This window comes from Oncorhynchus mykiss, chromosome 9 (genome assembly GCF_013265735.2).
Source record: "Oncorhynchus mykiss isolate Arlee chromosome 9, USDA_OmykA_1.1, whole genome shotgun sequence".
NCBI classification, from domain to species: Eukaryota; Metazoa; Chordata; class Actinopteri; order Salmoniformes; family Salmonidae; genus Oncorhynchus; species Oncorhynchus mykiss.
Window position 1 is genome coordinate 27,777,896 of NC_048573.1, and position 72,089 is coordinate 27,849,984.

At 42.8% G+C, this 72,089-nt stretch overlaps 1 protein-coding gene across 2 annotated transcripts; it reads right to left on the reverse strand.

Annotated features, from left to right (window-relative positions):
* Window positions 1-43,678: 43,678 nt before the first annotated feature.
* On the reverse strand, window positions 43,679-56,519 carry LOC100136672 (somatostatin receptor type 1 subtype B). 2 transcript variants are annotated; one of them, XM_021614367.2, is made up of 2 exons: window positions 56,121-56,519; window positions 43,679-46,538 (listed from the first exon to the last, which is right to left on the reverse strand). In XM_021614367.2, exon 2 carries the CDS (start codon window positions 45,396-45,398, stop codon window positions 44,283-44,285), a length of 1,116 nt encoding a protein of 371 aa, XP_021470042.2. In that variant the 5' UTR covers window positions 45,399-46,538; window positions 56,121-56,519; the 3' UTR covers window positions 43,679-44,282.
* Window positions 56,520-72,089: the final 15,570 nt, after the last annotated feature.

Here is a 72,089-nt window from a genome sequence, read left to right on the forward strand (position 1 = left end):
CTTTAGCTGTTCAACAACATGATGACCATTTGCCCTCTGTCTATAAATCTCCATATTGACTGAGCCTAGTATCATGATGAAATTGTGTCAGGGATCACTGAATGTCTCTCAGTGAAAGCGTTTAATACAGGTCAGATTCGACCATAGATGTAATACAGTCAGCCAGTGGCGTGTATTCATGGATGCCAAGGAGGGCCAGGCTTCCCCCCCCCCCCCCCCCCCAAAAGAAAAAATATATATATATACAGAATAATACATTTTTCATCTCTCTGTGTGTCATTAAAGTCCTTCAATTGACAAGAGGCAGAATGTACCTAACCGTAGAACGCATCCAAGTGAACTAAACAGCGCCACCCCCGTCTCTGTATTTTATTTTTATTTCACCTTTATTTAGCCAGGTAGGCTAGTTGAGAACAAGTTCTCATTTGCAACTGCGACCTGGCCAAGATAAAGGATAATGGAGTTAAGGCAATAAATAGGCCATGGTGGCGAAGTAATTACAATATAGCAATTAAACACTGGAATGGTAGATGTGCAGAAGATGAATGTGCAAGTAGAGATACTGGGAGATACTGGGGATGAGGTACAAAGATGGGCTGTTTACAGATGGACTATGTACAGGTGCAGTGATCTGTAAGCTGCTCTGACAGCTGGTGCTTAAAGCTAGTGTGAGACATGTGAGTCTCCAGCTTCAGTGATTTTTCAGTCATTCCAGTCATTAGCAGCAGAGAACTGGAAGGAAAGGCGACCAATGGAGGAATTGGCTTTGGGGATGACCAGTGAGATATATCTGCTGGAGCGCGTGCTACGAGTGGGTGCTGCTATGGTGACTAGTGAACTGAGATAAGGCGGGGCTTTACCTAGCAGAGACTTGAAGATAACCCGTAGGCAGTGGGTTTGGTGACAAGTATGAAGCGAGGGCCAACCAACGAGAGCATACAGGTCGCAGTGGTGGGTAGTGTATGGGGCTTTGGGGACAAAACGGATGGTACTGTGATAAGACTGGATCCAATTTGTTGAGTAGGGTGTTGGAGGCTATTTTATAGATGACTTCGCCGAAGTCGAGGATCGGTAGGATGGTCAGTTTTACGAGGGTATGTTTGGCAGCATGAGTGAAGGATGCTTTGTTGCGATATAGAAAGCCGATTCTAGATATCATTTTGGATTGGAGATGCTTAATTATTACGGCTGAGATCCCGTTAACGGGATCGATATGACAACAGCCAGTGAAAGTGCAGGGCGCCAAATTCAAACAACAGAAATCTCATACTTAAAACTCCTGAAACATACAAGTATTATGCACCATTTTGAAGATAAACTTGTTATTAATCCCACCACAGTGTCCGAATTAAAAAAGGCTTTACGGCGATTATGTTGGGTCAGCACCAAGTCACAGAAAAACACAGCCCTTTTCCAACCAAAGAATGGAGTCACAAAAAGCAGAAATGGAGAAAAAAAAGCTTCAAAAAAGCTTTACGGAAAAAGCACAGCATGCAATAATCTGAGTACAGCGCTCAGAGACCAAAACAAGCCATACAGATACCCGCCATGTTGTGGAGTCAACAGAAGTCAGAAATAGCATTATAAATATTCACTTACCTTTGATGATCTTCATCAGAATGCACTCCCAGGAATCCCAGTTCCACAATAAATGTTCGTTTTGTTTGATTAAATACATAAGTTATGTCCAAATATCTTTTTGTTCACACGTTTAGTTCACAAATCCAAACTCACGAGGTGCAGGCCATTCGAAAAGTCAAAAAATTCCATTACAGTTCGTAGAAACATGTCAAACAATGTATAGAGTCAATCTTTAGGATGTTTTTAACATTAATCTTCAATAATGTTTCAACCTGAGAATTCCGTTGTCTTTAGATTGGAAATGGAACGCAGCTACCTCTCACGGCGCTCGCCTGACTGAGCTCATGGCATTCTGCCAGACCTCTTACTCAATCAGCTCTTATTCTCTCCTCCTTCACAGTAGAAACCTGAAACAAGGTTATAAAGACTGTTGACATCTAGTGGAAGCCTTAGGAAGTGCAATATGACCCCATAGATACTATATATTGGATAGGAAAAGACTTGAAAACCTACAAAACTCAGATTTCCCACTTCCTGGTTGGATTTTTTCTCAGGTTTTTGCCTGCCATTTGGGTTCTGTTATACTCACAGACATCATTCAAACAGTTTTAGAATCTTCAGAGTGTTTTCTATCTACTAATATTATGCATATCTTTGCTTCTGGGCCTGAGTAGCAGGCAGTTTACTCTGGGCACCTTATTCATCCAAGCTACTCAATACTGCCCCCAGCCATAAGAAGTTAATATGTATTTGTAGTTGTCCACGTATTCTAAGTCAGAGCTGTCCAGAGTAGTGATGCTGAACAGGCGGGCAGGTGCGGGCAGTGATCGATTGAATAGCATGCATTTAGTTTTACTTGCGTTTAAGAGCAGTTGGAGGCCACGGTAGGAGGAGAGTTGTATGGCATTGAAGCTCGGGGCGGCAGGGTAGCCTAGTGGTTAGAGCGTGGACTAGTAACCGGAAGGTTGCAAGTTCAAATCCCTGAGCTGACAAGGTACAAATCTGTTGTTCTGCCCCTGAACAGGCAGTTAACCCACTGTTCCTAGGCCGTCATTGAAAATATGAATTTGTTCTTAACTGACTTGCCTAGTTAAATAAAGGTAAAAAATAAAAAATAAAAAAATGGATCAGAGAATCACCAGCAGCAAGAGCGACATAATTGATGTGTACAGAGAAAAGAGTCGGCCTGAGAATTGAACCCTGTGGCACCCCCATAGAGACTGCCAGACGTCCGGACAACAGGCCCTCCGATTTGACACACTGAACTCTATCAGAGAAGTAGTTGGTAAACCAGGCGAGGCAATCATTTGAGAAACCAAGGCTGTCGAGTCTGCCAATAAGAATGTGGTGATTGACCAGAGTCAAAAGCCTTGGCCAGGTCGATGAATACGGCTGCACAGTAATTAATGTCTCTTATCGATGGCGGTTATGATGTTGTTTAGGACCTTGAGCGTGGCTGAGGTGCACCAGATTGCATAGCGGAGAAGGTACGCTGGGATTCGAAATGGTCGGTGATCTGTTTGTTAAAACCTTTCTGATCTCCCCATCCCGGATCCGGGATCGTGAATACAGACTCAAGCTCATTACCATAACGCAACGTTAACTATTCATGAAAATCGCAAATGAAATGAAATGAAATAAATATGCCATCTCTCAAGCTTAGCCTTTTGTAAACAACACTGTCATCTCAGATTTTCAAAATATGCTTCTCAACCATAGGAAAACAATCATTTGTGTAAAAGTAGCTAGCTAGCATTTAGCGTTAGCATTAGCGTTAGCATCCAGCACGCAACATTTCAACAAAAACATAAAAGCCTTCAAATAAAATAATTTACCTTTGAAGAACTTCGGATGTCTTCAATGACGAGACTCTCAGTTAGATAGCAAATCCTCAGTTTTTCCAAAAAGATTCTTTGTGAATTAGAAATAGCTCCGTTTTGTACATCACATTTGGCTACCAAAAAAAACAGAAAATTCAGTCCTCAAAACGCGAACTTTTTTCCAAATTAACTCCATAATATCGACTGAAAACATGGCAAACGTTGTTTAGAATCAATCCTCAAGGTGTTTTTCACATATCTCTTCGATGATATATCGTTCGTGGAAGCATGGTTTCTCCTCTCAATCAAATGGAAAAATACTTGCACCTGGCTTTGCGCACCAGTTTCGACGCAGGACACCAGGCGGACACTTGGAAAATGTAGTCTCTTATGGTCAATCTTCCAATGATATGCCTACAAATACGTCACAATGCTGCCGACATCTTGGGGAAACGGCAGAAGGTCTAAGCTTATTCCTGTCGCATTCACAGCCATATAAGGAGACATTAGAAAACAGAGCTTCAGAAATTCTGCTCATTTCCTGTTTGACGTATCATCTTGGTTTCGCCTGTAGAATGAGTTCTGGGGCACTTACAGACAAAATCTTTGCAGATTCTGAAACTTCAGAGTGTTTTTCTATGTATAGTCGAGCATCTTTTTGTGACAAAATATCGCGCTTAAAACGGGAACGTTTTTTATCCAAAAATGAAATAGGTCTGTAGCAATTTGGGTCTAGAGTGTCACCCCCTTTGAAGAGGGGGATGACCACAGCAGCTTTCTAATCTTTGGGAATCTCAGAAAATACGACAGAGAGGATCAACAGTCTAGTAATTTTTTTTATTTTTTTATTTTACCTTTATTTAACCAGGCAAGTCAGTTAAGAACAAATTCTTATTTTCAATGACGGCCTGGGAACAGTGGGTTAACTGCCTGTTCAGGGGCAGAACGACAGATTTGTACCTTGTCAGCTCGGGGGTTTGAACTCACAACCTTCCGGTTACTAGTCCAACGCTCTAACCACTAGGCTACCCTGCCGGCCCAATAGGGGGGCGGCAGTAATAGGGGGGTAGCCAAGTGAACATATGGGTCCAGTGAGTGGTTGGGCTGGCTGGGGACACGGCGATTCTGACAGTTATCAGACCGGGGATAGCAAGCTAGCAGTTAGCAGACCGGGGCAAGCAAGCTAGAAGACCGGGTTAGCAAGCAAGCAGTTAGCAGACCGGGGAAAGCAAGCTAGCAGGTAGCAGACCGGGGCTAACAAGCTAGCAATTAGTAGACCGGGGCTAGCAAGTTAGCAGAAGGACCTTTTGGGGACGTCGCGATGGAGGTAAGTCTGTTTTTGCCTCTTCGTGCGGTGACATCGATAGACCAGTCGTGGATTAGTAGGGTTCCAAGTAGCTCTAGGTATCTAGCAGGCTGCGGTTCTCAGAATGGGCCTTCAGCGGACATCGCGCCTGAGGGGCCTGTTGGAATCCTTGGGCAGATTATGTCGGTATTCCAGTCGTAGAGGAGCGGCAGTGTTCCGTGCCCCATACCGGCAGTAGAAGGGGTCATGATATTGTAGCCCAGGAGTGGGCATTGGTGGTAGTCCAGGAGCCCTAGCCAGGCTAGCTTCAGGCTAATTGGTGCTTGTAGTTAGCTAGTTGCGAAAATCCAGATGAAAATGTTCGGAGTTTGCTGTATGAATCCGGGGATATGGCGAGAGAAAAAATAGGTCCGTTATGCTCTGGTTTGAGTCACGTTGTACGAAACTGGCGAGAGCTTTCCAAGCTAAAGGTTAGCTAATGACCGTTAGCAATGGTTTCCTGACTGATAGCTGATAGGTAGTTAGCTGGCTAGTTTCAGTTGAGAGATTCCTGATCCGAAGTAAATAGAAATACTTTCGGGAAAAAATAGATCCACGCCTCAATGGGTGAGGCGGGTTACAGGAGAGTATTTAGAAGTTGACGTTTATGAAAATATTTTAAAATTATATGCGAATAAAAATATATATACAAGGGACACGACAGGACAAAGACAAAGATGTCTGACTGCTACGTCATCTTGGATTTGTGTAGCCAATGTATGCTGTCTGGTCAAAAAGAGTATAACATTGTTGCTGCCAGTAGTATTGAATGCAAAGGAAGCCAGCATTTGGCCTCCCGTGATGAAAAAATTATAAAATAATAGCCAATCAGGGTAGAGCTAAACTGAGTGAACTCAGCTGTGAATGGTCCTGGAGCACCAAAATAAAGTGTCAAGGGAAGCCAGATCGTCAATGACCTAAAGCTTGTGTTGTTGTCCTCTGGTGGCCCTTTCCTAAATTAGCCATGAATGGAGATAGGGATTTGGACTTGTGGTTTTACTTAATTCTCCGTACTGGCCAATAATTATAATGTTGATTATGATCCAAACATAAATTCATACATTGTGCCCCTGGCCTGAGAGGATGGAAGTTCAACAGATGTCGTAACGTTAAGCTAATGTTAAATAGCTTTGTTGCCCATAAAAGGAAGTTAGGCTAGCAAGCAAGCATTTTAGCCAGTTAGCCTAGGACAACAAGAACTAAAAGCGTGTTTGACAGAGTAATAGACTGTTTAGGCAAAATGAAAGACGAAGATGGCGTTGGCGTTTTTCTACAAGTAGGTTGAGTCAACATATTTGTTCTACTTAAACGCACGCATAATGGTGTTGATGTGAGCCATGGCCAGCCTTTCAAAGCACTTCATGGCTACAGACATGAGTGCTACGGGTCGGTAGTCATTTAGGTAGGTTACCTTAGTGTTCTTGGGCACAGGGACTATGGTGATCTGCTTAAAACATGTTGGTATTACAGACTTGGACAGGGAGAGGTTGAAAATGTCAGTGAAGACACTTACCAGTTGGTCAGCGCATGCTCGGAGTACAAGTCTTAGTAATCCGTCTGGCCCTGCGGCCTTGTGAATGTTTGACCTGTTTAAAGGTCTTACTCACGTCTGCTCCTGAGAGTGTGATCACACAGTCATCCAGAACAGCTGGTGCTCTCAACCATGTTTTAGTGTTACTTGCCTCGAAGCGAGCAGAGAAGTAGTTTAGCTCGTCTGGTAGGCTCGTGTCACTGGGCAGCTGATGACTGTGCTTCCCTTTGTAGTCTGTAATGGTTTGCAAGCCCTGCCACATCCGATGAGTGTCGGAGCCGGTGTAGTACGATTCGATCTTAGTCCTGTATTAACACTTTGCCTGTTTGATGGTTTGTCGGGGGGCATAGCGGGATTTCTTATAAGCTTCCGGCTTAGAGTCCCGCTCCTTGAAAGCGGGAGCTCTAGCCTTTAGCTCAGTGCGGATGTTGCCTGTAATCCATGGCTTCTGGTAGGGGTATGTACGTACAGTCACTGTGGGGACGACGTCATCGATGCACTTACTGATAAAGTCCATGACTGATGTGGTGTACTCCTTAATGCCACAAGAAGAATCCCAGAACATATTCCAGTCTGTGCCAACAAAACAGTCCTGTAGCTTAGCATCTGCTTCATCTGACCACTTTTTATTGACAGAATCACTGGTGCTTCCTGCTTTAATTTTTGATTGTAAGCGGGAATCAGGAGGATAGAATTATGGTCAGATTTGCCAAATGGACGGCGAGGGAGAGCTTTGTAAGCATCTCTGTGTGTGGACTAAAGGTGGTCTAGAATGTTTTTTCCCCTCTGGTTGCACATTTAACATGCTGATAGAAATTTGGTAAAACAGATTTAAGTTTCCCAGCATTAAAGTCCCCGGCCACTAGGAGTGCCACCTCTGGATGAGCTTTTTCCTGTTTGCTTATGGAGGTATACAGCTCATTGAGTGCGGTCTTAGTGCCAGCATTGGTTTGTGGTGGAATGAAGAAAGCTACGAAACATACAGATGAAAACTCTCTAGGTAGATAGAGTATGATAAGCTGTAGACCACACTACCTCAGGCGAGCAAAACCTCAAAACTTCCTTAGATATCGTGCACCAGCTGTTGTTTACATATATGTATAGTCCACCACCCCTTGTCTTACCAGACGCAGCTGTTCTATCCTGCTGATTCAGCGTATAACCAGCCAGCTCTATGTTGATAATGTTGTCGTTCAGCCACGACTCCGTGAAGCATAAGATATTACAGTTTTTAATGTCCCGGTGGTAGTTTAATGTTCCTCGTAGGTCACCAATTTTATTTTCCAATGATCGCACATTAGCTAGAAGAACAGAAGGCAGGGGAGGGTTTATTCAATTGTTTACGAATTCTCAGAAGGCAGCTCGACCTCCGTCCTCTTTTTCTCCGTTGTCTCTTCACGCAAATGACAGGGATTTGGGCCTGTTCCCTGTTGTGATGAGTAATCGCTGTTCTGATGTCCAGAAGTTTTTTTGGGTCGTAAGAGACGGTAGCAGCAACATTATGTACAAAATATTTTCTTCTTGTTCTCACGCTCAGATTGCTTCTTGAGCCTCTAACGAGAAGCACCGATGCAAATATGTCTTTATATTGGCTCTTTGTACCTCTTACGTCTCGCTTCATACTAATATGAATGCTTTCTGGAGGTGCTTTGATGCCAACTTCTTAGTTCTCTCAGAGCATGAAGAGCACCATACAAACCAGAGAAAGAAGAGATTGAGGTGACTGCAATTGCATTGCACCCAATGGCCTTCTACATCTGGAAGAAGTATATATCCTGCCTCTTAAAGATGCTTGAGTTCAGTTTAAGATGGGACTTCCTTGCCATGATAGAAGGGTCCTTTTTCTCTGACAAGCTGCCCTTGTATGGGGTTGGCGTTTCCTTATGCAAGCGTGGAAAAATATCCACTCGCCACTTGTTACTTGTTGCTCGTTCCGAACGCTTCGGGTGTCAGTTATCCAGGCCAGGTGCTTAAAGATTGCATGTGAGATCTTCAGTCAGTTTCCATCATTCCACATTTGTTGACACTGCAGCTGGGTCCCTTTTCAGTACTATCTCTTCTTCGATAAAGCAAACAATTCTTAAACGTTACTATAAGAACCACTTTTATTTTCAATAGCTGTATTGTATTTTCATAAATGTGTTTGATTCGGTAATACTTTTTGTTCTTATTCTGGTGTATTCACAGTGTAAGAAGTATTATAAGTCGGCTGCATTGTACTTATAGCAATATACCTCGTTACCTTTGATTCAACTGAAGTGGTTCAACAGGAACAAGACTATTGTGGTATAACCAAACCATTTCCTTTGAGTGTAATCCATTGCATGACTGTAGTGAAGGATGGAGCCAAGTTGAATGGGTCACCCAAGGCTACTGTGTATAGCCTGTCTAGGGTCTGAATCCAGTGCCGTAACGACCGCTCTAGCTCCATGGATCTTTTGATCCAACTCAATAAGCTAAGGGGTCAGAGAGCATGGAGTTTAGCTGTGATTCAGGCAACAGTTTTAACAACGAGACATCCTCCTCTGCTTATCTAGATAATGCCTGTGTGTTTTTGTCCACCGCAAGCTCATCCCTAATCCCAACCATCTCTGCTTCTACGTATGACACACACTACAAGAGGCTAGGATACATTTTTTCCCTAGAAAACCTCATCGCTGTGTCAAACACAATGCGTAGCCGACAGTGAGTCATATTCCTTGTCATTTAAATGTCAGGAGACATTTAGGTGCAGCACGTATTGTGTTATCATCACAATGAATCCACACAAGAACATTGTTGTCTTTCTAAAGAAAAAAACTTGACATTTCGAAATTAGCCTCAATCCCATGAATGATCATTATTTCTCGATCTGTCTGATGATGATCAATTTGATCCTATTGTTCTTCAGTCTACCTTGAAAGAATGTCAAAGAAACTCTCTGGCTGTATACATCTGATGTAAATCAGGAGACTTTCACAAGACCTTGTGAAAAAAAAAAATCAGCAGCGTCTGACAGTGAGATAGAAAACCGATGAACTCCGAAGGTCAGAACTGAAGCTCAGTCAGGTGCGGTCTGGCTGGCTGGCTTGGCAGACATACTCAGCTGGCTGGGATCCTGAAAGGCCAGAGTGGAGCAGCAGTCAACCCACGGAGCACTGACAACAATGGCAAGGCTGACTGGGGGGATGGACCGGGGGGAGAAGGGAAAAGTGCATGAGGAGATATTAGAACCAGATGTCTGAAGAAACTCTGGGCCATGCAGCCAGGGCAGACTGTCTCCCTCTGCCTCCCTCCCTCCGCACACACACCAGCCCAATATCGCTTTGTTCCCCAAACAGGGAGGACAGGGGAAAGATAAAGTATCTTGGGAGAAAAGAGACAGAGCTCCTCAGCCATGTGCAGAGGGAGAGAGTGATGGGGCTTCAGTATTTCCCTACATCTGTCTATTCGCTCCCCTTCACCCTCTCTCTCACTCTCTCCCTCTCTCTCCCTCTCTCCAGTCTAGTCCAGGCTACTGTCCTGGGAGCTACCCGGGGGTAATGGGGAAATAAATAACTCTGAAATAATACATATTCTCTTGCTTTGCATTTCGCCCCTCAATGCTCAATTGATTAAAATTAGAACCATTTGTGCCTGGGCTCCTGTACTCCCCAAACTCTAGGAGCTGCTGACCTGAATGAGCATTGCCTCCACTTTACTATCTGTGGGACATTGCCTAGGGGAACCCCCATAGTGTGTTGTCTTTTCAGCTTAGATTCTGAAAACTACATAGCCTGCTGAATGCCAATTAACTGCTCTCCATTTCCTTTCCTTTCCAAAATATGACGCTCGCTCATACACCCTAGAGCGTGATTTAGCCTGCGAATGGAGCTGTAGTATGCAGATTGGAAATTAAGCAGCCATACATGCATGATACTTTTGCTTACTTAGCTAGCTAACATACATTTCGAGAAAACAAGTTATATTAAGTGGCTAGCTAGCTTGTGTTAGTAACTTTTGGTGGTCAATGAGACTGAGCACTAGCTAATCAGCTGAGCTAGCAAACAATTCAACAAAAGTATAATTTCGGATTTGAAAAATAGTCCAACAACAGGCTTTGCATTTCAGGAATCAATGTAGCGAGTACTCCTGCTGAACTGTTAAATTATTTAGCCATTACATTTTTTTTCATAAATAAGAAAAGGCTCAGTTTATGCCATAGCCCTTATTGGCTTTCATCTGAATTTATCGAGGTGTCGGACTTGACGACAGTTGCTATCCATTGGAGAGCTGCGATTGGTTGAACTAAATTCTGGGGAGGGGCTTGGCGAAGGGTCAATTTCTTTATAGTGTCGAGTACATGCCTAGAGGGGCTATATGGACAGCATCATTGACTTTGTAACATTTTAGTCACACCTCAAGATATAATAAACAACAGGTCTATGAGCCAGGCAAGGAATCAAATCAAATGTTATTGGTCACATACACATATTTAGCAGATGTTATTGGTCACATACACGTTTAGCAGATGTTATTAGTCACATACTTGGTCACATACACATATTTAGCAGATGTTATTGCTGGTGTAGCGAAATGCTTGTGTTCCTAGCTCCAACAGTGCAGTAGTATCTAACAATTCACAACAATACACAATAATCTCAAAGTAGAACAATTTAAGAAATATATAATTATTAGGATGAGCAGTGTCGGAGTGGCTTTGAATAGAATTGTCACGCGGGACTAGGTGGGTGCAGGAATCTGTCACGTTCTGACCATAGTTCTGTTATTTTATTATTTGTTTTAGTATGGTCAAGGCGTGAGTTGGGGTGGGCAGTCTATGTTTGTCTTTCTATGTTGGTTTTTGTGTTCAGCCTAGTATGGTTCTCAATCAGAGGCAGGTGTCGTTAGTTGTCTCTGATTGAGAATCATACTTAGGTAGCCTGGGTTTCACTGTTGGTTTGTGGGTGTTTCTTTCCGTGTGAGTGTTTGGGCCACATGGTACTGTTTCGGTTTTGTAAATTTACGTTGTCATTTATTGTTTAGTGTTCTGAATTTTAATTAAATATCATCATGAACACTTACCACGCTGCGCTTTGGTCTGATCCTTACTCCTCCTCAGACGAAGAGGAGGAAATCCGTTACAAGAATACAGTAGAATACAGTATACATATATGCAATGAGTAAAACAGTATGTAAACATTATTAAAGTGACCTGTGATTCCAGGTCTATGTACATAGGGCAGCAGCCTCTAAGGTGCACGGTTGAGTAACCGTGTGGTAGTCGGCTAGTGACAGTGACTAAGTTCAGGGCAGGGTACTGGATGGAGACCAGCTAGTGATCGCTATTTAACAGTCTGATGGCCTTGAGATAGAAACTGTTTTTCAGTCTCTCGGGGCCCAGCTTTGATGCACCTGTACTGACCTCGCCTTCTGGATGATAGTGAGGTGAACAGGCCGTGGCTCAGGTGGTTGATGTCCTTGATGATCTTTTTGGACTTCCTGTGACTTGGGTGCTGTAGGCGTCCTCAATATTGATGGACGTATATGCACGCTCAATATTGATACAACACAGACGTATTGAAAGATAGGTATTGGATTTGCATACTACAGTAATTACATTGACTCATTGGGGCTATGATCATCTATTATATTTTTCTCCACCTTGCCAACTGTTTTTCAGTTCCTAGCCGGTTGCTGATTCAGTCAATGAAATATTTTCTCTGGGTCTTTAGGGTCAAACATGTGCTCCTAAAACCTTAAACCTTAAACCAGTTTAATGTATTGAAACACAAAGAGCCAGTAAGAATGAGTAGGACGAGTCCCTGGATTATTAGAAAATATAGACCCATCACTCTCGGGCCGTGTATATAAGGTGGGGATCCTCGTTTTGTTTTGCTAAATCCTGCTAAATTACCTCCTGGATAAAAGACTGGAGAACAATGGCTGGTAAGAACCAGATGTGGGGGCTATCTGGCTAATAAATCCTCTTGGATGATAATTTCTCTAACTGGGCTCTGTTACCCCAGGCTCTGACACTATGTATCACTGCTACGACCGGACCTCGTTTCCCACGTAGGTGTGGCTACTGCCAGGCACTTTATAGGAGCAGTGGTCCGTTCCATCTGATTTTAGGGTGGTCCATACAAAATGCCTGTCTGACTTGATGGGGGTGTTTTTTTCCCCCCTTCTATACATTGGGATATTTGGCATCAGCCTTATACTTTTTTACGGGCCAACCCAATGGGCACACACTGGTTGAATCAATGTTGTTTCCATGTCATTTCAATGAAATTATGTTGAACCAACACAGAATAGACTTTGAATTGTTGTCTGTGCCCAGTGGGAAGGTCACCTCAAGTCAGAATTTTTGTCTTAGTCATGCACACCATAAAAAACAACAAGGCAACAGTAAACATGTCATCCCCCACAAATGATGCAGCCCCCCCCCCCCCCCCCCCCCCCCAATTGAGATATCACGTGTGATTAACACATTTCAGTTATCATGTGTGACCACAGATTATCCATTATATTGACCAGGTACTTAAGTGGCCGCTGTAGCAATGAAATACATGTCTTCAAAAATGTCAGGCTGTTAGCCTGGGTACCAGTCTCTTTAGCTAATCCCCTCCCTGTACTCCATGTCAGGTGTCAATACTCTATGGCAATGACAAGAAGTGGCAAAGAGTGGAATGTTAGCTAAAGATACTGGTACTCAGGCTAGATTCTAGAAGGTATTCGGGAGGAGGCAAGATCAGGTGGGACCATTCTAGCCAATCAGAGGGCAGAAACGCGTGTGAACAACAGGCACAACTCTGATATAAAGTGTTTTTCCTCAAAATCACGTGTCCAACTTATCAGTACACTCGTAACAACCTAAGTACTACGAAACTTCTATTTGATCAAATAAGCCACACGTCAACCAAATTCGACACTCTCTCATTGACCTCCATACAAAAACTCCTAGCTTAGAGAGCCAAAAAAAATAAATGTCACCTGCTGAAGAAGACAGATTTTGGGCCCAGTCATCCTTCTCACTTCGCTTCTTCCTCTCTGGTGTAACTCACAAATCATTATTTTAGCTCCCACCTTGGGCCGGGCAATCAGTGTAATTTTGTAAATAACAGATCTCTATAGCAACACACATCATCCACCCACGTTTCGTCAAAATCGTGCCAGTGCTGTCTGAGAAAATGTACGAACGAAAGGACAGAGGAACAGATGGACGGAGACCGATCAAGAATACCCTCCCCAATTTCATTGTGGGGGACAATTAAGTTGTCTTAACTAACTATTATTAAGTAACTGGTTCCACAGCTTTTTTAGTCAGTGTTACCTGAACTTAACATTTTTAGTTGGCCCAAACTTAGCTCCAACTTGAGAAAAAATCCTATCAACTTAGAATGATGTGTTTGCTCAACTTGTTTCATGCTCATTCAACTATAAATAAAGTAATTCATATTATAATTATAAATATATAATTCATATAATGTCCTCACCTGGGTTTTCAACTCACAATCTCTTGGTTAACGGCATACCGATCTTCCTGCTACACCACGTCTGTGTCAACGAGTGATTTCACCTGTATTGGTCCACTTTGCACTGCAAAGTAAATCTAAGCTCTGTTAAAAGTACTCTCAAGAAAAACAACTAAACTTATCATAGTCATAAGGAGTAACATTAAAACAATTGTATTATGCCCCACCAATATTATACCACTAACCATACAGTAAACCCTAAAATTACTGAAATAAGTCAATCAAATCAATGATGAGAGAATAGTCAGATTAACTGATCATTTACACAGACATGGTGGTGTAGCAGTAAGATTGGAATGCAGTGAATCAAGAGGTTGTGAGTTCAAATCCCAGGTGAGGACATGTTCAGTAATAATTACTGTATAAATGAACATACACAATGTAATCATGCATGTCAATGTGTTTCAAATATGTTGAAGACATTGAATGTTAAAAGTAATTGGTGTGTGTGTAACCAGTTAAACAGCCTTTCTTAGTTAAGATGGCCAATAATAATGTATGGTTGAATGAACAAGTTGAGCAAATGCATTATTTTACGTTCACAAAAAAAAATGTATTTTTAAGTTTTATAATGTTTTGGGAAAACAACATTTTTTAAGTTCAGGTAGCACTTGGAGCTGAGTAAACAAAAAAAAAAAGCTGTGGAACCAGTAACTTAATAGCAATTAGTTGAAATAACTATATATTGTTTTAAAGTGCACATCAAAAAATGTATATTGTTGACACTTTTACTCTACAGGGAAATCAAAAACAGTACCCCTACTTCAACTGTGTATTAATAACAAGCTATATTTTCCAACAGTCTCCCCCCCCCCCCCCCCCGAGGGGGTTTGTTGTCCTATATTACACCAGAATATACAGGCGTAGCTGCTTGGGAGTAACTTTCCTTAACCTTTCAATAACCTAGAACCAATTTAAGATAGTGCTGGGTATATACAGTGCTTTCGGAAAGAATTCAGACCCCTTGACCTTTTCCAGATTTTGTTACGTTACTGCCTTATTCTAAAATTATTTTCATTGTTTTTTCCTCTTCATCAATCTGAACACAACACCCCGTAATGACAAAGCAAAAACAGGTTTTTAAATAATTTTACAAATGTATTAAAGATAAAAAAAACGGAAATATAACATTAACATAAATATTCAGACCCTTTAATTAGTACTTTGTTGAAACACCTTTGACAGCGATTACAGCCTTTGAGTCTTCTTGGGTATGACGCTACAAGCTTGGCACACCTGTATTTGGGAAGTTTCTCCCATTCTTCTCTGCAGATCCTCTCAAGCTCTGTCAGATTGGATGGGGAGCGTTGCTGCACAGCTATTTTCAGGTCTCTCCAGAGATGTTCGATCGAATTCAAGTCCTGGCTCTGGCTGGGCCACTCAAGGACATTCAGAGACTTGTCCCGAAGCCACTCCTGCGTTGTCTTGGCTGTGTGCTTAGGGTTGTTGTCCTGTAGGACGGTGAACTTTCGCCTCTGTCTGAGGTCCTGAGAGCTCTGGAGCATGTTTTCATCAAGGATCTCTCTGTACTTTGCTCTGTTCATCTTTCCCTCGATCCTGACTAGTCTCCCAGTTCCTGCCCCTGATAAACACCCCCACAGCATGATGCTGCCACCAACATGCTTCAGCGTAGGTATGGTGCCATGTTTTCTCCAGACGTGACGCTTGGCATTCAGGACAAAGAGATTAATCTTGGTTTCATCGGACCAGATGATCTTGTTTCTCATGGTCTGAAAGTCCTTTAGGTGCCTTTTGGTAAACTCCAAGCAGGCTGTAATGTACCTTTTACTGAGGAGTGGGTTCCGTCTGGCCACTCTACCATAAAGGCCTTATTGGTGGAGTTCTGCAGAGATGGTTGTCCTTCTGGAAGGTTCTCCCATCTCCGCAGATGAACTCTGGAGCTCTGTCAGATTGACCAAGGCACTTCTCCCCATATTGCTCAGTTTGGCCGGGAGGCTAGCTGTAAGAAGAGTCTTGGTGGTTCCAAACTTCTTCCATTTAAGAATGATGGAGGCCACTGTGTTCTTAGGGACCGTCAATGATGCAGAAATGGTTTAGTACCCTTCCCCAGATCTGTGCCTCGACACAATCCTGTCTTGGAGCTCTACCGACAATTCTTTCGATCTCATGGCTTGGTTTTTGCTTTGACATGCACTGTCAACTGTGGGACCTTATATAGACAGGTGTGTGCCTTCCCAAATTAGGTCCAATCAATTGAATTTACCACAGGTGGACTCCAATCAAGTTGTAGAAACATCTCAAGGACAATCAAAGAAAACAGGATACACCTGAGCTCAATTTCTAGTCTCATAGCAGGGTCTGAAAGGGTCTGAATACTTATGTAAATAAGGCATTTCTGTTTTAATTTTTAATAACTGTGTCATAATAACGTAAACCCGTTTTCGCTTTGTCATTATGTGGTATTGTGTGTAGATTGATGAGGGGAAAAATAATTGTATCAATTTCAGAATAAGGCTGTAACATAACAACATTTGGGAAAACGGAAAGGGTCTGAATACTTTCCTAACGTAGTTGGCTATAACCCAGCACGGTAATTTTCCAAGATGTTTTGAGGTTATTGGGAGTAAAGAAGAGGTTTGTCACAAGCAGCCTCAAATTTGAAGGACTGTTCAGGTCTGCAAAGGTCTCACTCTGTGGATATAATCCCTTTCTGGTATAGGGGTCATTGTAAGTCTGCCTTTCTGAAGGGTTACTCTCTCTCTTGCTCACTCTCTCTCGCTCTCCTCCCACTGGACATACACTGGTGACTCAACATTGTTTCTATCTTATTTTTCAACCTATTGTGATGTGGAATCTACATGGGAAACACATTTGGATTTGCTAAAAGTCATCAACCAGTACTGTTTTCATCTAATTTCAACCAGATTTGTGAACATTGAAATTAGGTTGAAACCTCAATTTAAAGGGGAATTTCACCCTGGGGGAATCTGGGCTTGCTTTCATCATGTCTGAGGCATTTCTAGGACAGTGAGATGTGTTTCACACATAATTGCCTAGGAGGAAGGCAGGTCTGGGCTTCGTGTGCTAAATGAAACACCCTATGACAGTTTATTAGCAAATGTAAAACATCAGCAACTGTAAATAATTGTACTAGCTAGCTATGTAACATTGTTGATGAGGGGTGACATTTATTATGATCATGACCTTGGATCTCACAATACAATAACACAGGATTGGAATCCTAACAGGTGTAAATAAGTATTGTATATCCAGCAAGCAAGCTAGCTAAGTTTACAAGCAAACAGTGATGAGAAACAACAATACAAATATTTTGTATTGTAAATCTCTAAAACTGGCATACTTTCTGCCTGCATGCCTACATACCTAAGTACATTTGTATGGTCTGGTCACTTTGCAAAGGTTGAGGGTTATGCCATATTCCATTCTATTAGTAGGCTAGATGTTGTTGTAAATGTAATGTATGTGCCTGTGCACATGCATGCATGTTCAACTAGTCTACCCTAATGTTGATGTTATGCTGGCACAGTTCATTCTTGAGTGGATTCTAGATACTGAAACAGAATTCCTTTGCTTGTGTGTCATTGTAGCAGAACTGTTTCCTGTGAAGTGTATCCCCTTCAAGGGATTAGACATTATGCTGGATTTCAAGAGATGACTCATGAGGAGCTGAATGGCAATTTGAGCATGACAGCACTCCTCCCACAGCTTTAAAAGTGTTGCCTGAACATTACTGCACTGCTCATACTGCATTTTCTTACTGTATGTATCTTTGTGAATGGCAATTTCATCATGACCACCAGTTCCCTTAGCGACAGATTGTTACACCGGATAATGTGATTTAACCAAATGTTTTTGGTATCCATTCCTGGGAGTTACAGGATAGGTTTGTTGTAGCACAGCGAATGTTCGTCTTGATTTTTATGTCTTTCAGTGTGCCTTGATAGTTTGTCGGAAAATCTTGTTATGCTCCATAACCGCAAGATGTGTCCGCTCCCTCATGCTCATGTAACAAAAATGCTGCCACTCTGGGGTATTTTTCAGTAGAGCACTGTGGAACGACTCCAGATAACCTGAGTTTTAAAAAGAGATAACGGTAAAAAGAGAAGATGGGTAGACTAAATGGATTACATGGTCTGGAAGGTACTCTGTGGTCCTCAGGTGACCTCTAACCACCAAGTAACCCCATAACACAAACCATACACAACGCAACCCAATTCATGTTTATTCCATGCTTACTGTTAATTGAGCTCTCTTAGTCGTCAGCTTGTAAATATTTCTGCCAACTTACTGTCACCTTGGGCAGAGCTAGAGGTTGCAAGCACATGCTGGTACCATCTACAACAAAACACACAACAATGCATAATTGAACCACCCCACTAATTGTATTGATCACTTTTAGACTGGCTAGCTTATCACATATAACATGGACATTTCAATATCGTCAGCTTGCTGTTATCTAACTAGCACAAGAATGCTTGCCACCGGAGACTGGTTGAGAACCAACTATAGACGATTTATACACATTTATTGCTACCAACACACAAAGAGTGAGTTAGCTATATCAACAATTCTATTTTTAGTAATGGAGTGTTTTCCAGACAATAGATGGAATAGATGGCTACCAGACTGAGTTCCTCTTATTTGCTAATGTTTGCTAGCTTATGTTAGCTAATGTCAGTCAAAGGTAGAATGAACAAACATGTTCACTCTGCTGCTGAAGGTAACTACCAGTTTAGCAATGACTACCAAGGCATAGGCGAAATTGATTGACAGTGTGTATGCAAAAAAATATACACCATATATACACAAAAGTATGTGGACACCCCTTCAAATTAGTGGGATTTGGCTATTTCAGCCACACCCATTGCTGACAGGGGTATAAAATAGAGCACAAAGCCATGCAATCCTCATAGACAAATATTGGCAGTAGAAGGCCCATACTGAAAAGCTCAGTGACTTTCAACGTGGCACCTTCATAGGATGCCACCTTTCCAACAAGTCAGTCAGTCAAATTTCTGTCCTGCTAGAACTGCCCCAGTCAATTGTAAGTGCTGTTATTGTGAAGTGGAAACGTGTAGGAGCAACAAAGGCTCAGTCGCAAAGTGGTGGGCCACACAAGCTCAAAGAACGGGACCGCAGAGTGCTTAAGCGAGTAGCGCGTAAAAATCGTCTGTCCTCGGTTGCAACACTCACTACCGAGTTCCAAACTGACTCTGGAAGCAACATCAGCACAATAACTATTTGTCGGGAGCTTCATGAAATGGGTTTCCATGGCTGAGCAGCCGCACACAAGCCTAAATTCACCATGTGCATTGCCAAGCATCGGCTGGAGTGGTGTAAAGCTCAGCGACAATCTATGGAGTGATGAATCACGCTTCACCATCTGGTAGTCCTATGTACGAATCTGGGTTTGGCAAATACCAAGAGACCACTACCTGCCCAAATAAAGTACCAACTGTAAAGTTTGGTGGAGGAGGAATAACGGTCTGGGGCTGTTTTTCATGATTCGGGCTAGGGCCCTTCGTTCCAGTGAAGGGAATCTTAACACTACAATAGACAATGACATTCTAGACAATTCTGTGCTTTCAACTTTGTGGCAACAGTTTGCGGAAGGCCCTTTCCTGTTTCAGCATGACAATGCACCCGTGTGCAAAGCAAGGTCCATACAGAAATAGTTTGTTGAGATCAGTGTGGAAGAACTTAACTGGCCTGCACAGAGCCCTGACTTCAACCCCATCAGACACCTTTGGGATGAATTGTTATGTAAACTGTGAGCCTGGCCTCATTGCCCAACATCAGTGCTCGATTTTACTAATGCTCTTGTGGCTAAATGGAAGCAGGTCCCCGTAGCAATGTTCCAACATCTAGTAGAAAGCCTTCCCAGAAGGGTGGAGGCTGTTAAAGCAGCAAAGGGGGACCAACTCCATATGCAAAAAATTGTCTGGGTAGACATTTGATTAGCTGTTTAGGTGTCTTATGGCTTGGGGGTAGAAGCTGTTTAGAAGCCTCTTGGACCTAGACTTGGCGCTCTGGTACCACTTGCCATGCAAATCTTTTCAGTCTCCTGAAGGGGAATAGGTTTTGTCGTGCCCTCTTCACGACTGTGTTGGTCTGCTTGGACCATGTTAGTTTGTTGGTGATGTGGACGCCAAGGAACTTGAAGCTCTCAACCGGCTCTACTACAGCCCCGTCGATGAGAATGGGGGCGTGCTTGGTCCTTCTTTTCCTGTATTCCACATTCATCTCCTTTGTCTTTATCACATTGAGGGAGAGGTTGTTGTCCTTGCACCACATGGTCAGGTCTCTGACTGCCTCCCTATAGGCTCTCATCGTTGTCGGTGATCAGGCCATGTCATGTGTTGTTACCTACCCTTACCACCTGGGGGCGGCACATCAGGAAGTCCAGGATCCAGTTGCAGAGGGAGGTGTTTAGTTCCAGGGTCCTTAGCTTAGTGATGAGCTTTGAGGGCACTATGGTGTTGAACACTGAACTGTAGTCAATGCATAGTATTCTCACATAGGTGTTCATTTTGTCCAGGTGTGAAAGGGCAGTGTGGAGTGCAATGGAGATCATCTGTGGATCTGTTGGTGCGGTATGCAAATTGGAGTCGGTCTAGGGTTTCTGGGATAATGGTGTTGATGGCTTTATGGTGTTTGATGGCTTTATGGTGGTCTGCTTGAAACATGTTGGTATTACAGACTCAGACAGGGAGAGGTTGAAAATGTCAGTGAAGACATTTGCCAGTTGGTCAGAGCATGCTCGGAGTACACGTCCTGGTGATCCGTCTGAATGTTAAAAGGTCTAACTGCTTAAAGGTCTAACTCACATTGGCTGCGGAGAGCATGATCACACAGTCGTCCGGAACAGCTGGTGCTCTCATGCATGTTTCAGTGTTACTTGCCTCGAAGCGAGCAGAGAAGTAGTTTAGCTCGTCTGGTAGGCTCGTGTCACTGGGCAGCTCTGGGCCGTGTATCCCTTTGTAGTCTGTAATAGTTTGCAAGCCCTGCCACATCTGACAAGCATCGGAGCCGGTGCGGTACGATTCAATCTTAGTCCTGTATTGAGACTTTACCTGTTTGATGGTTCGTCGGAGGGCACAACGGGATTTCTTATAAGCTTCCGGGTTAGAGTCCCGCTCCTTGAAAGCGGCAGCTCTACCCTTTAGCTCAGTGCAAATGTTGCCTGTAATCCATGGCTTCTGGTAGGGGTATGTACGTACAGTCACTGTGGGGACGACGTCCTCGATGCACTTATTGATAAAGCCAATGACTGATGTGGTGTACTCCTCAATGCCATCGGAAGAATCCCGGAACATATTCCAGTCTATGCTAGCAAAACAGTCTTGTAGTTTAGCATCTGCTTCATCTAAACACTTTTTTTAATAGACCGAGTCACTGGTGCTTCCTGCTTAAATTTTTGCTTGGAGGATAGAATTAGGGTCAGGTTTACCAAATGGAGGGCGAGAGAGAGCTTTGTACGAGTCTGTGAGTGGAGTAAAGGTGGAATAGAATTGTTTTCCCTCTGGTTGCACATTTAACATGCTGATAGAAATGAGATAAAACAGATTTAAGTTTCCCAGCATTAAAGACCCTGGCCACTAAGAGCGCCACCTCTGGATGAGGATTTTCCTGTTTGCTTATGGAGGTATACAGCTCATTGAGTGCGGTCTTTGTGCCAGCATGAGGTCTGTGGTGGTATGTAGACAGCTACGAAAAATACAGATGAAAACTCTCTAGGTAGATAGCGTGGTCTACAGCTTATCATGAGATACTCTACTTCAGGCGAGCAAAACCTTGAGACTTCCTTAGATTTCGTGCACCAGCTGTTGTTTACATATATGCATAGGCCCCCGCCCAGTGTCTTACCAGAGGCTGCTGTTCTATCCTGCCGATAGAGTGTATAATCCGCCAGCTGTATGTTCTTAATGTCGTCGTTCAGCCACGACTTGGTGAAACATAAGATATTACAGTTTTTAATGTCCCGTTGGTAGGATATACGTGCTTTCAGTTCATCCCGTTTATTTTCCAACGATTGAACGTTAGCTAACAGGACGGAAGGCAAAGGCAGATTAACCACCTCACAAGGCACCCTGATCTTTTTCTGCGAAATCTCAGTTTATTTCTCCAGCGAATGCCTGGGATCTGGACCCGGTCGGGTGTCTGTAGTATCTCCCTCCCATCTGACTCATTGAAGAAAAACTTGTCTAATCTGAGGTATGTAATCACAGTTCTGATGTCCAGAAGCTCTTTTGGGTCATAAGAAACGGTAGCAGCAACATTATGTACAAACAAGTTATGAACAATGCAAAAAAAAACTAACAAAATAGCATGGTTGGTTGCATTACCCTTCATATACTGGTATATGACGGGTAAATGCACCTCAGTGAGCGAGTCTACCGTCTAGTTTCCTACCTCTACGTACCCTGCTTAGCTTTGTAAGCTGTGTTCGTTTCACCTGAGCTATCATGTCAACACATTTAGACAGCTTCCATACTCATTTATGTAGCCTACCTAAATAACATTGAATAGTTTAAAGTAGCCCCTTTAACTTTTCTTACACAAGCTGTATGTGAAAGTCAATTCAGATTGAGGTTGCGTTTATGTAGGCTACATTGATGATTTGCCCAAAGGACACCATCATTACAATGTGTAGCTAGATATACTATCATTCATCTATGGGTGATTGGATCTTTGGAAGTTTAGAAGTACTTATCATTAGCCCTATAAATACAATTATTTTTTGTGTTTATTTTCTATGTTTCTATGTGGAATTGTCAATGCAATTTCCAAGTATACAGAGTTCTGAAAATTGAAAGTTGAAATCAGACTGATGTAACAACCTGTTAGTCAGGTTAAGTCAATGTGTTTAAGTTTAGCCCTAATTTCAATGTTTACACCGCTGGTTGAAATGATATTAAAATTGTACTGATTGATGACTTTTTATAAATCCAAAATGTGTTTCCCATGTAGATTCCATGTCACAATAGGTTGACAAATGAAAGCGTGCCCAGTGGGCTTCCCACTCTCTCTCCCTCCAATGGGCAGCAGCAAGGCTTAGTTGCCGTCGTGCAGCAGAATTTTGAATAAACAAGCTCCCAGCCACCAAAACAACATTACCATAAGACAAAAGGTGATTTAAAATGTTGTCATTAAAAAATGGGTGTTACAGCTGCTGCTCAGGAAGTTAAAAACAATTGTCTGGATCGTAATGGCTGCCGTCTTGGTTTAATTCCAACTCTGACACCTTAGGCGATCTGGCCAGCGCTGGTTATTTTTTGACATCCGGAAGACTCAGCTCTTTTTGAAGGTGGTATTATTGGGTGAAGTATTTTGTGATTTGTGCTTTCTATGGTGAAGAAGTTTAATTTGCATAGAAGGACATGCAAGCAAGAACGCACCTTCACACTATAAATCTCGATAAGTTCTGTGAACATTTTTTGTTGTTAAGGAAACCAATTACCTCTAAGATTTTACGTTAACAAACTTAAAAGTAAGGAACACCTAATCATTTTGAATTACTTGTAGTTAACCTAATGGTTTTATGCAAACTCAATTTTTTCAACCTTCATTTCATACATTTTTTACTGCTGCATATTGAATTGCTATACTTTAACTGTGCAAATGTTCATATAATAAATCAACATCTACGTAAACTTGGAGTCACGCTGCAACGTATACGCAGGGAGTCAGGTGCCGAAGGTGTCATCATGATCAAAAACAGAAGCAGCATCCTGGATATAACCAAAAATCAATACTGCCTGAGGACTGGGGCTTACTGAGGACTATATGATGGGAGAGTAATTAGGGTGATGATGAAGTCCCAGGTGTGCTTAACGATGGGGAGCACATGTGCGCAATATGGGTTGCCAGGTCAGGTGGGTTGATCGAGCTCAAGTAGACATCGAGTAGACATGACAATGTTGATGACATGTTGTGTGATCCTCCCAATACGACTGGTTGGGAAAGCATGCAGTTCATTAGGCTACAGATTAAATAAATATTGACGAAATTCACAGGGTGGTGAAAGTGCAAGGTGATGAGCTTGATGATCCTTTCCAGTAAATACCAAGGGTCTTATTCTGGTGACATGATCATCGATGCTTGGTTACCGTTTGACAAATAAAAATGATCTTGCTCTTTTGTCCATAATAATCTCATTATGTAGGCTATACGTGCGAGCACGTGCCAATACCGGAGTGGGCAATCTCTCTATACAACATTTTATTTTTTTTTGAAATCCATCAGTAAAGTTGAAAATGCGTTGGATATCCATTTAAAAAAAATATATATATGGGAATTGAACCGCAAAAATGTATTTTTATGTGCACTACTTCATCACGCACAGCCTTTAATCCGCAACAGGTCAAATTGATGGAAACATCTCTGGTGTGCTCCATAAAATTGTTTTCATGCTGATTTTCTAATACTCACATGAAAATTTGTCGCCAGTTGGACAGCCGTGATAGAAAAAAACAACAACTGTTATATTACATTCATGTCAGAACATACCTTCCAGCTTTATTTCCAGTGCATACCAAATCTCAACTCTTGCTTACCTCACTATGCATACCACATTGTTTGCAGCTGACTGACAGCGGCAGTACAGAAAGAGCCATCTCTGTTTCTATTGAGTTCTACTGAAGAGCAGAACAGCTCTAAAAATGTGTGTGGTCAAAAATAACACCCACTGGACGTGGTTTAGGTCAGACATCAATAAAATGAAAACATTTATAACGTCGAAAGAATGTAGGGTTTTCTATTGGAAACATTGTCTGTTTGAGGCTATACAGCGATTAACAAGACAATGACGGGACAATTGTCACGCCCTGACCTTAGAGATCCTTTATTCTCTATTTTGGGTTAGGTCGGGGTGTGACTAGGGTGGGCATTCTAGTTTTGTTATTTATATGTTGGCCTGGTATGGTTCCCAATCAGAGGCAGCTGTCTATCGTTGTCTCTGATTGGGGATCATATTTATGCAGCATTTTCCCACCTGTTTGTTGTGGGACCTTGTTTTTGTGTCATTGCTGTTGAGCACTGCATTTACTTCACGCTTTGTTTGTTCTGTATTGTTTTGGTGAGTTTCATTTATTAAACATGTGGAACTCTACGCACGCTGTGCCTTGGTCCGACATTCATTATGACTATCGTGACAACATTGTGGAGCCTCACATGAATCAATGTGTGGTGTTCAGGTCTGTGGGACCCATTTTCAATGTTTACTAAAATAAAAATGATACAAATTATTTTTTTCAACCTGAGACTCATTGGCCTTTGCTCATTTTCTGTGAAGAACATGTAAAATAACACATTGAGTGCACACCGTTCACGCTCTTGTCACGACTTCCGCCTAAGTCGGCTCCTCTCCTTGTTCGGGCGGAGTTCGGCGATCGACGTCACCGGCGTTCTAGCCATCGCCGCTCCATTTCTCATATATCCATTTGTTTTGTCTTGTTTCATACACACCTGGTTTTCATTCCATAATCACACTGCAGGTATTTAGTCCTCTGTTCCCCTCCATGTCTTTGTGTGTAATTATTTATTGTTAATGGTGTATGTTCATGCGTTATACTTTTGTATCATGTTCCGTATTTTTTGGGCACTTAGATGTCGTATTGTGCCTATTTTTTGACCGGAATAAAAGTGCGCCTGTTTACTCTACTCTGCTCTCCTGCACCTGACTTCGCCTCCCTTACACAGCCTTAACAGCCCTACACATTTATATTACATATGTGGTGTTCCGGTCCACTGGACCCGAGGGCAATAAGTGTGTATGTAAGTGAAAGCAAGTAAAAATGAAACTGTTGCCTGCTGTTTAAACATAGCACCAAGAACCTGTCTGTCGCCTGGTTTTCTCGCAGTCTTTACCCTTTGTAGTGTGTGAAACTACACAATGTAATGCGGGAACCTGCACAATGTTATTACAAAACATTATTTCGATACATTATTGATAAAGGAATTTATATGTTTAAAGTAATGACTAAAGGATTCCACCCTGAAATCATGAATCATGAAATGTGTTAGAGTCATAATTCCATAATGTGTGTGTGACTAGACCATTGTGTTACTATGTAGCAATGTGAGAGTTGAGACAACAAAGGACAACTGAACTACAGATGACCTTGTTGTAACTCTGAAAACTGACAACAGGAAAGAGGGCCCTTCCGAGGCCTCTCTAATCTAGGGAGGAGTGGAACGGCAAGAAACTGCCAAGGCTGGTAGAAAAGTGATAAAACTGTGTGTGTGTGTGTGTGTGTGTGTGTGTGTGTGTCTAAGTAGGTGGGGGTGGGAGTTATAAAATTACTGTTTTTGAATTTTTTACTTCAGAACATTCTCTGAATAAAGAACCAACCTATTGCAGACTGTGGGCTTTGTCTAATTCTTCATTAACCAGGGTCTTACAAACTTCTGGGAATTGGTCAAAGATATAGTGATAGTTGAGTTCAACCATGGGATAAAAATTCTCGTAACAATTATAAAATAAAATAAAACAGCCAGGTGCAAATTGGGGGAGGGACACAACAAATAAACTAAGTGTTTTAATCCTTCTAGATTGCAGCTGGTATCAACAAGAAGAAGCACTGCAATGTGTGTGGACCCAAGGACAGGAAGACACAGTACATATGCATCATGTGCAAGAAATACATTTGCAGTAGACCGGCCTTCATTTGTGTTCAATGTGGCACATTTATCATTTCCATAAAGTACTGTATGTAAAATTTGTCCTTCCAATTTGTTCAGTTCAAATCAATAAACATCCAAGTGATGAAAACCTTGTTTCATTTATATTCATTCAAGATAAAAACATGATTTATTTACACCCCTGTCTTGACTACGCTCTCGTTGGCTGGCCCTCGCTTCATACTCATTGCCAAACCCACTGGCTCCAGGTCATCTACAAGATCCCATACAGTTGTCAGGCCAGACATTTGAGATTAGGATCAACATCTCTCACTGGAATTTAACCCTATTACATTACAACAACATTAGATGAAGCCACAGGTTGATTCAACAAATACATCCAAATCTGAAAACAGAGTACTCAATTGTAACTCAATCAACAGGAGTTTGCTTGTTGGATAATGTTAGCTAGCCCACGTGCTATTATTGCTTTGCATTCTTCTATATAGCAAGCACGATGTACTATGGCGTGAAAAACTAGCTAGTGGGGTTACCTAGTCAAATATCGCGCAGATTTGTTAGAATACTTTTTACACAGCAATGAATGAAAATGTGCTGATAATTTATAACTCAACCAATCAGCACGCTCAATACGCACATGACCACCGTGCTGTAGCAGAAGAGGAGTGTTCTGTGACCGCCAATGGCACCAACTAGTTGTTGCTGCGTATCTTCAACGCGTTCACCCTTGGCATAACGTTAATAAACCCATGCTGTCGCCATACTATGTCAAGAAATGCACTTGTCAAGCAGCGCGCTAACATACCAAGACTAACGTTAGCTGAGGTGAATTTCACAATACTGTATGTCCGTAGAACTCACTAATAACAAAAACTCAAACAAAACTCAATCCAATTGCTGTTTGCTCACCTGTTTGCTTCCCTTCTGTTTAACGTTGCCAATACCGGAGCTAACTGGACTATTTAGTTCCAGTCACACACTAAAGCCTGTTTGAATATACAAAACAGTTGATTAGCCCCTTACTTCGAAACTTTCCGGCAAAGATTTTTGTCCTTTTTTTTTGTTCTTCTTACCACGAAAATTCTTAAAGGCCTTTGAAATTCCCTCGCTAGAGGCGAGCAGCCATCTTTGTCAAAACATTTTGAGATGCAGAACGTTGTTGACGCACAGGTAAAAGATATGAGTACAATTGCACTAGATTTGTCTTATGTGTATATATATATATATATATATATATATATATATATGTTTAGTATTTTCTTGTTTATACCTGTGTATTTTTTTAGACATGTTTGATGTAGGGATGTAAGTTGTTGATAATTTTGTATAATGAAAAATAAATAAATACAAAATACAAATAAAAAATGAAACAAATACAGTCCAAATAAGAAGAAAAAAGAAGATATCAAAGTATGAGTACAGTTACAGTATTCAGATAAAATAGTTGAGATTAGGAAAAGTAAATGCTACATGAGAGTTGCGGTTTCCCAATACATGACAGTCAAGACAGCGATTTTCTTACTTTATCAACTTTATTATCCCACCAGGGGGAAATTCATTTGGTCACGTGCTTAAAAAGACGGTACATAAAACATGAAAACACAGAAACGACACAATAGAGTTCAGTCAAAATGTTATAGCCACACATTTAAAGTGGAAGTGCAAAATGCCATATACTCGAGGGACCAACAGACTATCTATTAAACAGCCTAATGGCTGTTGGAATAAAAGAGTCCCCATATCTATCTGTTCAATTTTCTTTTGAAGAAGTCTCTTTCCCCTTGGCTGCTGCTGTGACTGAATTTTGAGGGGATGAGTACAGTCCTGTAAAATGCTTTTAGGAGGATATGTTTTGTGTACAGGTAGGTGGCTGATTCTTGTTCTTGATCTATGCCAATTATTTTCCACATAATGTGTTTTTATCACTCTTTTTTTTAACTGACACACACACACACACACACACACACACACACACACACACACACACACACACACACACACACACACACACACACACACACACACACAGATGTCTCTCCCTTTCTCTCTGTCTGAAATGATTCAGTCTGTGGAGATCACACATCCATGCTTCCATTCTATATGAGCTCTTAGCTGTGTGTATCCTTCCTTCAGAATACACTTTCTCTGCAAACCCTTGGGGATCAGAGACAAGGATCAGATAGAAATGCCATACAATATTGTGAATCGACCTGTCTTATTACAACCTTTCCCTAGACAGAGCCTAGCTATGTCCCTGTCCTTAGATAACCTTGGACCTGGGCATGTACATGTGAAAGAAATGGCACACAGGTGAAAATGTGAAATATTCCTCTTTCAGCCTCTCTACCCTGACCTTGTCGTATTGCCGTTCACCTTTCTATAACGAGCACAATGGAACATAGAATGGGAATGACTAAACAAATGACTAGAGAGAAAACATCTGTTCTGGAACATCAGCTCTGGAATTCGTTACTAGTCCAACACTCTAACCACTAGGCTACCTGCCGCCCCGATCTACACACAATACCCCATAATAACAAAGCAAAAACTGTTTTTAAGAAATGTTTGCAAATTTCTTAAAAATAAAAAAATTAAATATGACATTTACGTAAGTATTCAGACCTTTACTCAGTACTTTCTTGAAGCAACTTTGGCAGCGATTACAGCCTTCGTTTCTTCTTGGGTATGACCCTGCAGGCTTGGCACACCTGTATTTGGGGAGTTTCTCCCATTTTTCTCTGCAGATCCTCTCAAGCTCTGTCAGGTTGGATGGTGAGCATGGCTGCACAGCTATTTTCAGGTCTCTCCAGTGATGTTCGATCGGATTCAAGTTCGGGCTCTGGCTGGGCCACTCAAGGATATTCAGAGACTTGTCCCGAAGTCACTCCTGCGTTGTCTTGACTGTGTGCTCAGAGTCATTGTTGGAGGGTGAACCTTTGTCCCAGTTTGTGGTCCTGAGCGCTCTGGAGCATGTTTTCATCAAGGATCTCTCTGTATTTTGCTCCGTTCATCTTTGCCTCGATCCTGACTAGTTTCCCAGTCCCTGCCACTGAAAAACATCCCCATAGCATGATGCTGCCACCACCATGCTTCACTGTAGGGATGGTGCCAGGTTTCCTCCAGACGTGGCGCTTGGCATTCAGGCCAAAGAGTTGGTCTGAGAGTCTTTAGGTGCCCTTTGGCAAACTCCATGCGGGCTGTCATGTACCTTTTACTGAGGAGTGCTTTCCGTCAGGCCACTCTGAAGCCTTTTGCAAACATTTCTAAAAACCTGTTCTTGCTTTGTCATTATGGGGTACTGTGTGTAGATTGATGAGGGGAAAAAATAGGGGTCTGAATACTTTCCGAATGCACTGTAGGTAGGGGGTGAAAAGCAGAAAGTCCAGGTAGCTGTTTAAGTAACTGTTCAGCAGTGGTATGGCTTTGGGGTAGAAGCTGTTCAGGAGCCTTTTTGTCCCAGACTTGCCGCTCCGGTACCGCTTGCAGTGCAGTAGGTGAGAGAACAGGCTGTAACTTGGGGTCTGGAGTCTTTGACAATTTTTTGGGCCTTCCTCTGACACCACCTGGTATAGAGGTCCTGGATGACAGGGAGCTTGGCCCCAGTAACGTACATACTACCCTCTGTAGCGCCTTGAAACAGAGAATGCAGAGCAGTTGCCATACCAAGCAGTGATGCAATTGACTCTTTGCCTGTTTGGGGGTTCATCGGGGGCTTAGTAGGATTTCTTGTGTCCGAGTTTGTGTCCTGCTCCGGCAACTCTGTCCTTTAGCTCAGTGCAGGTGTTGCCTGAAAGCTTTGTATACATCTCTGTGTGTACAGTAGCGGTGATAAAGTATTGTTTCGCCTCTAGTTGCACAGGAGACATGCTGGTATACATGAGTTAAAACGCATTTCAATTTCCCTGCATTAAAATCCCCGGCCACTAGAAGCTGCCGCATCTGGGTGAGTATTTTCTTGTTTGCTTGTGGCCTTATACAGCTTGTTGAGTGCGGCCTTAGTGCCAACATCGCTTTGTGGTGGTAAATAGACAGCTAAGAGAAATATTGGTAAATAGTGTGAACTACAGCTTATCATGAGGTATTCTAACTCATCCAAAAAGAACCTTGAGACATACTTAATGTTAGATACGGCACACAAAACTGTTGTTGACAAAGAGACACGCCCCCCTCAGCTTTCCGGACACAGCTGTTCTGTCCTGCCGATGTATCGTAAAAACCAGCTAGATGTATATTTTCCATGTCTTTGTTCAGCCAAGACTCAGTGAGACATAGGATATTACAGTTCGTCAGATCATGTTGATAGGATTGTCTCGAACGGAGCTCATCCAGTACATTTCCCAGTGATTTCCAGTGGTTAAAACAGCGGCCGTCCCCTCCGCCCCATTCTCATACCATTCATATGTGCTCTGTATGCTGTGAACAATGTGCTCTCTCACCTTTTGCTGTAGACAATTGCAATATGTAACAGCATTGTGAACGTGTGCTTCAAGCTCAAATTGAGACAAAAGCATTGACTGAACCCTTCACATTTTACATAAAAAAATGTTAGTCATTTCGCAGACTCTCTTATCCAGAGAGACTTAGTTTGTGCTTCACAGAAAATACACTGTTAGTCCATTCCCCTTTTGTCTATGAACGTGTCGTAGCTCTGTGAATTGAATTTCAAAGGTGCTGTTTAGCCATCAGTGACGGAGTCGACAAGCCAGTGACGAAGTTGACAACAGATACTAAGTTGCCAAAATGCCATGTGTCCACTTATATCAGTGCATTCGTAACAACCTAACCGTTATGAGACTTCTATTGAATCAAATAAGTCTCGCATAGCAAATGATCAATTGCGTTCAACACTCTCTCATTGACCTCCATCAAAGAGGAAGAGGTGAAGCGAGAGAGATAACTGGGCCCAACATCTGTCTTCTCCAGCAGGTGGCATTTAAAATAAATGAATTTGCTCACCAAGCGAGGAGTTTTTGTATGGAAGTCAAATTTGGTTAACAACAAATCTAATGGCTTATTTGCCTATTGTGTCTTATTTGATCGAATAGAAGACACTTTATATCTGAGTTGTGCCTGTTGTTCACACTCGTATCTGCCCTGTCGCTGGCTAGAATGGTCCCATCTGATCTTGCCACCTCCGGACTGCCTTCAATTTTTTGAAGACATTTATTTTTATTGTTAGAGCGCCCACTCGAGTATCTGGTCAATATAATGGATAATCTGTGCCTTCCTTACAAAAATTACTTACAAGGATTGTCTGGACTTTCAAGAATCCCTGAAATATATTATACCAAGAATAGTTTCGCCAACAGTGGAAATGGCTTTTCTATTCACTGTACCTCGTTAAATTCATTATTTTTTTTAAATAGGTTTTTATTTATTTTATGTAACCTTTATTTAACCAGGAAAATACAATTTTTTCGAGGGGGACCTAGCAAGAGGTCAGCAGGAAGTAGTCAACATGAACACATAAGACAAGAGCAAAATACAGTATTAAAATCAATTACAATGGTACATTTGATGTACTTCTATCAGTGCTTTAAACTCAGGCAGCGACACACTCTCTGCCAGTTTTGAAGTATTTTGTAGTTTGCTTTCAAGACCAAAGAGCATTATAGGAGAAGGATAGTTTCCCCATTGTAGTCCTTGCCCTAGGAACTGAGAATGAGAGCACTGACTGAGAGTGGAAGCTGTAGGATTGTGATGTTGTTGTTAGTGAGCTGGAAAGATATGTAGGGAGTAGGCCAAGCACTGCCTTGTACACAAATACAGTATGTACCAGTGCTTAAGCCTTCTGGTATGGAGGGAGGGCCACTTCACCATGTTCTATTGTTCACAGCAGGTATTCCCCCAGGGGTACGCTCAATGCCGTCAGGGGTACGCCAAATAAACATGTGATTCACATTTTTTTTTAAATTAATAACTACCTATTATTATTATTCTTTTTTTTAAAAATGTCTTCACATTTTCAAACAGTCCATTTATATTTTCCAACGGGGCTATACATTTGGGTGAGGTTTTTTTCTCGCCTGAGTAGCCTCGTTTCATTGCCAAAAATAAAATTAAACCACCTAGTGTTCAGCGAAATAACAACACAATGTCAAATACAGGTAGCCTAGTCAAATAATTAACATCCAATCACATTAACCGTTACTCTCTCGCGGGGATTCCACTGACGGTCGAAAATTGATAAATGGTTCAAAAAAAGTAAGGCCCGCGTCCATAGAGACACATACTAGCTCTACTGGTAGTACTGATACTACCAGCAGTACTACACCTGCACCTGTCAACGACAGAAGTTGTTCTGCTTCCACAAGCACATTCAATGCCAGCATCAGTAAGTCTGCATTTTGTTAGCCCAGCTAATATGGACACTGACCGTTGTGATTCTGATGCAGCCAAAGAGCTACTGCCCCCTTACCCGGGAACGCACCGAACAACAGACAGGGACGTTGGACTATCGAAGAGGCGCAAATATGATGAGAACTACATTGATTTGGAGTTCACTTATATTTGGAGTGGTGCCTTTCCTCAGTCACAGTGTGTAATATGTGCAAAAGTACTCTCACAACTCGATGAAACCTTCACTCTTGCGCAGACATTTAGAAACAAAACATGCCAATTTAAAAAAATAAGCCACGCAAGTTTTTTTGGCTGAGAATTAAGACAACTTTTGTGTAGTAAGACATGTATAAAAGCAACAGATTCCATTAATATGAAGGGTCTAGAAGACTCTTGGCAAGCCCCATACTATTGTGGAGGACTTCATTCTTCCTGCTGCCGCGGATATGGCTGGGACAATGCTGGGGGAAAACGCCCCAAAAAATATACAGACAATGTCTTCATCAAGCAACACAGTTTCACGACACATCAGTGACATGGCAGGAGATGTTTTGTAACAATTACTGCTTCGCATACAAGCCAGTGAATTCTATGCGTTACAGCTAGATATGTCAACGTTGCGGGCCTGGCACAGCTCCAGGTATATGTCCGTTATGTTTATGGGGAGGTCAATTAAGAAAGACATCCTCTTCTGCAAACCACTGGAAACCAAGACAACAAGATAAGATATTTTAAAAGTACTGGACAGCTTTGTGACATCAAATGGACTTTGGTGGTTGTACTGTGTTGTGTCTGTACTGATGGCTCAAGCATCCCCCGAGAGGACACTACAGTTTTGGACACTACAGTGAAAATGGTTAACTTTGTTAAAGCAAGGCCCCTGAACTCTCGTGTATTTTCTGCACTATGAAATGATTTGGACAGTGACCATGTAACGCTTTTACAACATACAGAAGTGGGCTGGTTATCAAGGTGCAAAGTCTTGATACGTTTTTTAAAATTGAGAGACGAGCTTAAAGGTTTCTTTACTGACCATAATTTTCACTGGTCTGACCGCTTTCATGATGACGAGTTTCTCACATGACTGGTATATCTGGGTGATGTTTTTTCTCACCTGAATGATCTGAATCTAGGATTACAGGGACTCTCCGCAACTATATTCAATGTGCGGGACAACATTGAAGCTATGATTAAGAAGTTGGAGCTCTTCTCTGTCTGCATTAACAAGGACAACACACAGGTCTTTCCATCATTGTATGATTTTTTGTGTGCAAATGAGCTCAAGCTTATGGACAATGTCAAATGTGATATAGCGAAGCACCTGAGAGAGTTGGGTGCGCAATTACGTAGGTACTTTCCTGAAATAGATGACACAAACAACTGGATTCGTTATCCCCTTCATGCCCTGCCTCCAGTCCACTTACCGATATCTGAACAAGAGAGCCTCATCGAAATTGCAACAAGGGGTTCTGTGAAAAGTGAATTCAATCAAGCTACTGCCAGATTTCTGGATTGGGCTGCGCTCAGAGTATCTGCCTTGGCAAATCGTGCTGTTAAGACACTGATGCCCTTTGCAACCACGTACCTATGTGAGAGTGGATTCTCGGCCCTCACTAGCATGAAAACTAAATACAGGCACAGACTGTGTGGAAAAAGACTGAGACTTTCTCCAATACAACCCAACATTGCAGTTACAGTGCCTTGCGAAAGTATTCGGCCCCCTTGAACTTTGCGACCTTTTGCCACATTTCAGGCTTCAAACATAAAGATATAAAACTGTATTTTTTTGTGAAGAATCAACAACAAGTGGGACACAATCATGAAGTGGAACGACATTTATTGGATATTTCAAACTTTTTTAACAAATCAAAAACTGAAAAATTGGGTGTGCAAAATTATTCAGCCCCTTTACTTTCAGTGCAGCAAACTCTCTCCAGAAGTTCAGTGAGGATCTCTGAATGATCCAATGTTGACCTAAATGACTAATGATGATAAATACAATCCACCTGTGTGTAATCAAGTCTCCGTATAAATGCACCTGCACTGTGATAGTCTCAGAGGTCCGTTAAAAGCGCAGAGAGCATCATGAAGAACAAGGAACACACCAGGCAGGTCCGAGATACTGTTGTGAAGAAGTTTAAAGCCGGATTTGGATACAAAAAGATTTCCCAAGCTTTAAACATCCCAAGGAGCACTGTGCAAGCGATAATATTGAAATGGAAGGAGTATCAGACCACTGCAAATCTACCAAGACCTTGCCGTCCCTCTAAACTTTCAGCTCATACAAGGAGAAGACTGATCAGAGATGCAGCCAAGAGGCCCATGATCACTCTGGATGAACTGCAGAGATCTACAGCTGAGGTGGGAGACTCTGTCCATAGGACAACAATCAGTCGTATATTGCACAAATCTGGCCTTTATGGAAGAGTGGCAAGAAGAAAGCCATTTCTTAAAGATATCCATAAAAAGTGTTGTTTAAAGTTTGCCACAAGCCACCTGGGAGACACACCAAACATGTGGAAGAAGGTGCTCTGGTCAGATGGAACCAAAATTGAACTTTTTGGCAACAATGCAAAACGTTATGTTTGGCGTAAAAGCAACACAGCTGAACACACCATCCCCACTGTCAAACATGGTGGTGGCAGCATCATGGTTTGGGCCTGCTTTTCTTCAGCAGGGACAGGGAAGATGGTTAAAATTGATGGGAAGATGGATGGAGCCAAATACAGGACCATTCTGGAAGAAAACCTGATGGAGTCTGCAAAAGACCTGAGACTGGGACGGAGATTTGTCTTCCAACAAGACAATGATCCAAAACATAAAGCAAAATCTACAATGGAAGGGTTCAAAAAATAAACATATCCAGGTGTTAGAATGGCCAAGTCAAAGTCCAGACTTGAATCCAATCGAGAATCTGTGGAAAGAACTGAAAACTGCTGTTCACAAATGCTCTCCATCCAACCTCACTGAGCTCGTGCTGTTTTGCAAGGAGGAATGGGAAAAAATGTTCAGTCTCTCGATGTGCAAAACTGATAGAGACATACCCCAAGCGACTTACAGCTGTAATCGCAGCAAAAGGTGGCGCTACAAAGTATTAACTTAAGGGGGCTGAATAATTTTGCACGCCCAATTTTTCAGTTTTTGATTTGTTAAAAAAGTTTGAAATATCCAATAAATGTCGTTCCACTTCATGATTGTGTCCCACTTGTTGTTGATTCTTCACAAAAAAATACAGTTTTATATCTTTATGTTTGAAGCCTGAAATGTGGCAAAAGGTCGCAAAGTTCAAGGGGGCCGAATACTTTCGCAAGGCACTGTATGTGCATAATTTCAAGCATACCCTTCTCATTAACCTGTGGCGAGTTATTCACAATTTTTGGTGAACAAATAAGGTTTTATACGTAAGATGGCTAAATAAAGAGCAGAATTATTGATTATTATTATATTCATATTTGTGCCCTGGTCCTATAAGAGCTCTTTGTCACTTCCCACGAGCCGGGTTGTGACAAAAACTCACACTCATTCTTATGTTTACTCAATGTATCGTATGCCAGGCTTACAATGATGGCAAAAAAAACAACATTTGAGAGTGCGCTGACCCTGGTGCTAAAGGGGATACGGAGCTGGAGGTTGAATGCTTGAAGGGGTACGGGACTTTAAAAAGTTTGGGAACCACTGGTTCACAGTGATGGGTGAGTGGTCTTGCATTTGTTATGAACCTAAGCATTCCATAATACACCACACTGGCAAAGGCTCACGTCAATAATGTCACCATAACCCAACGCAGATAAAAATGTCCCTTGCTCAAGGTCCTTCCTAACTGACATAAACATTCTTTTTTTTTTTAAATCAACTTCCGTTTCTTTGTCCAATTTTTCATCTTACCAGATGCCTAGGTACCTATCCTGAAAAGCCTTCTCAAATTTAGAGGCACAGAAGTAGTTGACAGTTGTGTCCTCAGCATTTAGGTGGAGTTTTGCAGAGTTCTTTTTTTTTCATCAACATCATTAATAAATAGTGTAAAGGACTGTCCCTAAAATGGGACTCCTTTCATGAGCTGTCAAAACTGATTTCATGCCCTCCTGTGCCACACACTGGGTTTTCTGTCAGAGAGGTAGTTTTGAAACCAATCCAACGCTCCAGCACCAAAAACAATTTGTTCTAATCTATGCAGCAACAGGGCATGGTCAACAGTGTTGAAAGCTTTCAATAAATCAGTCAAATTGGCCCTGGTGTGTTAGCCTGCAGCACTTAGTCAGTACAGGGAAGATTCTCACTGCCTCGCTTGCATTTTCTGCTGACTGTGTTTGTTGGACTAATTCTCACCACTAAAATGGCTTCCTACAAACCACCAAAGAATATCACTGTTTCAGACTAAAGGCAGTGGTTAAAGTGGATGATGGTAAGATGGTTAGTCCAATGCAGTAGAACAATGCCCCCATACTGACTTTGCACCCCCTGACCTGTCTCTGTCTAACCCCCTCTCTGTCTGTGTGTATGTAATGGAGTCTTTATTCATCAGTAGCACCATGGTAAAGACAGGGGCTTGTTTACGTGCATCATACCGGCTGTGTTTCTGCATTTTGAAAGTTACATATCTTGAAAACTTGATTGCTGACATGCAAAACATTTTGGGACTATATCAACGATGGACGAAATAAACAAATACAAAAAGAGTTGGGTGGAGTTTTCCTTTAATTCCCTCATAATTACACCACCTTTATGTGTGAGGAAACCATAAATAAGGTCTAGCGAACCTGCCCTTTACAAGTGGAAAAAGCACCTACTTTCTTTTTTTCTATAGAAATAACAGCATTCTCCATGCAATGTAATTTATAAATTGATGAAAGCTATTTTATTAAGAGCTGGGTAATTCAGTAATCCGTTGAGAAGCCCCTTGGACCTAGACTTGGCGCTCCGGTACCGCTTGCCATGCAGTAGCAGAGAGAACAGTATATGACTAGGGTGGCTGGAGTCTTTGAAATTTTTTTGGGCCTTCCTCTGACACCACCTGGTATAGAGGTCCTGGGTGGCAGGAAGTTTGGCCCCAGTGATGTACTGGGCCGTACGCACTACCCTCTGGAGTGAATAGGTTTTGTTGTGCTCTCATCACGACTGTCTTGGTATGCTTGGACCACGATAGTTTGTTGGTGATGTGGACACCAAGGAACTTATGGGGAGCCACCATCAGTAATACCCATATCCATTTATAAAACCGTCACTTTATTTTTTAATATATTTTTATTTATTTAACCTTTATTTAACCAGGTAGGCCAGTTGAGAACAAGTTCTCATTTACAACTATGACCTGGCCAAGATAAAGCAAAGCAGTGTGACACAAACAACAACACAGAGTTACACATGGAATAAACAAACGTACAGTCAATAACACAATACAAAAAATGTATATACAGTGTGTGGCTGTTGAGTCTGCCGATAAGAATGTGGTGATTGACAGAGTCGAAATCCTTGGCCAGGTCGATGAATAAGGCTGCACAGTATTGTCTTTTATCAATGGCGGATATGATATCGTTTAGGACCTTGAGCGTGGCTGAGGTGCACCTATGACCAGCTCGGAAACCAGATTGCATAGCAGAGAAGGTACAGTGGGATTCGAAATGGTCAATGTTCTGTTTGTTAACTTGACTCTCGAAGGCCTTAGAAAGGCAGGGTAGGATAGATATAGGTCTGTAACAGTTTGGGTCTAGGGTGTCTCCCCCTTTGAAGAGGGGGATGACCAAGGCAACTTTCCAATCGTTGGGGATCATAGACAATACGAAAGAGGTTGAACAGGCTAGTAAAAGCGGTTACAACAATTGCAGCGGATAATTTTAGAAAAAGAAGGTCCAGATTGTCTAGCCCGGCTGATTTGTAAAGGTCCAGCTTTTGCAACATTTTCAGATCATTCAGCTATCTGGATTCGGTTGAAGGAGAAATGGGGAGGCTTGGGCAAGTTGCTGTGGGGGTGCAGGGCTGTTCACCGGGGTAGGTAGGCCAGGTGAAAAGCATGCTTATTGAAATTCTCAATTATTGTGGATTTATCGGTGGTGAGTGTTTCCTAGCCTCAGTGCAGTGGGCAGCTGGGAGGAGGTGCTCTTATTCTCCATGGACTTTAGTGTCCCAAAACTATTTGCAGTTGGTGCTACAGGATTCAAATTTCTGTTTGAAAAAGCTAGCTTTAGCTTTCATAACTGCCTGTGTATATTGGTTCCTAACTTCCCTGGAAAGTTTCATATCACGGGGGCTATTCGATGCTAATGCAGTACGCCACAGGATGTTTTTGTGCTGGTCAAGGGCAGTCAGGTCTGGAGTGGACCAAGGGCTATATCTGTTCCTGTTTCTACATGTTTTGAATGGAGCATGCTTATTTAAGATTGTGAGGAAAGCACTTTTAAAGAATAACCAGGCATCCTTTACTGACGGAATGAGGTTAATATCCTTCCAGGATACCCGAGCCAGTTCGATTAGAAAGGCCTGCTCACTGAAGTGTTTTAGGGAGCGTTTGACAGTGATGAGGGGTGGTTGTTTGACCGCGGACCTATTATGGAAGCAGGCAATAAGGCAGTGATTGCTGAGATCCTGGTTGAAGACAGCAGAGGTGTATTTAGAGGGCAGGTTTGTCAGGATGATATCTATGAGGGTGCCCGTGTTTACGGATTTGGGGTTGTACCTGGTAGGTTCATTGATCATGTGTGTGAGATTTGAGGGCATCTAGCTTAGATTGAAGGATGGCCGGGGTGTTAAGCATGTCCCAGTTTAGGTCACCTGACAGTACAAGCTCTGAAGATAGATGGGGGGCAATCAATTCACATATGGTTTCCAGGGAACAGCTGGGGGCAGAAGGTGGTCTATAACAAGCAGCAACGGTGAAAGACTTGTTTCTGGAAAGGTGAATTTTTAGAAGTAGAAGCTCGAATTGTTTGGGCACAGACCTAGATAGTATGACATAACTCTGCAGGCTATCTCTGCAGTAGATTGCAACTCCGCCCCCTTCGGCAATTCTATCTTGTTCGAAAATGATATAGTTAGGGATGGAAATTTCAGGATTTTTGGTGGCCTTCCTTAGCCAGGGTTCAGACACGGCTAGGACATCCGGGTTGGCAGAGTGTGCTAAAGCAGTGAATAAAACAAACTTAGTGACGAGGCTTCTAATGTTAATATGCATGAAACCAAGGCTTTTACGGTTACAGAACTCAATAAATGATATCGCCTGGGGAATAGGAGTGAAGATGGGGGCTACAGAGCCTGGGTTGACCTTTACATCACCAGAGGAACAGAGGAGGAGTAGGATAAGGGTACGGCTAAAGGCTATAAGAACTGGTCATCTAGTGCTTTTTGAACAGAGGGTAAAAGGAGCAGGTTTCTGTGCGCGGAAGAATAGATTCAAGGCATAATGTACAGACAAGGGTATGGTAAGATGTAAGTACAGTTGAGGTAAACCTAGGCATTGAGTGACGATGAGAGAGGTTTTGTCTTTAGAGACACCATTTAAGCCAGGTGAGCTCACCGCATGTGGGAGGTGGAACAAATATGCTAAGGCATATTGAGCAGGGCTGGAGGCTCTACTGTGAAATAAGACAATAATCCCTAACCAAAACAGCAATGGACAAGGCATATTGACATTGGGGAGAGGCAAGCGTAGCTCATAGAGACCAGTGAATAGCTAGGCGAGCTGGAGACATGACGATTCAGACAGTTAGCGGGCCGGGGTTAGCAGGCTAGCAGAAGGGCCTTAGGGGGACGTCAGGACAAAAAAGTATGTTGTAGCACCCTCGGGCGGATTACGTCGGTAGACCAGTCGTGATGGATTGGTGGCGCTCCATGTCGGCAGTAAAAGGGGTCCAGGCCAATTGGCAAAATAGGTATTGTAGCCCAAGGAGTGGCTGAAGGACCTCTTCAGCTGGCCGGGAGATGGGCCTAGCAAGAGGCTAGTTCCATGCTAACTGTTGCTTGCTTCGGGACAGAGACATTAGCCAGGAAGAGCCACTTGGATAGCAGCTAGCTAGCTGTGATGATCCAGGTGAAAAGTTTCAGAGCTTGCGGTAGGAATCCGGAGATTTGGAGATTTGATGGAGAAAAAGCAGTCAGGTATGCGCTGGGTTGAATCACGCTGTGCAGACTGGCAGGAGTAAACCGGGTTAAGGTTAGCTGATGACCGCTAGCAGTGGCTAACTGACTACTAGCTAGTAGCTAGCTAGCTCTCTAGCTTCTGTTGGGGGTTCCGGTTCGTGTTAATGGACAGTTCAGCAGGCATCGGCTGTGTAGCCGAATGATCATAGTGTCCAATGAGCAGCAGTAGATGAAACTGGGAACAGTAGACACGGCGTTCAGGGAGATAGCAGGCCGGGGCTAGCAAATGGATCATCACCAAACATCCACGACGCAGAGGCCGGTTGAGAGCACATTGGCCGAGTTACGTGGGCAGCCTACATTTTGCATTTATTCCTTTCAGTTGACCTTTCCTCCCTCTGTCACGTCCTTTTTGTAGTTTTTCCTGACGGTCGCTAGAATTAGTGGATCACATTAGGCTAACGTTGTGCAATAATTTGGGACATATAGCCTATTTGAATCATTATGGAACTCAGCCAACATGTGGCAGTTCAAACCTGGAGCCTAGAGCATGGTCATACAACTTGTCATTCAGTCCCATGATTAGTGAGGATTAAGGTAGATTTATAGAACTATTGTTCAACCCCTATTGTACACTTTTCCCCACCTTCCAATATTTAAAGGATTGAACTTAAATATGGCAACTTTCAGGATGAATCAAACCCCTTTATTTTCGATTCATCAATTTGTTTTGTGTTTAAAGGCTCTTAGGATTCATACAAACTTTCTTAACACTAAACTCTACCTAAATAATATACAAGTGTATTTTTAACTCTGAAACAAAGACGAATATGCATATATTTAGATGGATTTCTTTCATTGAGGTCTATATTCTGAATCGTTGTCTCCATACATTCTAGTCTTGAATCGGGGCCTTCCTATAGTTTAATAACCAAAATATATTTTTCAATTCTCAATGTGCCATTTCATAGCTGATACCCCATTCTTTCTACAGACACCTTTGAATTTTAGTTCAGAGCAGATATTTAACAGTTCTTAGAAAACGTGGTCACATAAAAATTGAGGTTGAGATTTTACCATAATTCCATTACCAAAGTTTACATCAGCACAGTTCTTCCACTAAATTCATTTTTGTAAATTATTCAATGGAATTTTTTTTTTTTTTAACAGTTTTTTTGTTAAACTTTGAAAGCAATTTTTTTTGTTTGGCATACATTTTAAAGTGAAAAAACTGAGTCAAAACGTATTTCCGTTTCCTCCCGTTACCGTTGAATTGCCCATATTCGTTTTAAACCCATAGAGTTTTCTGAAAGACACAAAATTCATATATTTTGAAAAACTTCACTAACAAAATCAAGGATGCTGATAATCCTAAAGTTGTTTTGATGAAGTTTATCTTTATTAATTGATTATTTCAATTGATTGAGACATGCGGTTCTTATGTAGTCTACTTCACATTCTATTACACAGTGTGTCTCTCGTTCCATTGTCTACAACCTAGAAACTGTAAGAGCACTCCGAACATGACGTGCATCTGATTCGTTTTTTTTTCAATTTGTTACTCTGCTCGTTGTTATCCACTTTTATTGTAGACCAGTGTCTAACATATGGTACGTTGCCATAAAACTAGCACGTGGACCCTGCTTGGTCTCCCTCTCACAGATTCATCATAAATGTATTGGGCGTAGTTTTGAAGTAGTCGTTAACGATCATTACATGTAATAGCTCTAGGTCAAGTTATGACTTAACGACCAGAAGTTTTTCCTAGTCAGGTCACATGGCTTGGAAAAACTCCAGGCCCTCGTCATAAGTCATCATGTGGGTCAGTTTTTCCTGATCATTTGACCAGGCCCTAGTCAGGCCCTAGTCAAAACCTCTGTAATATTGTCAAAAACATGACGCAGAGCATTTTGTAGGGTCTAATTATGACAGAACACGCAGATGAAGAGTCGCTGCGGTGCTTGTCCAAAACACAGAGGCACGTTATTTACAGTCGTTCCAATCAAAGCTGCTCTCATTGAATCAATGCTGCTCTCATTGAATTTAAAGTGTGTGTGTGCTCATTTTTATGTAACCTTTAATTAACTAGGCAAGTCAACATAAGAACTAAATCTTATTTAGAATGACGGCCTACCAAAATGCGTAAGGACGTGAGGACGAGGCTCTGCTCTGCTGTCATGGCTAAACTAGATTAGATGCAGTGATATTACCTGTTGGAGGGAGGAGATGGCGTTAACGTGGATGGAGCTTCCTGATTGGCCAGGTCGACCTGTGGTCTGTACCTCACAGGGTTAATAGCCAGACACAATCTCATTAATTCATTGTGCCATCTCCACGGCGATATCGTTCCATAAGCGATGTGAGGCAAATCGATTGGACAGATAATATGGGATCGTTTAAGCCTCAAGCCTGTTATCCATTATAATCATAGAACGGTCTGTGACAACAGGCGTTGCATGCCTTCATTTGCCCCTGTGGCCAATTCAGTATTCACAATCACTGTATAATGTGGAACAGGCCTTTTTCACTTCTTTCTACCCCATACCTGTGTTGTATCAGTAGGAATGGTATCTTGCTGCTGAGTTGTGGGCGACACCATCTGTGAGTGTCTGTCAGAGGCAGAGTGTGTGTGTGTGTGTGTGTGTGTGTGTGTGTGTGTGTGTGTGTGTGTGTGTGTGTGTGTGTGTGTGTGTGTGTGTGTGTGTGTGTGTGTCAGAGGAGCGTTCTGCCTCACGGAGCCCATGTGAAAAATGATCACAACTGCTTTCTAAGCTGACTGACTGCAGTTCCTTTCGAAAAAAAATGTGGAGAGTATTTTTCTGTGCTACTGACAGAGTTTGAACGTCAAAACCATCAGTGGTTTTCACCACACTTCCAAATTAAACATTTATTTCAGCTTGGCTATTTGCAGTTGTCCCTTTGGGCTGCTTGCATGTATGTGTTTGAGCAAGTGAAAGCAACAGAGAGAACACAGCAGCCCCAAAGATCCAACCCCAAATAAATAAATACATAATTACATATATAGCATATACAGTACAATAAATAGGTTTACAGACAGAAGGACATAGGTCAAACAAACACATGTGCTCTAAACTTCGGGTAGAAGACCAAGTCAAAATGATAAACTTGTCATAGCTGCACCACCTCAGTATGAGAAACCTCATTGGACTTGGCTTGTAGTCAGTCAACCATCACACTGACATCTAGCATCTCTATTTTGTGCATACAACCTCCTGTGCCACACAGTCAAATAATGCTCTTTATCCAGCGGGAAAAACAAAGACCATATGACTGTCGCACTTCAGAGCAGCAGGGAGTATGTGAACATGCCACTTTATTTTCAAAGACACGTGTCGTTCTCATCCACCACGGGCCTCACTCATTGTTCATGTGTGGTGTCATTCGTTGTCATACGTTGCTATCCCATCATTCGCCGTGTGGCATTGTATTTTATCATCTACAACTATTGACTCCCGTCACAGTGTAGTCGTGCGTGACGTGCATGTCCCATTCTGGAACACCATACCAGATGCCAGGCATTCCTTAGGGAAGTCTTTCTGTCCATTGGTGGCCTGTCTCTTCAGAGCTACGGCACGGTAGTCCACCTGTTCTCCATCCAGCCCAGACTCCAGCCAACGGAAACACACAATCCTCTGGAACGACCGCCGGAAGTTATCGGACACGAAGCCGTAGAGGATGGGGTTGGCGCCGCTGTTGGCGTAACTCAGGATGACAAAGAGCTGGGTGACCATGGCGTCCGGGGGGCGGTGGAACACGCTGACCAGCTGGACGATGTAGAAGGGCATCCAGCAGAGCACGAAGACCGCCACAATGCACAACACCATCCGCGTGATCTTTTTCTCTGAGCGCCTTCGCTGCAGCCAACCGGCTTTGAGCCCGACCGCACGCATGCGCGCCACCATCAGGCAGTAGCAGAGGCAGATAGCACCTACGGGAAGCAGGAAGCCGAGCAGGAAGGTGTACACCACAAACGCCACTGACCATGCAGCCTCAGGCCACAGGAAGTTGCAGTCCACGCCGCCATCCTGCGCCGGGACCGTGTCAGCAAAGATGATGATGGGGAGGATGACGAGGAGCGAGAGGCCCCACACGCAGACGTTGACCACCTTTGCCACGGTGGGACGGCGGTAGCGGGCAGCCTTGATAGGGTGAACCACGGCCACATATCGATCCACGCTCAACACCGTCAGACAGAAGATAGATGTAAACATGTTGATGCCGTCCACGCTCAACACCAGACGGCACATGAGCGAGCCAAACGGCCAATGACGTACAGCCGCTGAAGTCGCCAAGAACGGAACACTCAACATAAACAGTTCATCTGCAATTGCCAGATTTAATATATAAATATTGGTGGCAGTTTTCATCTTGGCGTATTTGAGGATGACATAGATGACCATGGCATTGCCTGTAAGACCCACACAGCAGACCAGTGCGTAGATGGAGGGGATGATGATCTTACTGGCATCAAGTTCCTGGTCGTAGTCCTCATAGTCTAGGCTGGAGTTGTAGGGAAGGCCGGTGGGGTATTCTGGGTAGTCACCGGACCGGTTGGTGGCCATGTTTTCCATTTGACCAGTTTACCTCAGTTTTTGCCTCTCCTAGGCCCCTTGGAACTAAGATGCGACTTCGTGTGTATGTTTTCCTATTCAGTCCAGTCTGTCATACCTACGGATTTGAGTCTCTCAGTCCCATTATAGAATATAGTACTCTTCTCAATGCTCTTAGCTGGCTCTCTGTTAACACCAAAGTGTTGCTTTAGTACAATGTATCATGGATCTCTGTTAAACTCCTTTCATAATTGGTTCAAAAAGAATGGATAGAGCAGAGTTTTTCTCACTATGGAACCCTGAAGTTCACTTCTTCTGCTTTGTTCTGATTTTCTGGTGTTAATAGCTAAAGTGTCATTGACTTCCGTTATATTCCTTTGATAAATGGGTCAAAAAGGAGTGATGAAGGAGCAGTGGGAGCGTGAAAGATCCTCTTTTTTGTAGAGGTGCAGCTCTGAAGAGACAGGAGGGAATGTAATGTCTGTAAAGTGTTATTCTCCAACCTCACGGTCCACATGCAACATAGAGGGGGTTAACCCTAAACCAAATCAGAGTCCTTGAGTCTCTCAATTCTCCTGTTGCTCTGTTTCTCATGGATTTCTCATTATAGAGCCCAGCCTTGGTAGTTTCTACTCTCCACTGACTGAAGCAATTTGTGTCCTTAGGCTGAAACGCCCTCATCCACGGATGAATTCTTGGCAGCCAAATGTGTAACATTCCATATTCATTCACAAATAAACTCACATCTTACTACCCATCTGTTTGCAGGTGGTGAAATCAGGGCGAGGTTTCTGGGTCTCATTCAAACACAAGGAACCTCGCCAAGGGAGAACATTCATTTCTCTTGATTTAGAATGTCCTATTGGAAGGAATTGGACCTGGAGTGGTTGGGAGTTGCCCTGTTCTGTCTGGTTGATCCCAGCTACCCGAATGGCACACTCATCAGGAGTGGTCTTTGGTAAGAGGTGCTGTGGGGAATTCTACACTTTCACCATTCCATGTTTCTGTTTCCGTGGAGATAGAGGGGAGCGGGTTCTCATGGGTGGTCATTCAGTCCCTACACCCCGGCTGAACAAGTACATGACAATTCCTGGCTTTGATACGAGCTCATCCCCGGGATACGTTTACACTCCCATTTTCTTTGAGTCGGCTCCAGGATGCCTGTAAGAAAACACAAAAGAGCAATCACTTGTTTATTCTCGAAAGGAACTCCAAACAAAACATGAGAAGAGCTCTGGCTCTAAGAACACTGGGTTTTCACAAGAGGTAGCTATCACGTGTCAATAGCAATTAATGGCATTGTTTGTTCTTTCCATTCATGTTTCGCTTGCAGTTTGTGATTCATTTGAAAGACACGTTTTGCCCTTCGATAGCTGATTGAATACTGAGGCGTTGCGGTCTCTCTGCACCTGAACGGAACAGAAACTAGGATTCCATTTCGCCTCCGTATTCCCCAGATGTGACACCAGCATGACGTTCAAAAAAGTCCCTGTTTTGTTTGTACAAAATGAAAAAGGTTCCAGCAGAAATGGTATGAGGGGGGAATACATCTGCCACATGTATCGCTTGGCTTGTTAGTATGTGAGTGTGTGCGTGAACCTATGCAAGGTCACTGCTCTCCTCGTCCAATTACAGCCGGATGCGAGAGGCAGAGAGACACCTTTGACACTTATTTACTTTCTGACAATGAGCAAACATCTAAGGAAAAAAGAAAGGCAAAAAATAAAACGGTTGAGATGTTCACGGCTGTCTAAACAAGAAAAAGGAGAAAAATATGGGAATATGGACTGAACAAACACCCTCTCCGCCTCCTTCTCTCTCCATCCTCCTTTCCATCCCTCTCCTCCATTCTCCAAACAACAGAACATCAAAAACGGGCCCAGTCTAATAGAAAGCAGGAAGCTAATTGCATTCGTGGCTGGAATAGAAAACGTTGTTTGAATGCCAGTTTTCCTCTATTACAGTAGTCAGGGGAGGGGGCAATCATGGTTCATCTAAAAGTCAACTGAAAGCACTGTGAGTAGAATAAATAAATATAGATAAATATGCCGTTTAGTAGACACAGAATACCACAGAATACCGAAAGTAAAGCGAAATGTGTAAACAATGTCCAGGAGCGTGAACCGCATGGATATTGTGATTGTGTCACCTGTTGCGGCTTTAAAGCTGAAGCTATACACCGAGTATACAAAACATTAGGAACACTGGCTCTTTCCATGACAGGCTGACCAGGTGAATCCAGGTGAAAGCTATGATCCCGTATTGATGTCAATCGGTGTAGATGAAGGGGAGGAGACAGGTTAAAGAATGATTTTTAAGCCTTGATACAATTGAGACATGGATTGCGTAAGATCTAAGTGCTTCTGAACGGGGGTATGGTAGTAGGTATCAGGCGCATCGGTTTGTGTCAAGAACTGCAACGCTGCTGGGTTTTTGGCGCTCAACAGTGTATGAAGAATGGTCCACCAAACGACATCCAAAGTAAGGGGTGCAATTCAATATTAGGAAGGTGTGCCTAATACTTGGTATACTCACTGTACATCTGCTGTGTGTGTGTGTGAGACTGCGTGTGACACTGCGTTGTGTGTGTGTGTGTATATATTTAGGTGTCTACCTATTTATGACTGTCTAGTGTCTGTGTGAGTGGCAGGGAGAGAAGGATCAGTACAGATAAGAAGAGAGCATAAACACTGGGGCTTGTTATATTGCTGATCTTTATCACCAACTGTCTCAAATCATTTATTGTTTATTTTAGTGTCACCTTCTTCCCTTCCGTGTTGCCTGAGTCATGGTGCCAATTTGTCAATGGTGATGATATCTACTCAATGTGGTGCTAGACTGTCGAGCCTGCTTAACAGGGTTGAGCTGAAGGTATAGGGTGAAGTTGCCCCTAGACTGATTTCAAATTAGTACGTTATTTTTAATCTAATAGTTAAGGTTAGGATTTGGGCAGGGCAATCTGATCTTGTACCCACAGCGGAGTGGTAGAACATGATGCACTGTCTGGGATGAAGAGTAGATATAGGTTAACTAGAACAGGACGAGAAATAATTAAGATCTTGGATTAGCAATAGAGGCTCTACTCTCTTAGAGAAAAAGGGTTACAAAAGGGTTCTGCGGCTGTCCTCGTAGGATAACCCATTTTTGGTTCCAGATAGAACCCTTTTTGGTTTCAGGGAGAACTATTTTGGGTTCCAAGTAGAACCCTCTGTGTAAAAGGATTCTACCTGGAACCAAAAGGGGTTCTTCAAAGGGTTCTCCTATGGGGACAGCTGATGAACCCTTTTTGGTTCCAGATAGCACCAGAGTGTATTTCTTCTAAGGGTGTATGCAGGGCTTTGAAGGGGAAGACTGACGTCAAGCGCTCGAAAGCAAAGAGAGTCTTTATGCCGAGCTTGTTCTCTGAACACTCAGCAAGACAGATGTTGATGAATGTAGGAGAGGAGAGAGTGAGGGGAGACAGACAGACAGCTGGAGAAGAGAGGATAAGAAGCCTGCGTCGAGCAATGATAGAAGACAGAGAGCGAGAGAGAGAGTGCGAGAGAGAAAAAGAAAGAGAGCGAGAGAAAACACAGAGAAAAATAGAGAGAGGGTGAGATTAAAACAGCAGGAGAAAGACACATGCAAATGGTGTAAATGCATGAGGGAGAGGGCAGAGAGAGAGAGAGAATGGCTGAGCAAGAGAACGGCAAGCAAGAGCGAGACAAACAGCAGTACAGAATGACATGCAAAGGATATTTTTTTCATGAGGGAAAGAGAAGGGCTGTGAGAGAGAGAATGAGAGAAAGAGAGCAAGAAATGAACAGCATCAGGTCCCAGCTGGACAATATCTCACATGCTGTAGAACCCAACGTGGATTAAACCCCAAGCTCTGAGACACGACAGTAGAGGGCCACAGTTAGACAAGGGCTTCAACACTATTCCTGATGACCAATAGAACTCAGAGACTCTCCTGCTACACTGGGGTCGACACAAAGTCATGCATCTACTACCTTATCACTACTACCCCCGTGCAGGATACATTACAACCATTGCATATAAGAATTTCTCTCCTGCTGTTTCTCTCACTCTCTCTCTCTCTTTGCCTTGCTCACCCCTTACTATTTCTCCGTCACTCCTCTCTCACCTCGTCTCTCTTCCCCTGCTCTTCCATCTGTCTCCCTGTTCCTCTATTTCTTCCAACACTCAATTTCTCTCCCCGTTTCCTTCGTCTCGTGCTTTCCTCTCTCTCTCTCTCTCTCTCTCTCTCTCTCTCTCTCTCGCTCTCTCTCTCTCTCTCTCTCTCTCTCTGTCTGTCTGTCTGTCTGTCTGTCTGTCTGTCTGTCTGTCTGTCTGTCTGTCTGTCTGTCTGTCTGTCTGTCTGTCTGTCTCTCTCTCTCTCTCTCTCTGTCTGTCTGTCTCTCTCTCTCTCTCTCTCTCTCTGTGTGTGTCAAAGCAGAGTGACGCTGCTCCTGAAATTGGAAGTTCAATCCACCTTGACTCCCAGGAGACGGGCAGTAGAATCCCTCAGTAGCACAGATCTCTGATTGTGTGTCCATCGGAGTGTGCTAAAATGACCACCTTTGAAGTTGACAGGCAATGTAATGGTGTTTTATGTTCCCGAATGGACATTGTATTATCATAAACTATCCGAAAGGCAGTGCAGGATTTGGCAATGGCTAGCTGGTCAAGGCACAGCACAGATGATACAAATATACCAATACCGTCAAAGTCCATGTTGATCTTTCATTGAGCAGTACATCGTTAGTCATGTCTATAGTGCTTTTGAAATGCTAAATGAGTTGTGTGACACAAACACACACACACACACTGGTTCATTACCATACCTCCATAGCAGCTCTAAAGGCTTATTTCCTTTCGCGTCTTGCATAATTCTATTTGCTTTGGAAAATAAATGCTAAAGAAGGTCATGTCTCCTGCTTTAATGATTTTCCCCCTTCATTTTTTTCTCCTACTACTCAATTTAGGACCAAATTGGCTTCTAGCCACATCATAGTAGTACATACGAAATTGCTCCTTCATAAATGTTCCCTGTATTTTGTTATAATCAGGTGGGCAGATTACAAAGTAGTGGGAAAATGAACTGTGGGGAGAAAATAACTATATTATGGGACCTTCATTTGTACACGCCGCATGGTTCCACTGGCTTAAGGTACTCTGTGAGCCTCGGGCCTTTTCTCATCTCATATACAATATCTGCATTTCACAACACAGAAAAGTGCTGTGATTCAATATAGAAAAAAAGCTCAGCCTCCCGAGTGGCGCAGTGGTCTAGGGCTAGCTGTGCCACTAGAGATTCTGGGTTCGAGTCGGGTCGGGCGCAATGCACGCTGACACGGTCGCCAGGTGTATGGTATTTCCCCCGAGGCCGTACGGGAGTTGCAGCGATGAGACAAGACTGTAACTACCAATCGGATACCATGAAATTGGGGAGAAAAAAGGGTAAAAAAAAATGAATATAATAATAATAATTATATTAAATACTAAATAAAAGCTCAGTCAGGTCACTGGCGTAACGCAGTTTCTCTGGACCCCCGCATGGTCGTAGTTCATCTCCCCCCCACTAAAGATGATAATCTGTTTGCATCTGCCAATTTATTGTCTGTCCAGACGACCTGTCCCCAGAGCTTCCGATACAGTTCATCTCTTTCTGTAATACAGTATGTTGATGCCACCAATTAAGGAGAATGAGAGGCTCAATAAAAGATGTTGCAGAACTGTTGTATTTGAATCTCTTCTGCCCAGGTTCCCTGATGTCGCTGCGGCAATCAAGCTGTTCTTACCATCGATGTAACTGTCGCTTCTGAGGACAGATTGTTTTCTAAACTAAAACTCATAAAGAACTATTTATTCAGCATTAGGCTCTCGGTCTGATATGCGCTTTTGATCACTTAAGTAAAATCCACTCACTGCCCCTGCGTCGGCGTAGCCTTGACCACAACATTTGTGGACCGATATCTAATTTCAAGGCCTGAGGCACTTTTCCAGTCACATTCCCGAAGTCCCTCAACAAACACGTAGCTTACTTGTACATAAGGTTTGTGAATGACTTTTTAAAGGGTTACTGTGTCCGGTACTCTCTCTACAGTGTTAGAAGGACGTGGAATCGATGTAAACACTATCCTCTGATGTCTTTATAGAGCAATCAGAAAGGGAGAAATACATGGCGTGAGAAAGCCTCTCTGACATTGTGTTATTTCATAAAAGTCTGTTTGCGGGCATGCGTCTGTGTGTTTAGAAGTGCATGTCTGTGCACGCGCCCGCATCCTTTGTGCTGCTGGTTGGCGATCAGGGTCTTGACAAGGAAATTGCATTCTCTCCCTCATCCCGCCGTCGAATGACAAGCACTAAGAAGACAATGAAAGAGAGCCGGAGAGCACACGCTGTCTTCCTTCCTGTTATACATGCTTTCATTCTAATAGGCCGGTGACAAGTTGAAGTCTTGAAATGGAGACATGACATGACAACATGAGACATAGTCGTTGAAGTGGAACTGGTCTCTCTCACAGTGAAGTATTGGCTTAATCCTATTTTCTTCATTCTCCTTGTTCTTATTGGTCTGGAGCATATCCCCATCCACAGGGAAGAGTTGTCACATGACATGCAGGTCGGTGGTTCATTTGCAAGACTCCACATGTATAAACGCAAAGTACCTTTTTCAATGCGTTATTTTTGGGGGTATTTATCATTACTACAGTCTAATTGAAATATAACTGAATTCTTGATTGAATTGTGAGAGATGTGGTTGACAATTTTGCCAAAAATCTTGGACCGCCAAGATCAATTCCAATTCCTCTCTGTCTTGAATTGCGTTACATACTGAAATGACTTTGAAATTATTTTGGGCTGTACATTTTCCAGTACAGGATTTTCTGATTCCAAAGTCATATTAGTCAGAAGATAAGTTATCTAGATGTGCTGTAGAATGAATGAAATGCCCCTGAAATGCCCCTTAATTTCATATTTTGGTGCAGTGGCACCTTCATTTGAGGTCAAACATGACATTTAACCTTGCTAACCAACCACATATTATGTACTGTAGTTAGGCAAATAGAGAAGCTATATACCAAGTCAAGTTGATGGTCTGAGAAGGGTACCTTCAAGATAGATGTAGCTATACAGGTCTCTGATCAGAGCATGTCATAACTGTGTAAATAAAGCAAAAAACATATTTCAAAAAACAAACACTATATGCAGGTCTCACTCACTCTTTTTAAGTAATATCTATGCGCACGACACCATGGATTTTTCTAGGACACTGTCAGAAATAAGACACTGTAGCTTGAGCCTGTCTTGCTGTTTGAGCTGCTGTCTATCTACAGTGTCCTGTACACCGTTACCCAGTCAAGCTCTTCACTCCGCAGCATGGCTGTCTTTCACAGACCCATATATTACTGTCACTGATTCCGCTCCTCACTGACGACGCTCGCACCATATCAAACTACCCACACAGTATCAAATACCACAGACTTCCGTAGACTCACTCTAACGTCACAGAGCTCAAACTCAGTATCCTACCCACATAGATTCACTGTCATGTCACAGAAACCAAACTCAACACGAGCAGCCCTATGTTACAAACTACAGTTCTGTCATAAACCATTTCCAATTTCCATGGACACTGAATCAGACATAATAATGTAGACATTATTATTATTATAGACATAGACACTAACAGTAAATCATCATTCATGTTTACAGACCACAAATTCACTGTCACTGACCACAGGTATACGTGGTGTAGATCATCAGTCTCATAATCATATTACATAGTCCATGGACCATAACTTCCCCATTTCCAGGCTCACTATCAGAACCCATGCAGGTTCAGTCTTAGCCTTGGAACTACGTCCGCAATCATTCGTATAATCAACTGCCCACAGAGCTACTGTAGGCTACATAATGTCTGCATGATCATACGCTATGATGTGGACAGTCCCTTTTGGATTGTGCCTGCTAGTGTTCATCATATCAAGGATGTGCCTACGGAAATAAGTAACCCCCACCATGTTATACAATGGGGACAGCTCCTCTGTTGTTGAGTGAGCAAGTATTGCACAGTGCACCTAATCAATCAATAACTGTGAGGCATCAATTGATCAATTATCTTAAAATAGTACATTTCTGGTTCAGTTGCAAAGGGGCATTTAAGCAGCCTACAGAGCGTACTGCGTCTCTCTGTCTCTCTGTCTCTCTGTCTCTCTCTCTCTCTCTCTCTCTCTCTCTCTCTCTCTCTCTCTCTGTCTCTCTCTCTCTCTGTCTCTCTGTCTCTCTGTCTCTCTGTCTCTCTCTCTCTCTGTCTCTCTGTCTCTCTGTCTCTCTGTCTCTCTGTCTCTCTGTCTCTCTCTCTCTCTCTCTCTCTCTCTCTGTCTCTCTGTCTCTCTGTCTCTCTGTCTCTCTGTCTCTCTCTCTCTCTCTCTCTGTCTCTCTGTCTCTCTCTCTCTGTCTCTCTGTCTCTCTGTCTCTCTCTCTCTCTCTCTCTCTGTCTCTCTGTCTCTCTCTCTCTCTGTCTCTCTCTCTCTCTGTCTCTCTGTCTCTCTCTCTCTCTCTCTCTCTCTGTCTCTCTGTCTCTCTGTCTCTCTGTCTCTCTGTCTCTCTGTCTCTCTCTCTCTCTCTCTCTCTGTCTCTCTGTCTCTCTGTCTCTCTGTCTCTCTGTCTCTCTGTCTCTCTCTCTCTGTCTCTCTGTCTCTCTGTCTCTCTCTCTCTGTCTCTCTGTCTCTCTGTCTCTCTGTATCTCTGTCTCTCTGTCTCTCTCTCTCTGTCTCTCTGTCTCTCTGTCTCTCTGTCTCTCTGTCTCTCTCTCTCTCTCTCTCTCTCTCTCTGTCTCTCTGTCTCTCTCTCTCTCTCTCTCTCTCTGTCTCTCTGTCTCTCTGTCTCTCTGTCTCTCTGTCTCTCTCTCTCTCTCTCTCTCTCTCTGTCTCTCTGTCTCTCTCTCTCTGTCTCTCTGTCTCTCTCTCTCTCTCTCTCTCTCTCTCTCTCTCTGTCTCTCTGTCTCTCTCTCTCTCTCTCTGTCTCTCTGTCTCTCTCTCTCTCTCTCTCTGTCTCTCTGTCTGTCTCTCTCTCTCTCTCTCTCTCTCTCTCTCTCTCTCTCTCTGTCTCTCTCTCTCTCTGTCTCTCTCTCTCTCTCTCTCTCTGTCTCTCTCTCTCTCTCTGTCTCTCTGTCTCTCTCTCTCTCTCTCTCTCTCTGTCTCTCTGTCTGTCTCTCTCTCTCTCTCTGTCTCTCTGTCTCTCTCTCTCTCTCTCTCTCTCCCTCCCTTCTCCTCCCTTTTTGAAAGCATCCCTCTGACGTTGTGTAGATTGTCCAGAATCACTTGAAGGATTTTGAATAATTCATTATTCAAATAAATAAACAATTTGCTTATTTGGCCCTGTCCATAACTAGCGTCAAAGTAGGGACACGATAACATGAAGGGGCCACTCCATATGTTGGTTGAGTGTCTGATTCGGTTCCCGTGTCTGGGTAATGCAGCAGTACTAGCCTTGACCATTCACATGTGTTGGGTATTGGTACATCCATTTATCATGATGTCACGTGCATCTGAGAGGCTGACGACATGTCATCATTTATGGATTTATTTGACTGATCGATCATGGATTTTTTTTTTGCAGATGAGAATAGCACATGCTATGAATTTTCTGTTTTTCTGATAATGTTTGTCTGTGTTAAGAAATGTTTATTGTAGGGACAAGAACATGGGGGGTGGGGGGGGGGGGGATTGTTCTCATTACCTAATTATTTCAGTCCTAATGAACAAACCAAATGGCCATCATTTGCATTTAATTTGTGTGTGCGGGTGTTACTGTCAACATCGTCAACAACATTGTTGTCATCTGGAATAATCATATATTAAACTGTATTGACAGCTACAGAAAAGCGAATGAACTGGTTCCTTTTGTCTGGTGTAACTAGATCAGGGTGGGAAATTATCTTTTTGTTCCACCAGCCGCAGGGGCTCGTGGATGCCCAAATTTTACCAGTCACTACAAAGTTTTACCAGCCACATTTTCCCCCCTAAAAAAAATCTAGCATTATGATAAATCACAGAAAACACATGCTCATGTTTTGTAATATTAAAACAACGTTAATTGAGTGGTTTGGAAATTGAATGAAAGTGATTTCAAAGAACACAGAATATGACAGACGGACAGACAGTAGTGGAAATCATACTGTGCTCTATACCTTTTCCAGCGGGCAAGGTCACGATATGACATAATATGACATGGCGGCTTATTGTTTGCATCGCTTGCGGGTTTGTGTTTGCACAGGAATATGTTAATGCATGCATCTTCCTTTTATGTGATGACTGCATCATATTGACAGTTCTCTGTATAATTCTACTATCACCATACAGAAAACATCTTACAATTGTTGACTGTTAAAGCATCATATGAATAAAAGTACCAAACTGTATTTAAATCCTCCCTCCCTACATTGATAATGATTTAAACCTGCTGATTTATACCATTTACACCTGCCTGATTACATGCATCATTCATCCTTATCTTGTCCTGAACGTTCCAGTTTTCACTTGTAAGATCTGATAAAAAATAGTTCACAGTGCGTGTTTTAATAATCTTCATCTGTCAAGAAAATGTGGGCACAATCAGAATGAGGACAAGATCAGGACAAACTATGCATGTTAGAACCAGGTATAAACGTGGCTATAGTGTATATACATAATGTAACTGCAACATACTGTACTTCTAGTATTTTCCTGGAAGCATAAGAGAGGAGAGACTCACCGTATCCAGGTAGCTGAGCACTGTCAGAGTCCCATCCCAGTCAGCCTGTTCAAGTCACTGATGGAGATGAGGGAGAGGGAAAACAGAAAGAGAAAAAAAACTCCTCTCCTCCGTTCTCTTGTTCTCGCTCTCCAGTGATGGATAAGAAGTTGGAAGACCTGTGGAGAAGTGTGTCTTCACTCTCACTCCGTCCATTAGCCGCTATCCTCAGTCGCTGTTTCGGTCTCCAGCGCTCTTCCCTCTCTCTCGTTTTCAATCTGTGGTTCTCGTAGCTTACGCACTAACATGCTCTACTCTCTGTCTCTGTCTCTCTCTCTCTCTTACCATCCCCCAAGTCACTACACACGTATCTCTGTCACTCTTTCCCACAGACAATCATTTATGTGTCGGGGGCTAGGGTCAGTCTGTTATGGTGTAATTCTCCTGTCTTATACGGTGTCCTGTGGGAATTTAAGTATGCTCCCTCTAATTATTTTTCTCTCCCTCCCCTCCCGGAGAACCTGAGCCCTGGGACCTTGCCTCAGGACTACCTGGCCTGAAGACTCCTTGCTGTCCCCAGTCCACCTGGTTGTGCTGCTGCTCCTGTTTCAACTGTTCTGCCTGCGGCTATGGAACACTGACCTGTTCATCGGACGTGCTACCTTGTCCCGGACCTGCTGTTTTTGACTCTATCTCTCTACCACACCTGCTGTCTCGAACTCTAAATGCTCGGCTATGAAAAGCCAACTGACATTTACTCCTGAGGTGCTGACCTGTTGCACCCTCTACAACCACTGTGATTATTAATATTTGACCCTGCTGGTCATCAATGAACTTTTGAACATCTTGGCCATGTACTGTTATAATCTCCACCTGGCACAATCAGAAGAGGACTGGCCACCCTTCAGAGCCTGGTTCTTCTCTAGGTTTCTTCCTAGGTTCCTGCCTTTCTAGGGAGTTTTTCCTAGCCACCATACTTCTACATCTGCATTGCTTGCTGTTTGGGGTTTTAGGCTGGGTTTCTGTATAGCACTTTGTGACATCTGCTGATGTAAGAAGGGCTTTGTAAATACATTTGATTTACTTTGAGTGGCTTTCAGCCCATCAGTGGGTATTTTTGCCACTGGCAGCTCACATTTGTTGGAGTGAGCCCACTCTCTCTCGCGCTGCTTTCTCTACCCCCCATGTGTCTGTATTTTTTTTCTGAGAGGTTGCTTACTTCTCATGCATTCAGGTGGACTAGCAGGAGATGTGGGAAACCACAGGTAGGCATAGGATGAGGGAGCCTACCACTATACTGTAACACTCAGACTCAGACCCCGTCTCTCTCTCTGAGGCCTCATTTATTGAAGCTGAAGACTTTAATAAAGGAAATCTAAGGAAAATGCTCCCAAAATTTTACCAACACATCTCCTGTGCTACATGCAGCCCTCCCCACCTCCCCTTCGGCAAATCAGATCACACCTCTATCCTGCTCCTCCCCGACCTATAGGCAGAAGCTTAAACAGAAAGCACCCATGATAAGGACTGTTCAACGGTTGATCTGACCAATCAGAATCTATACCTCAGGACAGTTTTGATCACGCGGACTGGGAAATGTTCCAGGTTGACTCCGGGAATACTCTTGACGTATACACTAACTCAGTGACTGGGTTCATCAGGAAGACATGGAGGATTTTGTTTCAACTATGACGATTAAAAATGATCCAAACCAAAAACCGTGGATAGATGGCAGAATTCACGCAAAACTGAAAGCATGAACCACCGCATTTAACCATGGCAAGGTAACAGGGACCAGGTATGAACTCCGTAAGGAAATCAAAGAGGCAAAAAGACAGTACAGGTAAAAGGTGGAGTAGCAATTCAATGGCTCAGATACGAGACGCATGTGGCAGGGACTCCAGACAATCACGGATTGTATAAAGGGAAAGCCCCCCCACGACGCCTCACACCCGGACAAGCTAAACATCTTCTTCACCCGCTTCGAGGTAAACAACACAGAGCCAACGACATGGGCACCCACCGATCACGAGGACTTTGTGCTCCCGATCTCTGTGGTCGAGGTGAGTAATATGCTGACCACACTGCTCGCGCTGCAAAAAAGAATGACACATACATGTTATTCCATCATTGCACCCACACTGCTCTCCCATCTCCTCATTTGTTTTTAGGAGCATATACCGACGTGGGTGATTGAAAGATGAACTGAGGTCCACACTCAGTTAATCTTTGTGGTGATGCACCGTAAAGTTGGTTGCCAACCACCATTAAACGTCCAAAGAAGAAAAAGAAGCCTGAAGGAAGGATGAGAAATTATGAGAAATGAATTCGGTTTACCATTTTATCTGTGGATAAATTGTCGGAGTAGAGGACCTTGTGCATTTCAGGTAAAATAACAACCCAATGTTTATATCCCAGGACAAATTAGCTAGCAACAGCAAGCTAGCTAGCTAAATTGCCATAAATGTTTAAGGCTTTTCAACCTGTCCCCAAATTAATATAATTGTTTGAGTTTGTTTTGATATTTCAATCTGCATTCCCTGATCGCGTCTGGTGTGGGTGAAAAAAATATACTCGCTCGCGAAGGCGGACGCACGCGTGTATGCGGTTTGGTAAGACATTCAAGTGTGTTAAACCTCACAAGGCTGACGGCCCAGACGGCATCTCAAGCCGTGTCCTCAGAACATGTGCAGAGCAGCTGGCTGGAGTGTTTACGGACATACAGTATTCAATCTCCCCCTATCCCAGTCTGTTGTCTACACTTGCTTCAAGATGTCCACCATTGTTCCTGTACCCAAAATCAAATCAAATCAATCAACATTTTATTGGTCACATACACATGGTTAGCAGATGTTATTGTGAGTGTAGCGAAATCCGACAGTGCAGCAGTATACACAGTACATATGAGATGAGTAATGTGAGATATGTAAACATTCTTAAAGTGGCATTATTAAAGTGACTAGTGTTCCATTTATTAAAGTGGCCAATGAACTAAATGCACTCACTTCTGTAATCATGAAGTGCTTTGAGGGGCTAGTTAAGGACCATATTACCCCCTACAATTTGCATACCGCCCTAACAGATCTACGGACAACACAATCGCCATTGCACACTGCCCTATCCCACCTTGACAAAAATAATACCTATGTGAGAATGCTGTTCATCGACTACAGCTAATCCTCCATCTCCTCATGACCATAGTGTCCCCCAAGCTAAGCTCAGGGCCATGCCCTGTGCAACTGGGTCTTAGACCTCCTGACGAGCTGACCCCAGGTGGTGAAGGTAGGCAACAACACATCCGCCACACTGATCCTCAACATGGGGGCCCCACAGGGGCGAGTGCTCAACCCCCTCCCGCACTCCCTGTTCAGCCATGACTCAGTGGCTACGCACGTCTACAACTCAATTATCAAGTTTGCTGAGGACGCAACAGTGGTAGGCCTGATTACAAACAGTGACGAGACAGCCTACAGGGAGGATGTGAGAGCCCTGGCGAAGTGGTGCCTGGAAATTAATCTCTCTCTCAATGTCAAGAAAATGAAGGAGCTAATCGTGGACTAGAGGAGACAGCAGATGGAGCCCGCTCCCATCCACATCAACTGGGCCACAGTGGAGATGTAAGAGGTGCGTGACTGGCTGCAGGGAAGTCAGGCGCAGGAGAGCAGAACTGGATAATAACCGGAGCAGTTTAATATGCAAAACCAACGGCACCCAGAACAACAAAATATGGGTACAAAATAACCCGTCGCGAACCAGTCAGAGAATCAGTCAACACTTAACAACAAACAATTTCACACACAGACATGGGGGGGGACAGAGGGTTAAATACACGGCAAGTAATGAGGGAATGTAAACCAGGTGTGTGGGAAAACAAGACAAATCAAATGGAAAATGAAAGGTGGATCAGTGATGGCTAGAAGACCGGTGACGTCGACCGCCGAACGCCGCCCAAACAAGGAGAGGAACCGACTTTGGCGGAAGTCTTGACAGGAGAGGGTTAAAAGCTTCAAGTTCCTCGGCGTGCACATCACTGAGGACCTGAAATGGCCCCTCCACACTGACAAAGCACAACAGCGCATCTTCAACCTCAGGAGGCTGAGAAAATTCGGCTTTGCCCCTAAGACTCTCATGAACTTCTACAGACGCACCATCAAGAGCATTCTGTCAGTCTGTATCACCGCCTGGTACGGCAACTGCACCACCCGCAATCGCAGGGCTCTCCAGATGTTGGTGCGGTCAGCCCAACGCATTACTGGGGGCATACTTCCTGCCCTCCAGGACATCTACAGTACCTGGTGTCACAGGAAGGCCAAGAACATCATCAAGGACCTCAGACACATGAACTTTGGCCTGTTAACCCTTATACCGTAGCAGGTAGAGAGAGTACTGGTGCATCAAAGCTGGGACAGAGAGACTGAAAAACAGCTTCTATTTCCAGGCCATCAGCCTGTTAAAAGGTTAAACAGTCACCACTAGCAGTCCTCTGCCCAGTACCTTGCCCCTTTGTCACTGTCATTCGCGGGCTACGAACCGGGACTCTACCCTGCACCTTAGGGACAGATCACAATTTACTGGGTGGGAGGGGTGGTCCAAAATAGGGCAGGGGTTTTCCAACTTTTTTTTTTTTGCTTTGGGGAGGGTAGTGCATTTTTTCAGTGGTTTACATTCGCTCTTTTGCAGGTTTTACTAAATAAACACCTGCTGTGCCCTGCGCTTGAAACTGTCTCCCATAGTACTCATTACAGCGCCTCCCTTATGAAGGTGTTTTGGTAATTCCCTTATGCACTACGCTTTTCAGTGTCCTAACTTTTACTATACCACAGGTCAGTCTACCAGTCTAACGGTCTATCCTGCCCTCTATCCACCATTCATGATGACAATAGCGGTAAGTGAATCGTTTGTTCAAATCTGCGTTAGGCTAACTACCAATCATACCACACATAAAAACATTCAAAGCTGCATAAATTTTTTTATATGAATCGACAAGAACAAAGGAATAGCTGATAGGCAGCGGAGAAGCCAGGTGCATCATTGCGCATGAAAGAACAGTGAAGACATGAGACGCACAGCTCAAAAATCTCCCCTATTGATCTTGTTTAGGGACAATATAATTATCCTACCTAGACTAGCCTACAACACCACAATGCAATGAATAATTGCATTATTGTTTTCAAGTAAGTACAACATCCCTAGGCTGCATTGAAAATGTAATTTGAATAACAGTGCAAAAGCCCTGTGATTTGAATGTTTCATTCGATTTGGATCAGTTGTGAGTCTACTTTTGACAGTTTATTAGGTCTAGAAAGGCACAAAAGTAGGCCAGTCTGGCTGTATTTTTACTTCTGACATGAAATTCAGTCTGTTGCAGATCGTCATTCTCCCAAGTCGCCCTAGAATAATGTGGCCACATGCCTCCTCTCCAATCCGAGCGGCTATTCCTCACTAACCTAGAACCTCACGCTTAGATATTTATAATTTTACTTTTTAAAATGTATTACCTTTTTATGTGGCACAAACACAACCAGTCACAATGTTTTAATCTGATTGGACTACTTCAGAAGTCTCCTGTGGGCATGCACATGTTCATCCAATATTTAATTCCAGCGTCCTCAAAATGGCTTGACATTAATCAAGTTTCCATCGAACCTTTTTATGCGAGTAAAGTAGCCTACATGTCTGATAAAGAAATGTTACCACATCATGGGAAAGCATGCAGTTTCTAGGCTACAGATGAAATAAATTATGATGAACTTCACAGGGTGGTGAAAGCGTGCAGTGATGAGGTTGGTGCTCCTTTCAATAAATATTGAGGCTCTTATTCTGGTGACATGATGATCAATGCTTGGTAGCCATTTGACTTTTTTTTTGTCCATAATAATCTCATCATGTAGTTGGTAATACCTGCACTGTATCTGCAAGTTGTTGGCTGAAGTGCACGCGCCAATACCAGAGTGGGCACAGTCGCTATAACTATGCAACATTTTTAGTGACAAAACCATAAGAGTGGAAAATGCGATTGAAACCCATTTTACTTGTTTTCTTTATTCGGTACATGGGAATTTAATCTCAAAATGTGTTTTTATGTGCACTTTGTATTCACGCACAGACTTCTATCTGCATCAAGTCAATTTGATGGAAACACAACTCTGATGGGAAAATGCTAAAGGGTTTATCTTAACTGCAATTGCTGGCATTTAAAAAATAATGTCAAAAATGAAAAGCCATAAATAAAATTGTAGCAGGCCAAATTGTCCTGGAGAGGCTGTCTGAATTCACGTTTCAGCACCATTCTCCCACGCCTTGAACTCACGTGTGCCTGCTGCTGAGGACAAAGAGAGCAACAGAGGAGCATTGGCCTAGGTTACTGTTGATTGCGAAGATGGAGGCTTTTTTTCATTGAAATGAAACAAAAGTTAGATGAAAAAGAGTATGGATGTAGTAAAAAGCCTACAAGGGGAATGTAATATGTATTAATATTGTATTGGACTAAGATGAGAAGAATGCAGGCTACTGTGCAACTCCCTATTCAGGTAGGATGCAATTTCTGAAATTACGTGTATTTATAATTTGTTTTATCATTATTATTATTGTATATATTTGTTATTATTGTAAGCCTATCTATTAATCGAAACAAGTTCTTTAAATGTGCAAAAACCTGTTTTGTTTAATTCTGTTGAGACATTTGTCACGCATTCTCCCGGTACTGCTGCTCATTCCGTGCACCAGTTCCGGAGGTCAGTTGGTCTTGTGAGTACCTGTGCTTTTTTGTTTCGGCTTTTATTGTGTACTCGTTATTACGGGTCCTGTCCCATGTATTGTTGTGCACTTGTTATTAGGTTTAACTTCGCTCTTTTGTTTGGGTTACACCCTTGTGTTTTTGTATATGTGTTTGTTTTGGGCTTCGTCCCCGTGCCTTTCATGGCATGGTGTATTTTTTGGTGGAGGATTAAAACCCCCTATTACATATTCCTGCACCTGTCTCCAATCCTTTATACAACGTGACACGTTTTTCATTTGCTAAATTAAATTCGCAACATGTAAAGTGTTGATCCCATGCTTCGTGAGCTGAAATAAACGATCCCAGAAATGTTTCATATGCACCAAAAGCTTATTTCTCAATGTCTGTGCATATATTTTGTTTACATCCCTGTTAGTGAGCATTTCTCCTTTACCAAGATAATCCATCCACCTGACAGGTGTGACATATCAAGAAACCGATTAAACAGCATGATCATTACATAGGTGCACCTTGTACTGGGGGACAATAAAAGGCCACTCTAAAATGTGCAGGTTTGTCAAACAACACAATGCCACAGATGTCTCAAGTTTTGAGGGAGTGTGCAATTGGCATGCTGACTGCAGGAATGTCCACCAGAGCTGTTGCCAGAAAATTGAATGTTAATGTATCTACCATAAGCAGCCTCCGACGTTGTTTTAGAAAATTTGGCAGTAAGTCCAACTGGCCTCACAACCACAGACCACATGTAACCATGCCAGCCCAGGACCTTCACATCTGGCTTCTTCACCTGCGGGATCGTCTGAGATCAGCCACCCAGACAACTGATGAAACTGGAGAATTTCTGTCTGTAATAAAGCCCCTTTGTGGGGAAAAACTCCTTCTGATTGGCTGGGCCTAGCTCCCAGGTGGGGGAGCCTATAACCTCCCAGGCCCACCCATGTCTTCACCCTGCCCAGTCATGTGAAATCCATAGATTAGGGCCTGATTTCCTTTTATGAACTGTAACTGAGTGAAATTGTTGCATGTTGTGTTTATATTTTTGCTTAGTATAGTTTAAGGTTATAAGTAGGTCTGTTGTAAAATAAATAACATTAGCTGATTTCTGTAATTTGTTGGGTATGGTAGTCACTTGCCTTTGGTAATTCCTGCAATATAGTCTTCTCAAAAGGTTTAAACCAGCTCGCAAGTGTTTCATTCTGCTGAGCCATTTCCTTTGGCAAAATTAAGTTGCAACTGTAATGCTGTGTTTGCCAAAATATAATAGCCTGATCGTACTTTCCCTATAACCAGTGGCTTGACTTACTTTTGATATTACCCTAATAAAGTTTATGAACTTTTTTTGAAGGTTTGGTGTGATTAGTATTAAGCTTTAGCTACTGCATGTCTATGATACAAAGGATAGTGTTCAGCGGTGCTCCAGATGACTCCAAAAGTTTAACTTGAGGTGAGGACAGTGCCTAATTTGTAACTCGTGAGGTCCCGGAACACATGGTGAGTGCGAGGGGGTTATCCGGGGGGGGGGGGCTTTGAGGGACCGGAACACATTGAGAAATAAAAAGTCAAACACAACGTAGCGGCGCAGCAGACGGAGTAAACAGCCAAGTAGCCTACTATATATGGTGTTGAAACGGACAGCACTCTCCAAGGTGCTGATTCATTCAAAACGTTTTAGACGTCACTGCAGTATGCCTACATACTTGAGCATAGCTGTGGGGCTTTACGTAAGTCTGAATTTTCTAGACATCAATGTACAGCGACATTTTTAGATGTCACTGGCAGAACATTGGCCTTATGCATATACACACATACTCAGATGTGGGGTTCACAATACCCACATTTCATGTCATTTTCAAGACATCAACTTATTAGTAGAACAAATATCACAATATCGGAATGTAACGTCAAGTAAAACAAATCAATGTAGGCTACAGCAGAACACACATATGAGGATAAATAGTCCTCCTGCATTTGTGATAATATGACGCAAATATTCAGATCAAGTTTGTAAATTTTTTTTGGGGAAATCCTACCTTAGTTTTCAAAACCTCCCACAATGACTCTTCCCGTCCTTTTAACTCCGGACAGTCAATTTCTTGCTCAAAGCCATGAGGGGGCCTGTGGCTGTGACATTTAGCCTCCTAAGGATGTTGGGAAGACTTTGGCTGTAGAGTTCATTTGATCATTTTGGGTGTTAACTATAACCTGGATGTCCTCTTAAGCCTTGTCTACGAATGTGCCTTGGTTCGGGGACGTTCAAAAACCTTTTTTTTCTGAGGGCTCTTTGTTTTTTGTTTTTAAGTCTGAGGCAGAGGATGCTACTGTACATTCCACCCACCCTTTTTCTAGTTTAATCCCTGCAGCCCTTTCCAGACCCAAGCTCCCTACCTTTTTTGCATGTTAAACAGCCCAGCTTTGAATTGTGCATGACCAGCCAGGGGTTATATGTTTGCTTGTTGTTGAACTGCAAATTGTGTCTGTGGATGATGCACTGTCCACTCCAGCTCCCCGTCTCCCTCTCCCACTGTGTCTGACTCGCTAATAAGCCTACTAGCTAGAGGAGGTGCCGGTTGTGATGCTAAACGGGCGGGATTATCAGCACTACAAGCTAGGGCATCACCATCAAAAACAGTTTGCCCCTCTCTTCCGGCACTGACATGTTTCTGGCTCGTTCTGGCTTCAATTCACCATCTTTCTCTGGATTTTTATACTTGAAAAATGTCATCAAACCGGATTGCCTTTTATTATCAATTTTTTATTTGGCTTTCCCACGTTTCAAATTCAGTAGGGAGACGACTAGCCTAGGTTACGTGACATGGTTAAGTAGGGACCTCTTCACGAGCTGACCACCACTACCAAGACCTGTGTCAAGATCAGTTACATACCCCATTGGCCCTCCCCATAACCTCTATGTACAAATATGCGAGCAGGTCTGGAATCAGTTTGGCAGGAGAGGATGATGACACAGGAAGATCACCACGCTTTTACATGATGGTCTTTCAGGTGGGCGGGAGAAATAACGAGGAGGCAACGTAATTGAGCGCTGATCGATTTTATTCAAATGTTTACAGTGTGAAACAATTAATAAATCATGCCGCGAGAGGTACCGGAACAGGGCAAATAGGTGCTCAAATTAAGCACTGGGTGAGGAAGAATGTTTCAGGCCGACCAGAGTTACTCCTAAAATCTAACAATATAATGCTTATCTTGATACAAAATATTCAGACAGAAAATGTATGAATTGTCCTCCTTCTGTACAGCTATATTTGTATAGTAGCCGTTTGACATAAAGAAAATTTGGTTAGAGCTTTGATGTTACCTGAGCCTGATGAGCCCAAGCCCAAATAATACCAAATGATTGTGTCTTTATCCAAATACATAGCCTATGATATAGGCTACTGCACATTTTATTAAATTTTTTCAAATGTAACATTTATTTAACTAGGCAAGTCAGTTAAGAACAAATTCTTATTTACAATGACGGCCTACACCAGCCAAACACAGGGCCAATTGTGCACCGCCCTATGGGACTCCCAATAACGGCCGGTTGTGATACAGCCTGGATTTGATCCAGGGTGTCTGTAGTGATGCTGCTAGCACTGAGACACAGTGCCTTAGACCGCTGAGCCACTCGGAAGCCTCAAGGATAGAAAAACAGGCCAGAAAAACATAAAAGCCCAATAGATGTATTTATGTTATTCAATTACTTTCTATGGGGTATAGTAGTAAAGACCAAATTCAATATTCAATCAAATAATTAAAAAAATTTTTTTTAAAGGGTCCAAAATTCAACATCAAATAGATGAATGATCCATGGTATGACCATCTTAAAAGAGTTCCATATGTTGGCTTAGTACCTTGGATACTGATTCCTAAATGAACAGGAAATGATTACTTGGTGAGAATTTTTTTCATAGATGGATTTTTTTTCCTAAAGTAAAGAAATAACATTTATATATCATCTCCATTACTTTCGTTTGAAAGATAAAACCTTTATCCGGGGGTGACTCACCTCTCCATGTGAATCCATATCACCCACTAGGTCTGCCAAGATCACCTTGAAAGTGTCAAAGGATGTCTACTCTTTTGAAATGTATTTTTTTTACAAGCATTTGGAGAGTTACATTTCAATTTGAGTGGCACTGAAATATAATTTTCTTGGGTTTGAGTTATGAGTTCTCGGTATTCACCCTGGTGATGCACACTCTTCATTTGGCCCTGCAGTGTCTCAAGAGACCATCCCCTCCCCTCTCCACCTGCTTCCCAGATCCTCTCCTCTTTGAAGTAGGAGTAGCACCCCACTCATCTCCAACTCAGTGGGAACCCACATCAGTATCAATGGAATGCAGACAAACACTCAGGAATTCTGATTTTCCTCTCAGAATGTGATATTCTACGTTTTTTTATGTAGCTGTAGAAAAAGTGATCAGAAACAACAGACAGACAGACAGAGACGCCAGGAATCATGTGTTTAATCAGGTTCTATTCCCTCTTTCCCCAGAACGGGCTAAAGGCCTGACTCAGTGGCTGGTGACTGAGATAAAATAGTGGAGTTGAATGGTCGAGCGAGGTAAGAGCACTAGCGTACCACACACCCCCGCAAGGTGGGGCCCACAGGAATTAGGAATTAGAATACCTTCTTATGATGGGATAAAGGTCAGCCATTTCAATCAGGAAGTTGGTCAACCATGGATTGCCAGTGCTGTGATGAGATATTGTGTAAAATAATGAATTTGAATAATTTATCTGCACTGTATGATTCCAGAAATGTTTCAAATTAACTGCCAATATGCCAACATTCCATTCAAACAATGCAGTCAATCTATAGCCATTACACTGGCTTAAATCAGTAGACGATGGGACTTAGACAAGTACTGATATTGTATCATATAATAGCACTCTCAGCTTTCCAAGAAAACAAAAAGTAGACATTTATGGCCTGTTTACAAGCACCAAATGTAAAAAAAAATGTTAAGAACACCTTACCCCCCCCCCCCCCCCCCCCCCCCCCCCCCCCCCTCCCCCACGCACACAAAGGGATGCTGGCCCATGTTGACTCCAGTACTTGGCTGGATGTCCTTTGGGTGGTGGACCATTCTTGATACACACAGGAAACTGTTGAGCGTGAAAAACCGAGCAGCGTTGCAGTTATTGACACAAACCGGTGTGCCTGGCACCTACTACCATACCCCGTTCAAAGGCACTTAAATCTTTCGTCTTTCCCATTCACCCTCTGAATGGCACACATATACATTCCATGTCTCAATTGTTTAAAGGCTTAAAAATCCTAGCTTTCACCTGGATTCCCCTGGTCAGTCTCTTTCATGGAAAGAGCAAGTGTTCATAATGTTTAGTACACTCAGTGTACAGTGTGTTTTAGAGGCTAACAAATGTGTAGAAACCCCATATAAAATGATTATATGACAATATAGTAGGCAAACAATAATTATATTACACAATTTCTGAGGTATCACATGCCTTTGTTTTATTTTCCTGCATAAGTAAAATCAGGATTTTGATTCCACTGCCATTCATTCCAGTTAGACTGGTTTGGATTTCTCCCTGACCAATATGACTGCCATTTTCACATCCATTCTGGAAATGTGAGGGTTTTTGACATAGCCCTTCTAGTAGTTTAATTGGATGTCCCCACTTCCACCCAGATAGGATATGAACACGTCATCAGCCATGTCATAAATGTTTAGAATTAAAGGAAATTAGCTGTGAAACTGCAGAATTTTCTCTCAACCTCATGACAAAATGTGGGATAGCAAGAGATTAGCTATAAAACTACCCATGTCCCTCTCAGCCCCATGGCAATATGTGTACAAATGTAGGAAATTAGCTTTAAAAATGTAAAATTATTTCAGCCTCTTTGCAAAATGTGTAGAATAGAATGAGATTAGCTATAAAACTGCACATTTTTCTCTCTGCCGCATGGCAATAGTAAATGTCCCTTTTTCAGGACCCTGTCTTTCAAAGATAATTGGTAAAAATCCAAATAACTTCACAGATCTTCATTGTAAAGGGTTTAAACACTGTTTCCCATGCTTGTTCAATTAACCATAAACAATTAATGAACATGCACCTGTGGAACGGTCGTTAAGACACTAACAGCTTACAGGCGGTAGGCAATTAAGGTCACAGTTATGAAAACTTAGGACACTAAAGAGGCCTTTCTACTGACTCTGAAAAACACTAAAAGAAAGATGCCCAGGGTCCCTACTCATCTGCCTGAATGAGCCTTAGGCATGCTGCAAGGAGGCATGAGGACTGCAGATGTGGCCAGGGAAATAAATTGCAATGTCCGTACTGTGAGACGCCTAAGACAGCGCTACAGGGAGACAGGACGGACAGCTGATCATCCTCACAGTGGCAGACCACGTGTAACAACACCTGCACAGGATTGGTACATCTGAACATCACACCTGGGGGACAGGTACAGGATGGCAACGACAACTGCGCGAGTTACACCAGGAACGCACAATCCCTCCATCAGTGCTCAGACTGTCCGCATAGGCTGAGAGAGGATGGACTGAGGGCTAGTAGGCATGTTGTATGCAGGTCCTCACCAGACATCACCGGCAACAACCTCGCCTATGGGCACAAACCCACCGTCGCTGGACCAGACAGGACTGGCAAAAAGTGTTCTTCACTGACAAGTCATGGTTTTGTCTCAGCAGGGGTGATGGTCGGATTTGCATTTATTGTCGAAGGAATGAGCCCGGTACTCTGGAGCAGGATCTAGGTGGAGGGTCTGTCATGGTCTGGGGCAGTGTGTCACAGCATCATCGGACTGAGCTTGTTGTCAGCCATACTGCTCGTTCTGTGCGTGACTTCCTGCAAGACAGGAATGTCAGTGTTCTGCAATGGCCAGCGAAGAGTACGGATCTCAATCCCATGGAGCACTTCTGGGAACTGTTGGATCGGAGGGTGAGGGCTAGGGCCATTCCCTCCAGAAATGTCCGGGAACTTGCAGGTGTCTTGGTGGAAGAGTGGGGTAACATCTCACAGCAAAAACTGGCAAATCTGGTGCAGTCCATGAGGAGGAGATGCACTGCAGTACTCAATGCAGCTGGTGGCCACACCAGATATTGACTGTTACTTTTGATTTATTCCATTCCTGTTAGTCTGTGGAACTTGTTCAGTTTATGTCTCAGTTGTTGAATCTTGTTATATTCATACAAATATGTACACGTTAAGTTTGCTGAAAATAAATTCAGTTGACATTTAGAGGACGTTTCTTTTTATGCTGAGTTTAGAATTTCAGGCAATTAGCTCTAAAACAGCAAAATTTTCTCTCTGCCTCATGGCAAAATGTGTAGAATAGCATGGGATTAACCATGAAACTGCATTTTTTAAAATCTTTGCCCCATGGTTAGCTGTTTCCCCAAGAAATAGAAAGCAAAAAAAGGGCCCTTTTTCAGACCTGGTGAAACTGTGGTATGCCACTGGGTGAGACCAGATGAGACAAAGTGAGACAAGATCAATAAGAGTTGAGCTGAAGTGAGGGAAAGAAACTGCAGCAAGGTCAATTAGACCTCCACAACTACCCAGCCAGCCAGCCAGCCAGCACATCCAATTAAAGTAGACAAGCACTCAGGGGCAATAAGCACCCATTATTTTGAGGGGGCACAAAGTACGTAAGGATAGGGGGGAGCCATAATCATTAGGCTTAATTCTATGTAAAAAAAATAAAAACTTACATTTTTTCTGCATAGATCATTTAAGCATAGTGCTTTACCTGCACAATTGTCATTTTAATGAGGGTGTCATTCTGACTTTTGTAAATCACACATCTCAATCTACTGCACTATCATGCCTAGGATATTACATCCAAATTACAACACAGTACATGGGATCGTACCACACATCATCAATACAGGCAGGCACATATCATGGCACCAACATTATTCCACAAACATTATGATATTATCATAAGGTGCCAGATTATATTTAAACCAAGTATTTGTCTGCATGTCTAAGAATACCTCTTGAGCTGTCTGTAGCCTCCTGACTGCTGGTTCTTTAAAAAAAAAAATATATATATATATATATATATATATATATATATATATATATATATACTTCTCTGCATCGCTGCTAAAATCTGAGTAAAAGATTGAAAGGAATGTGAGTCTTATTCAGTACATTTAAGTCTAGCAACCTTGCCAGCAGGCATGCCAACTAAGATAGTTAGACAAGCTACTCTAACTTGATTGATGGTCTGAAATGGCTTGGTAGCTAGTTATGAGGATAGGAAACCAATCTAGCTGGTGAATTAAACGAAAACTAAAGGAAAGCTGGAAGTCGGACGGTTTTCGGGCCTACTCCGTTAGCAACCTTCATTGAATGGCTAGGTGGCTAGTATTACAGAGAAACAACTAAACATTTTTGTTCTATTTATTCATTAAGAAGGAATCAATAGTCTACATAGCTTTATCCATTTAATGTACAAACGTACCTCCTGCGGGTCTTGTCCATAACGGGAATCTAAAATCAAATCAAAGCCTGTGTGTCTTTGCGTTGTGGTGCACCTTGGAAGGAGCCACTTGCTAGGGAGACAAATACCCCCATCCACAGGGTACGAGTAGTCATTGAATGGTTTGATGGGCATGAAAACAATGTAAACCATATGCTCTGGCCGTCTCAATCACTAAATCTCAACCCACCTGAGCATTTATGGGAGATTCTGGAGCGGCGCCTGAGACAGTGTTTTGCACCACCATCCATCAACATCGCATCCCTCCGATAGAGTTCCAGACACTTGTAGAATCTACGCCAAGATACATTGAAGCTGTTCTGGTGGCTCGTGGCGGCCCAACGCCCTATTAAGACACTTTATGTTGGTTTTTCCTTGAATTATGGCAGTAGCTGGATTATACATTTGTGAGGTTATTTTTGCTAACTAGCAAGCTAGCTTCCTTCAGTTCAAGGGATGGGAGCACCAAATTATGTAGACATGCCGAAATATGCAGGGCTTATTCCAGATTTACCCACACAATATGTTTAGGCAACAACAAATGAAGCTACTTCAAGCTAGGCAAAGCAGCGACACCTACGCTGACCCTGTCCATTAACAGGGACTGAAGTCAGGAATGGCTTCATGAGTCAACGATTTGAATGGATTTATTTCAATAGATGGAAAGGAAGGCATAAATACCAGGTTTGGATGCACTTTTAGGACATTTTAAGATTTAGAGACAACAACAAAAAACTGAATCAATGAGTAAAAACATTAAATTACAAAAAAT

Coding starts and splice junctions, on each gene's coding strand:
- LOC100136672 (XM_021614367.2), bottom strand. CDS start 45,398: ATGGAAAACATGGCCACCAACCGGTCCGGTGACTACCCAGAATACCCC.